This window comes from Spinacia oleracea, chromosome 2 (genome assembly GCF_020520425.1).
Source record: "Spinacia oleracea cultivar Varoflay chromosome 2, BTI_SOV_V1, whole genome shotgun sequence".
Classification (NCBI taxonomy): Eukaryota; Viridiplantae; Streptophyta; class Magnoliopsida; order Caryophyllales; family Amaranthaceae; genus Spinacia; species Spinacia oleracea.
The window spans coordinates 70,455,566-70,527,654 of NC_079488.1; the positions used below are offsets into that span (position 1 = coordinate 70,455,566).

At 38.1% G+C, this 72,089-nt stretch overlaps 1 long non-coding RNA gene across 5 annotated transcripts; it reads right to left on the minus strand.

Moving 5' to 3' along the window:
- Positions 1-31,888: 31,888 nt before the first annotated feature.
- LOC110796362 (uncharacterized) lies at positions 31,889-35,652 on the minus strand. 5 transcript variants are annotated; one of them, XR_002535558.2, is made up of 4 exons: positions 35,351-35,633; positions 33,166-34,772; positions 32,526-32,614; positions 31,889-32,317 (listed from the first exon to the last, which is right to left on the minus strand). It is a non-coding gene; the product is annotated as an uncharacterized lncRNA (long non-coding RNA). The 5 variants fall into 5 exon arrangements; XR_002535560.2 differs by having other exon boundaries at positions 33,166-33,988; positions 35,351-35,622; XR_002535561.2 differs by having other exon boundaries at positions 33,166-33,910; positions 35,351-35,620.
- Positions 35,653-72,089: the final 36,437 nt, after the last annotated feature.

Below are 72,089 nucleotides of genomic sequence, written 5' to 3' on the forward strand. Positions count from 1 at the left end.
CCCAACACATTACCCCCACATTTCAGCCTATCCAGCATGGAATTATCAGCCCTGCCCCCTCTCGATTGGACCAACGGTCCCCCTCCTCGGCCCAGCTTCGTTACACCCCCCTCCCATTCGCGGTGTACGTCCAATCTAGCCCATTAGACCGACCTCGACCTCACCCCGCATAACTCGTAGCCAACATGGAATTTTTAAACCAAATCCTAAGTATGGCCTCACTATGCAACCCATTGGCCCGACCCTAACATGCTCACCCATTCTGAAAAATCACAAGCTAGCTTTGTCTGACTATAACTGGAATGCGGCGATGCAAGATGAATATGGTGCTTTAATTAATACTGGGACTTGGGATTTGGTACCTAAACATACGGGGGTGAATATTGTTAATTGCATGTTGATTTTTTCTCATAAAGAAAATGATAAAGGTGACCTTCTACGGCACAAAGCGATACTTGTTTGTGATGGCAGGTCGCAAGAAAAGGGAGTTGATTGTGATGAAATATTTAGTCCGGTGGTCAAACCGGAAGCTATTCGGACCGTTTTGATCCCTGCTATGGCTAGGCGTTGGTCTATTCAACAACTTGATGTTAATAATTCTTTCTTACATGGTGATATCCAAGACACAGTTTATATGCATCAACCACCAGGTTTTGTTGACAGACGAGTTCCCAACTATGTTTGCTTGCTTCGTAAGGCACTTTATGGCCTCAAACAGGCACCTCGTGCATGGTACCAACGGTTTGCACATTTTCTATTACATATGGGTTTGGTCATTGCAAAAAGTGACACATCTTTGTTTACCTTTAATCATTGTGATGATATGGCTTACCTATTACTTTATGTGGATGGTATTATTTTATGTACATCATCTGATGCTTTGCGTGACAGATTGATCTCCAAAAAAGAGTTACGATGTCTGATTTGGGGCCCCTGAATTAGTTTTTGGGAATTTCTGTCTCCCGTACTCCTTCTTATATGCTTCTCTCTCAGCAAAAGTATGCCCAGGAAATTTCGGAACGTGTAGGCATGAGGACTTGTAAGCCTGCTTCCACTCCTGTTGACACTAATGCAAAGCTTAGTGCAGATTGGGGTCCTCCTGTGGCGGACCCAACTCAGTACTGCAGTTTGGCAGTTGCTCTACAATACCTTACTTTTACTCGCGATGACATTGCCTATGCGGTGCAACAAGTGTGTCTTTTTATGCATAATCCACGGGAGCCTCATTTATATGCATTAAAGCGCATCCTGCGTTATATTCAGAGCACCATTGATCACATATTACTCTTATATCCTACATCTACTTTGCGTTTGATTACTTATACTGATGTAGATTGGGGTGGGTGTCCTGACACTCGTCGTTCGACTTCCGGATATTGTTGTTTCTTAGGTGAAAATCTTATTTCTTGGTCTTCTAAGAGTCAGCCTACTATTTCTAGATCAAGTGCAGAGGCAGAATATAGAGGCGCAAACGTCGTTGCAGAGGCGTCTTGGCTTCGTAACTTACTTCTAGAGTCACATTGGCCTCTACGCCAGGCCACCATTGTTTATTACGATAATTTCATTGCTATTTATTTATCCAGTATCCCCGTCCAACATCAGCGCACCAAACGTGTGGAGATGGAAATCCATTTTGTTCGCAAAATGGTGGCGTTGGGTCAAGTATGGGTATTGCATGTTCCTTCATGGTATCAGTTTGTAGACATTTTCACTAAGGGTCTTCCTCGACAATTATTTTTGGATTTAAGATTATATTCAGTATTAGCGTACGCTCTCCTCCCGCTACGACTGCGGGTGTGTGATAGAGATAGAAATCTACTAGGATTTACTCTCTTATGATATTTAATGTAGATTAGACTTTTAGTCATATCCGTGTTTCTAATTCTATTAGGACTAATTATAATCCCTATATATTTGATCAATAAAATACACTATAATTCAAGTAGTTTCTCATAATCTAGCAACCGTATTAATTTGATTAGCTGATCATTTAAGCTAACAGAAATAAGGTACGAAACATAGTCTTATGTTCGTATTTGTAGTGCCGGTGTTCATTGCATTTGAAGTGAACCATATATTCTTATCCTTTGCTTATTGTGAATCGTCATTTAGCATGACATCATGTAGTCATTATTGGCATGAAATTTTATGTATCCCAAGAGAAAACAGTGTATCGAGTACAGAAGTAGCCATTGGCTCATCGGATTCTTGTTAGATAAGATTATAAGGATTGATAAATTGATTAAGGAATAAGAGTTCAAAGTGAGTGGGCTTCTAAAATATAAGGCATGAATGTCGGCAATAAAGTTAAATAAACTAATACTTTTTCTGTTTAGATTTTTCGAAAATGATAAAGGTCACAATATGTGATATTTAAGCCGTGTTACAATAATGACATGACATATTTAGGTGTCATGATTTAAATTGGAAACTAAAATATTTAACTTATATAATCTATTATACATGTTTCAAAAAATGTAGGAAAATCTTGATATTCTAATTTGTTTCCTTCTTTATATCACCTACCTTATTTAAATATTTTCATAGTAAAAATATTAAATTGATAGTAAAATAATTCTGATGAACGTGGCGCTTATATGTACCAATACAAAACTTAAAATAATTGTATTATTTCCCAATCTGTAACAGATGAACACGGTATCACCTAGTTAGTGATGGCTCGATTGTGAGAAGTACTGCTAGAGAAAAAGTGTATCAAATGATTTTTACTGTCTTTTTTGATGAAAAGTACGTAGCTAGATATTTGTATAACAATAAATGAATGATTAGTACAAATATGAAATATCCCAATTTCAATTACTACTCCACATGATATCTTGAGCCGCCTGGAAGGACTTGTTCACTAAAAGAAAAGTGGTCGACATGCATAGTGTACTACGTACTTGTCACTGCATATTAATTCTAAAAACTCAATCCATCGATCTATCTATAAATACCTTTCACTATACTACTATTTAGACCTGGTTATTGGACAGGGTAGTCCAATGGATATAGGGTTAGGGTCAAGTTAGTAGGGCTTTTATTGGGCAGGGCTCATATTGGACAGGGCCTTTATTGGACAGGGTCATTATAGGGTCAAACTTATACTACAATTATTTTGAAAATTAAAATAGTAATGATACAAAAAATTACGTGTATAGCTTCGTATTTACTTGTACTTGCACATGGCTCTTTTGTTTTTCATTTTTCATTGCTCGTTTATTGACCCGCCCACTAATGACCCGCTATTGACCCGCGACCCTCTTTTGACCCGCACCGACCCTGACCCTCCCCGCCCGATAACCAGGTCTACTACTACTAATACTACAACAACAATAATAACAACAACAATATAACTAAAAAGAGTGAAATCAATCAATCGAGTTATAAATATATTTCAAGAAAAAATGATGAAGGTTAAGAGCTTTGTGATTATCATGGTGGTCATGACCTTGTTGGTTGGAACATCAATGGCACAACAAGGTGCTTGTAACAATGGACACTGTGCTGCTGGGCTATGTTGTAGCAAGTTCAACTTCTGTGGCAGTGGACCGGCATATTGTGGTGGTGCTGAAGAGCAGGTCCAAGCTCACCCATCTACTGATGTTCCTCAAACTCGCAAGGTTGCTGCTGGTGCTCCTTGATAGATGCATGCTCCAACAACACATGCATGCAATCGTAATAATAAAATCGAGCTTAATTAATTAATTAATGGCTATATACATGGTTACTTATTTATTAAGTAACCTTATCATTAATTAATTATGCTCCTTTTAATTTACTACGTACTTTCCTATCCACTTTTAATTAAATAAGATTCTTTAAGAGATCATTAAATTGTTCTTTTTAAGTTATCATTGTGGCTTTGTTTTTATATGTGTATGGAGTTTCCAAATCAATGAATGTTAATGTTCTTAACTCTTAAGCTCGTACTAATATGTGTTTCCCCGGCCATAATATTACTTAAGTATAAAACTTGGAGCGGGGACATTTTTACTCCGCAGTTAATTTCATTATTACATAATTAATGAATCGAATAAAATGGGTAAATTTATATAAGCAGGGACCAAGCGTTTTGAAGGATATATATGAGAGATTTATGAATGAGTCTACTGTAGATAACGAGTACCTATATGTACCAAAACTTCTATGTATGGGAAATTAATTAATTTTATGTATAGTAGACCTCAATGGACAAAGATTTATAGGGAAAAATATGAAATATAAGATAAGGATCATTTATCAGTTTCATAGAAATCAAGATGTAAAAGAAAAAAATGATGTAAATACTTTTTAAAAGAGGTTGGTAAAAAGAGTCCAAGTAGAAAACAAAAGCAAAGTGAAATGTTAAAAGAAAAACAAATTCAAGATATCTAATATTAAAGAGTAGAAATTCAAGCAAAAACAATACAATTAAAGATTTTAAAATGTGTTAACGATTACAGCAATGTAACTCAGTGAAAGGGGGTCGTGTGTAATACAAACTTGTAAATAACATGGTTTTATGTATAAGATAATTAACGGTGCATGTTGTCACCCCTGCTGTCACGCTGTTATTGGAGTCGGCTTTATTTTTATAAAACTTGGAGCAACGATATTTTGATTAATCGAATAAATTCTAACAACCAATTAAATACTCCATATATAGTTAATTACATTTTTTTTTATGAAATAGATACTTACATCATTAGATATATAATTAATGAATCAAATAAAACTCTCATTCTCGCTCATTCATCCAATGGACTAAACAATTATTAAATACTCTGCATTTTTAATCATTTTATGTATATATATATATGAGGGATTTCTAAATGAATCTATGTGCTGTAAATGACGATTACCAATAAATATCGAAACTTCTGTGTATGGAAAATTAATTAATTTACTCCATAGTAAACTTCAATGGCCAATGGTGAGTTTTATTCTAGTTTAGAATAGGGAAAAATACAAAGTATAAGATAAGGGTCATTTTTCAGTTTCTTAGAAAACGAGATGCATGTAAAAGGAAAAAGAAAAAAAATAGATGTAAAATATTTTTAAAGAGGTGGGTAAAAAGAGTCCAAGTAGGACAAAAAAAAACCAAAGTGAAATGTTAAAAGAAAAACAAATTGAGGATGTCTAAATTGAAGAGTTTATAAATTCAGAATTGTCTTCTCTCCTTCCACGGTCGCATTTCAAGTACCGGTACATTCGACTATCTCTTCGCGTCTTTTTGTACGATCTATTTATCAAGATGAATCCTAATCTTATAGTCACTTGTCTTGCCCAATTCACTGCGTTCTCAAAAATATACATTCTATGCATTCACCCATTCGTATCTTAAAACGAATGGCCCAATTAATTATGCAAGTATTTACGTGAATTATTTAAAATTCACGTTCACATAAACGCGTCCTAAAAGATTAATCAATTTCAAAATTATTAATCCTTAGAATTTATTCTAATTAAAATTTAATTTAATTAAAATAAAGCGACCTAGGAAAATAATTAAAATACTTATTTCATTTTAATTTCATTAAGCGCCTCCCACTCTAACCAATAATTATTCCGGATAATTAAATATTTAAACATTAAATTAAACTCACGCGTACGGCTCGGCCCAAGCGTTTTGAAGGATATATATGAGAGATTTATGAATGAGTCTACTGTAGATAACGAGTACCTATATGTACCAAAACTTCTATGTATGGGAAATTAATTAATTTTATGTATAGTAGACCTCAATGGACAAAGATTTATAGGGAAAAATATGAAATATAAGATAAGGATCATTTATCAGTTTCATAGAAATCAAGATGTAAAAGAAAAAAAGATGTAAATATTTTTTAAAGAGGTTGGTAAAAAAAGTCCAAGTAGACAAACAAAAGCAAAGTGAAAAGTTAAAAGAAAAACAAATTCAAGATATCTAATATTAAAGAGTATAAATTCAAACAAATACAATACAATTAAAGATTTTAAAATGTGTTAACGATTACAAAAACGTAAATCAGTGAAAGGGGGTCGTGTGTAATACAAACTTGTAAATAACATGGTTTTATGTATAAGATAATTAACGGTGCATGTTGTCACCCCTGCTGTCACACTGTTGTTGAAGTCGGCTTTATTTTTATAAAACTTGGAGCAACGATATTTTGATTAATCGAATAAATTCTAACAACCAATTAAATACTCCATATATAGTTAATTACAATTTTTTTTTGATGAAATAGATACTTACATCATTAGATATATAATTAATGAATCAAATAAAACTCTCATTCTCGCTCATTCATCCAATGGACTAAAAAATTGTTAAATACTCAACATTTTTAATTACAATTTATGTATATATATATATATATATATGAGGGATTTCTAAATGAATCTACGTGCTGTAAATGACGATTACCAATATATACCGAAACTTCTATGTATGAAAAATTAATTAATTTACTCCATAGTAAACTTCAATGGCCAATGGTGAGTTTTATTCTAGTTTAGAACAGGGAAAAATACAAAGTATAAGATAAGGGTCATATTTCAGTTTCTTAGAAATCGAGATGCATGTAAAAGGAAAAGGAAAAAAAATAGATGTAAAATATTTTTAAAGAGGTGGGTAAAAAGAGATGTAAATATTTACTCCATAGTAAACTTCAATGGCCAATGGTGGGTAAATATTTTAAATAGATGTAAATTCAATTTCACGAACATATTTGAATTTAGTTATTTTTCACAAAATAAACCATTTTATTTTCGAAAAATAACGACTTTATTATTTAATTAGTTAATTTTTAACAACAATCCAATTTTTTAAATTTATTAAATCTAGGCTAACTTTATTCAAATTTTAACGAACGAATAATGTCAACAAAAAATTTGAACGTTTTGATAATCGAATCTAAAACTTTAAATCGTTCTAAACATTTAAATTTCTGAATTTTACCAATTTGGTTTAAGTGTTGATTAAAATTAACAAATCTAATCAAAATTTTAATCCAATAATTTTTTAAATCTGCCACTTTTCATGAAATTAAATTCCCTTTCCCAATTAACCAAATTTCCAGATCCAAATTATTTAAAAAATCAATTAGCGATCTAAAATTTACGAATTTGGGGAAAGCAAAATTAGGCTTTATACTTAACAAAAATGGCCGAAAGTTGTACCATAATTTTAAAATATACCCAACAGCATTCTGTCAAAATTTCAATCAATTTCGAGTAGGTTAGCTCGACCAATTAATTGAAAAACTTTCCGAATTTGTTAATTTTAACTCGTTAATTAACAAAAACGCCCAAAAACACATACTTTGAGGCCTGTTTTTGCAATTCCGTTCGCATGAGTTGATCTCAGAAAATCGTTTTCAATCAGAATAGGGTCAGAAAAATCGAAATTTCAACAATTTTTGAATTCATAACTGCTACCTGCGATCTATCCAATAATCCAGAAACATTCGAAAAAATTCAGAAAGATATAAGAAAATTCGACAACATACAAAAACAAAAATCATGCTAAAAAATGCTTTGAATACATAAGGCTCTGATACCACTGTAGGGGAATACAGTTAAACATAAAACATGTGCGGAACATCCCCAAAGCCAGGAAACATGTATAAATCACAGATTAAACAAACTTACATTTGAAGCGTGTTTTCCCGAGTTTAGTATCAACGAACACGAACAAAGAACTCCAATTGTCGTTCCTCTATTTGGTTCACCGACATGTTCAGATCCGTCTTGATAATCGTAGCATAGACAATATTCAAGAGTGTTTGCTTTTCGGGAAGAACTGTTTTGAGTAGAGAGCAAAACTGAACGTACGTAATTTCAGAATTAGGTTTAGGGTTAAGAAAAAACTGATTGGGTGTGTGGAAATATAACCCTAATATTATATTTAGTGTAACCGGCCAAGACACAAGGCCTTGACCGGCCACACACCCACACACCGCAAGCACATCCCATGCGCACATCCCACACCGCAACCCAAAGCCCACAGCACAGCCGCAGCGATGGGCCGTGGGCCTTTGCTTGCTCGCTGCTGTGTTTCTGTGCTTTGTGCGCGCTGCCGTGGCAACGCGGGCTGGCTTGCTTGCTGCGTTGCGAGCTCGCTGGTTCGTTGGGCCTTGCGCGCATGCGCGCTTGGCTCGACGGGTCGGCATCTCCGATGCGGCTCGTATTCGCGACGAACGCCTTACAGCTGTTATTTATCGTATCGTACACGATGAATCACCGTCGTACGATACGATTATTCATTTCGCCCATCTTACGAATATTCGCGATACGATTCTGATGCAAGGTCGTATCGTATAATACGATTTTCCGAACTAATTCCCGAAAAGCTATTAAATGAATTTCCGATTCATTTAATTCGGAGATTTGTTACATGCCATTGGTGTGACCTTATAGGTTCAGTCAAGAGTAAGCTGTGAGCCTAATATAGATTAGAACTCACTGACCGAAAGCATTGCTCGAGCTAGCTGTTCCGATCACTTGATCTTACTGAATTAATAGTTCGCAATTAATCTGAACCTTGGTATTAGACTTAATGCACCTTGGGTGAAGGACATATTTCCTTCAGTTGGCTCGTTGAGCCTTGCGCGTATGCGCGCTTGGCTCGATGGGCCGGCAGCTTCGTTGTGGCTCGTAATCGAGACAAACGCCTTACGTCTATTATTTATCGTATCGTACTCGACGAATCACCGTCGTACGATACGATTATTCGTTTCGCCTAGCTTACGAATATTCGCGATACGATTCCGATCCAAGGTCGTACCGTATATTTATGTTTTTCTGATCTAATTCCCGAAAAGCTTATAAATGAATTACCGATTCATTTAATCCGGTGATCTGTTACATGCCATTAGTGTGACCTTATAGGTTCAGTCAAGAGTAAGTTGTGAGCCTAATATAGATTAGAACTCACTGATCGGAAGTATTGCTCCAACTAGCTGTTCCGATCACTTGATCTCACTGAATTAATTGTGCGTAATTAATCTGAACCTTGGTATTAGACTAATGCACCTTGGGTGAAGGACACATTTCCTTCACCTTAATACGTGCACCGCTTCAATAAATGGAAATTTTTGCCAATATTATATTATTTCTCACACTTACCTACTAACCCACCTACACCCCTACATTTAGAATCCAACCTTCCTTTATTTGTATTTTGCTTATCTAGTGCTTTCTAGGATCTTTCTAATAGTTTTCCAGGCTCTAGATAGAATTATTATGTTACTGTAATTCCAGTGTTCACTGGCAAGTTTTAGCTAACTCAAAAGAAACCTCTATGAGGGGTATGAACCAATACCTCTCATAAGAAGTTGCCTTTGCTTAATTCATGTGTTGTTGCTAGCCTTTATAGATATTGTGTACGTTGCCGCATGCTTTTAAGCTTTCTAAAACCCAACAAAGTCTCCCTAAAAACAGATGCACTCTCGTCGACAGTCCCGCTTGTGCCTGATGTGCGCACACAAGTGCCCCGTTCGACCCTCGACCCTCGCTCTTTTCGTTAAAAGCAAGAGTGGCCTTCATAATCAGACGCTTACTCGTGCCCCTACGAGTCATAAGACACTCATTCCGCACAAGGCTCGCATCCTTGCCGCCAATAGGCAAGAGTGCGCCGCACGGATCCGGTGTCAAAAAATTCGGACCGTGACAGTTGGTATCAGAGCCAAGGCTCAAACCTAGGCCCCGACAGGCCCAAGGAAGCAAACTGAGATGGAATCAATCGAAGAAAGACTAGCATGGCTAGAAGGCAAGTCAGAGAGCTGGCCAAAGAGATAGAAAGACTCGAGAGTGCGGTCGATGAGCTCATGCAAGAGAAAGAAGCTTTTCAGGAACAGCTCAACTTTATTCAGAAGCAAGCGGAAGATGCGCAAGATAAGTGCGTGACTTTAATGCGCGCCTCAAGGATTGACTCGGGCGGAGGTGGTGCAATGAAAATAAAACCTCAAAAGCCTCGAGACTACAATGGCGCTAGAGACTCGAAGGAAGTTGATAACTTCCTCTTCGACATGGAGCAGTAGTTTAGGATTTGTCAGCTGAGCAACGATCTAAAGGTTGATACTCCGACCATGCACAAAGCACGCCGACATCGAAGGTGGGAAGATCAAGATAGATACTTGGGAAGAGTTCAAGAAGGAACTCAACGATCAGTTCTACCCCGAGAACACCAAGTTTGTTACAAGAATGAAGCTGCAGGAGATCCGCCACAAGGGCTCCATACGCGACTATGTGAAAGAATACTCGGCTTGCATGTTGGACATCCGTGACATGAATGAAAAGGATTGGTTGTTCAACTTTGTTCACGGGCTACAAGAATGGGCGCAGCATGAAGTATAGAGGGCGAAGGTTGACACACTTTCGGCCGCTATGACTGTTGCAGAGCGATTAATGGACTACTCTTGTGGGAGGGGCCATCGCTCAGAAGAAGGGGGACGCCTACGAGTTTGGAGGGCCCGACTCCAAACTCACCTAGGAGCGCAACAAGTGGCTCAAAGGAGCCGTCCAGCTCAGTCGGGGGATTCAAGCCAAGAAGTGGGGGAGGCGACTCTCAGAAATCATGGTCGTCGCCATCCCAATCAACAAGAGAATCCAAAGTCGGCACGCCCTCGGGAAACATCAGTAGGCTTAACTTCTTGCTATGTCAAGGCCAAAAAAAATGGTGGGATTGGAAACACAAAGGGGAGATTAACAACCTCCAAAAGAGACTGTCGGCCATGACCGTCAATATAACAGGCGAGTCCAAAGAAGAAGAAGATGTGCAACCTTAGAGAATGGGTTCCATCTACATAATGGGCACCATGGCAATGCAAGTGATGAAGCCCCAGAAGAAGGCGACATCCCAGAAGCAACCTCGCACCAGATACCCACCAAGGCGAGTGACGGAGCCATACACAAATGCGACATCTCAGACACACCCTCGCAATAGATACAAAAATCAATATGCTAGTTCGGGCCAAGCTCCTCCGAGAAAGAAACAAGAATCAAGGACGACTTGGATTCAAACAAAGCATCAAACCCAGCCAATAAGACTCCAGAAGAGACAAAACAAGCTACCAATAGACAAGAAGATCAAGGAAAACTCTAGCAACCGCCATCAGCCAACGGCGCAGCAAAGACTACAGAGTTTAGAATAGGAGCTTTTTCTTTTATCCATTGTAATTCTTGTAAGTCGACGAGGTCGTCGACAACTTAAGTGGGGGAGAATGTTAGAATCCAACCTTCCTTTACTTGTATTTTTCTTATCTAGTGCTTTCTAGGATCTTTCTAATAGTCTTCTAGGCTCTAGATAGAATTATTATATTACTGTAATTCCAGTGTTCACTGGCAAGTTTTAGCTAATTCAAAATAAACCTCTATGAGGGGTATGAACCAATACCTCTCATCAGAAGTTGCCTTTGCTTATTATATGTGTTGTTGCTAGCCTTTATAGATATTGTGTTGTCGCATGCTTTTAAGCTTTCTAAGACCCAACAAAGTCTTCCTCAAAATAAATACACTCTCGTCGACGGTCCCGCTTGTGCCTGATGTGCACACACAAGCGCCCCATTCGACCCTCGACCCTCGATCTTGTCCCCAATAGGTAAGAGTGCCCTTCAGAATCAGACGTTTACTCGTGCCCCTACGAGTCACAAGACACTCATTCCGCACAAGGCTCGCATCCTTTCCGCCAATAGGCAAGACTGCGCCACACGGATCTGGTGTCAAAATATTCGGACCGTGACACCTACTCCATATATACAAATAATCATTTAAAAATTCACACCCCCCATTCACCACTCCAAACCCCTTACACATTTCCCACTCACTATATTAAAAAAATACTCCACTTTCAACTAACCCCCATCAAAATAATAAGTCAATTCAAGTGTCTTAAACTCCGTACCGGTCAAACCATTGCGAGTATTAAGGGACAGAAGGAGTATTAATTTAACTAACTGATGGTACACCAGGCGTAAAAATAAATTATGGAGCCCAGGCCCAATGAAATCCTTCAGCATCTCTATTGTCAAACCAAGGAACTATATAGGACCAACAAACTTCTTCCCCATTGCACCATGCGGCCCAACTTTTTCCTCCCCTAACTCCTTTTGATTCAGCCCAACACATTACCCCCACACTTCAGCCTATCTAGCATGGAATTATCAGCCCTGCCCCCTCTCGATTAGACCAACGGTCCCCCTCCTCGGCCCAGCTTCGTTACACCCCCTCCCATTCGCGGTGTACGTCCAATCTAGCCCACTAGACCGGCCTCGACCTCACCCCGTATAACTCGTAGCCAACATGGAATTTTTAAACCAAATCCTAAGTATGGCCTCACTATGCAACCCATTGGCCCGACCCTAACATGCTCACACATTCTGAAAAATCACAAGCTAGCTTTGTTTGACTATAACTGGAATGCGGCGGTGCAAGATGAATATGGTGCTTTAATTAATACTGGGACTTGGGATTTGGTACCTAAACATACGGGGGTGAATATTGTTAATTGCATGTTGATTTTTTCTCATAAAGAAAATGATAAAGGTGACCTTCTACGGCACAAAGCGATACTTGTTTGTGATGGCAGGTCGCAAGAAAAGGGAGTTGGTTGTGATGAAATATTTAGTCCGGTGGTCAAACCGGAAACTATTCGGACCGTTTTGATCCTTGCTATGGGTAGGCGTTGGTCTATTCACCAACTTGATGTTAATAATTCTTTCTTACATGGTGATATCCAAGACACAGTTTATATGCATCAACCACCAGGTTTTGTTGACAGACGAGTTCCGAACTATGTTTGTGTTAGGTTATGATACATATGACAAAACATAAATCATGCGGAAAAACCTTAATGCCAGGAAACATATTATTTACACATAATCATTTAGCATAATTTAGGAGCATACACTTTGTAGCGTGCCCTCCCTAGCTGCGCCCGAACCGAACAAGAACAAGTCTTTAGGACTCCAAATGTCGTCCCTCCGTAGATAGTCCACAGTACGTCTGGATCCGCCTCAAGATTGACCAACTAGAATCGCCCTTAAGGTGCTAGGAATTTTCGGCTATTGTTGTGCAAGTGTATGGCTGAATTTTCTTTCAAAAACTTACCCTTTGAATACTTCAATCGTATTTATAAATTATGACCCTAGGCCCTTATTTATAGAGGTTTGGAAAGGGAATTGGAATCCTAGTAGGATACAATTTAATTAAACTTAGAATCCTACAAGGACTCTAATTAATTAAATAATCCTAATAGGAATAGGAATTTCATCATACACCAAATCCTAATAGATTTAGGAATTGTGCATGGACACAAACACACACGCACGGAGCCACGAGGGCGCCCGCACGCGTGCGCTCGGCCCACGCAGCCCACGCTGGGCAGCCTTGCCTTGGTGCGCTGGGCCTGCCTTGTGGTGGGCCTGGAGCTGCCTTGGGCTGGGCGTTGGCGCGCGTCTTTGCTTGCTGGGCGATGGCCTGGCTTCGTGCTGGGCCTTCGTCCGGCAGGCCTCGCCCGATGCTTATTCGTACGATACGCTTCCGATTAAATTCCCGGTTCCGGAATTCATTTCCGATACGAACAATATTTAATATTTCCGATTCCAGAATTAATTTCCGTTTCGAACAAATATTTAATATTTCCGTTTCCGGAACTATTTTTCGATTCCGATAATATTTCCGATTCTGACAATATTTCCGTTTCCGGCAATATTTCCGATTCCGGCAATATTTCCATTTCCGATAATATTTTCCGATACGTACCATGTTTCCGTTTCCGGCAACATCTACGACTTGGATAATATTTATATTTCCGATACGATCCATATTTCCGTTTCCGGCAAAATCATCGTTTCCGGAGTATTCATTTCTTGCTTGTGACGATCTCAGCTCCCACTGAAACCAAGATCCGTCGATTCCGAATATCCATAGATAGAGTATTTAATGCCATTAAATACTTGATCCGTTTACGTACTATTTGTGTGACCCTACGGGTTCAGTCAAGAGTAAGCTGTGGATTAATATCATTAATTCCACTTGAACTGAAGCGGCCTCTAGCTAGGCATTCAGCTCACTTGATCTCACTCAATTATTAACTTGTTAATTAATACTGAACCTCATTTATTAGACCTAACATTGAATGCATACTTGGACCAAGGGCATTATTTCCTTCAGTCTCCCACTTGTCCTTAGGGACAAGTGTGCATTTCCTAATTCCTTTGTCGCTCGATGCTTGCTCTTGAACATAAGGTAAGAGTTGTCATCCTTATTATGTCCAGAGGTGTTTCTCGGTTTCAGAGTTCAACTGATCAAATAAACAGATAATCATAGTCTATGATTCATCCGAGCACGGCCATGGATTTCACAGTTTCTAGCTCTCCGAGTGGCCTTGTACAACTTTTAAGCATCTCATCCCGATTTATGGGAGGACAATCCCAATCTTGCGATCTTGAGATTAGACTTCGTTTGATAGGTGATTGCCTGAGCGTTGCCTTTATAGCCTCCTTTTACGGTGCGACGGTTGGTCAACGTCAAAGCAACCAGTTCTCAAACAAGTAATCTCAAATCACTCAGGTATTGAGGATTTAGTGTCTAATAATTTTAATGAAATTTACTTATGACAGATTTTCATCTCTTACAGTAAAGTTTCATAGGTCTGTCCGATACTAGTCTTCCCAAAGTAAGTATCTATGCAAATGATAATGACATTGCCATGTCCACATAGTTCAAGAAACAGAACTACTAGTCATCTTGTATTCTAGTCGTCTAACGTTTTCTATGCGTCCAATTTTATAGAAAACTCCGACCAGGGACCATTTTCAACTTTTGACATTCAAGTTCACTTGATAGACATTTCTTAGTCACAGAACTGGTCCTGACAGTCTATCTTGAATATATCGTCAAATTGAAGGGACTCATCATTTAATACTAAACCAAGATTAAATGGAATATGAAAAATACATTTCATATATGATAAATGTTCAACCCCAACGTTTTACAACCATGGGCCTCTAACCCATCTTTAAAAAATTTCATGGAATTCAAAGCTATGCTTGATTTCCAGTGCTACAATGTGAGTGTTGCTTCTCACTTGTTGCATATGTTTAGTTATCATGCTTTGCTAATCTTAATATCCCTTTCATTGAATGTTTTTCGAGATAGGATGATAAGATCTTTTGAGTTTGTTTATTATGTGATCTAGTCTTTCTTACTTAAATAGTGGTTCTACGCATTTTGCAATGAAGAACCATCAAGTCAGCAGACATGTGATCTAGCCAAGTTCAGTGAAGAACTTTTAATGTAAACAACTCAGTTTTATTGCTTCTTAGGCAATAAGTACTTCTACTTCAACTGTATCGGTTGCTAGTGATGCTTTGGTTTGGATTTACTTATCCACGCAGTTCATGGATATGTGGAAGACTTTCCAGCTGTATCTTAGAACATAGAAATTAATATTTAATTTCCCACGCAACAACTCATGGTCTCCAACCCATGTTGCCATTTCAAAACACGATGCTCTATAGCTCGTCCATATCAATGGTTAACTCCAAAGGGTCTTGCTTGATCCTTTACCAGTGTTTATGCGTGTAGCATCAATATTTAGCATATCTTAATTTCCTTGAGTCAAGAACTATTCCTATGTACGTTTTCAAGTACCATAAGTATTCTTGATCTCAATCTAGTTGATCTTCACTTAGATCAATAGAGATTGGTATATGTTCGTCATGCCTAAAGTCATACGATACGTTTTTGGAGATCCTCATATTATATCATACATGATAAATTCTTTTGCAGAATAATTCCCAATTGAATTCTATTCATGTAACTTTAGCTCACCTAGTTTCAGTAGATACTAAATCCAGCTAAATATAATATAGGTTAAGAATTTTACTTAGATCCTTTGATGTTTAACTTAGTAAATGCTTATACATAGTTCATACATTCTTTACTTAGATTTATTCACATGGGTCGAATATCTCCAATGGAGTCTTTCGTGTTTGATTTAGTAAATGCCATTACTTAATCCAAAACATTAATATAAGATCTTGTAAATAGATCTTAATACCCAATATGTACTAAGTTTCGCCTTGGTCCATCATTGATGAATAATTTCAAATCTAAGTCATTAGTATTTGAATGTTATTTCACAATAGAGAGATATGTGTGTGATACACACAGGACCAATTAAGTTTTTATGTACTTCCACTAAACTTTTTATATATCTATAAGAATCATGTACATTTTATGAAACTAAAAATACTTATTACCTTCACTAAAATACATTTCTAATTCCCAATTGCTTGCTTAACTCTGTACTTAGATTTCATAAGCTAGCTTTCTTTTTCAAGCATTTATTTGGATCCACAAATCCTATAACATACCATGTACATAGTTTATTCCAACATTTTATTGAGGAATTGTTTTGTCATCCAATCGCCATATGTACCAATATGCAATCATTGCTTGATTTATAGACTTGAGCATTACGATTATGCATGAGGTTTCAACACAATCCACGCCGTGAATTTGCTTGTAACCTTTAGCAACTAATCTAGCTTTGTGTGTGAACACAATTTCATGTTTGATGGTTTTTATCCTTAAAACAAACTTGCAACCAAAAGGTGTGAAACTATTCTTGCAAATCAACAAAATTTCAATTTTGTCATCAAAACATTGAGTATGTTTTATGGCCTCTAACCATTTAAAACATTTGAGTCTATATATGGCCTCTAACCATTTTAGGGAATCTGGGTTTCGTCATAGCTTTCTTACAGGTCACAAACTCATTAATCTACATGATAATAGTTTGACTGCAAGTTGTAGGTTTCTTCACTATCTAATAGAAGAATTACATAGTTTCAGTGACCTGAACTCCATGTTTCTTCACTATGTAATAGAAGAATCTCATAGTTTCAGTGATTTGAACTCTATGCCTACTTGGGTATAGAACATCAAACAATAGAATATCAATAGCCACTTGAAAGTCCTTTGAATATTCTGTTCTCCTTGAAGCACTTGTAAAGTCTTCTAAGAGATGTCTATTCTTTAAAGCCACTTCTAAAGTCCTTAAAGAATAAGTTCGGATTTTCTGAAGCACTTCGAAAAGCCTCCGGAATGTCCGTTTGTGTTTGTTGTTCGCCTCGAAAACTTTCGAGGTCTATTTTCTCCCACTTGTCATTTTGGAAACGAATCTCCAAAAGGACATTATTTCGAGCAAACAAACATTATGTTCTCAAAAATTCGTGGTAGAAACAATACCCTTGTGTCTCATTTGAATAAATCACAATGAAACATATATCTATACTTGGGCCTTAGTTTGTCGAATGAAAAACACTAAGCTCCCACTGAGTTTTGCAACTCTCTAGATATATTTTATGAAAAGTTATTCTGAAATTACTTTTCAATACCTTTGACGAATTTGGTTTAGTTTGGTGGTAGTTGAGCATTTTGTTTTAGAAATTATAGGAAAAGTCTTTATGATTCATCATTGATCGAATCAAGTACTAATTGACTTCGATCATTCCACTTAGATATGCCATATCTCATGGAGCTAGATTGTGAAATTACCACACACATTCATTGATGATCATTTTTTATCTCAAGCAATCATTAACATGATCTATCCTAGATCTTTATGATTTCTTACCAAGTGGGATTTATACTTCTGAATCTTTGAACTAGCCAAACAGATTCAAACTTATATCACATTGAGTAAATAAACCTATATTCACTCAAACCTGTGTGAAATAATAAAGTCATAAAACCTTTCTATAGCTTTGAACTCTATTGTCTAGGCGTTCTAACAATAGTTCATATCTTTTGTTACTTTCAACAAGTAAGACTAGTTGTCTTAAATTGATCTAGAAATCAATGAACTTTCAAAAGTCCATCAAAATAGAGCTTTTGAATGTTAACTTGTTGATATGGTCTAAGCAACAATGCCAAAGATTAGTGGAACTCAAATCAAGAGATTGATTTGAACCTAGTAAAGTTTTATTGTTAAAGATTAGTTTGTTTTAATCAAGCATATTGACTCAACCCGTAAATGACCATTTCATTCAAATAAACAAACAAACATTGTTTTTGTTCTTCTGAATGTGAGTCTTTCTGTGTTTGAAAACAGAAATTTAGGTATGCTGATTATGGAACAAAATAGCCATTAAGTTCCAGCTTTTGAAAGGACTTAAAACAAACCAGATGACCCTACAACTAATGTAGCATTGACATACTTCATTTCCCAGTTGTAGGCCATTAGTGTAGCCTAGCTTCCTTTGTTTGAGTTATTACCGAAGTCAGAACCTCAAGCGGTATATGATACCAAGGAAGTTTGATTGCTAGGTCACTTCTCTTTAAATATTAACTTTTAGGTAGAAACGGAATTGTAAATTCCTTTCACTTGTTCCTTGTTTTCCTATTTCTTGTACCCTTTCTAATAGCCTTAAGAATTGAATTCTCTAGTGTTGACTTTTATACTTTGTTTAGACATGTCCAATGTCACTCCAACAAATTTCTTACCATTTATGTTGAATATTTTGTTTCAACTAGATGATCTTACCAGAAGCTTCTAAAGTTCTCTAAGCATCGATCTATTCGAATGTCTAGGGACTAGACTCATTCGAGAATTAAATGGACAAAGATATTAGGTTGTTAACCATTGGTAAAGCTGAGTGTTTAAACTCAATGCTTTATGATCTCAAAACTACATTGTATTTTGAATTCACAAGCACCAATCGGTTTGCCATTCGATTTAGATACTCGAAAACAACCATAAAAAGTCATTAAAAGAAACGTACATTTAAATTGCTCATTTTCTCTCATTTCCGTGAATCGTTCTTAGATTCACTACCAATCGAGGAAATTTACTATTACCTTTCTAAAAGGATTTATTGCAGTGCAAGATAATTATAAACAATAATTAAAACATACATTGGAGCATGCAAAGTCTAAACATTTATCATGAATAATAACTTGAAAATTAAAGCAATCATGCAATTCAAACAAGTTATTAGCATTTTATTCGAATTATTGTTCCGGCAGGTGTGAATAAAATGATTCCAAGATCCTAAAACCATTGAAGAATTAAGCACAGTTTGTCGACTCAATCCTAAAACATTTTAGGTAAGCAAAAACCTTTTGCTAATAGTCTAGAAACTATTCTTGGTTGATAGGTACGTCTAAGAACTTATTAGGTAAACCTATCGATTTTGCCACGACATAAAAGGACTCCTTACTTATATCGTTGAGTTTCACCAAAACTAACATGTACTCACAATTATTTGTGTACCTTGCCCCTTTAGGACCCATAAGTAACACCTCGCTGAGCGAAAACTATTACTAGATTGATGTAAAGGATATCCAAGCAAGTGTATATTTTGGCATGGCACCTTTTAACTCAATTTTTAAGTTTGGAACTTAAGGCTTTCACTATGTTGGTTAGATTTTAAGTGAACTAAAATCCTTAATCATGCAACATAATCAAGCCACAATCTCATGCATAATTAAGACATATTTAAAGCAATAAATAACTTAAAGCATGCATAAGATAAATGTGATCTAGTATGGCACGACTTCATCTTGAAGCTTCAACTTCAAAGTCCGTCTCGAAAATCCCCGTGGGAGGCACCATTTTCTTCAAATAGGATAAGCTATAATTAAACTAATTACAACTATTTGATGGTACGCAGACCATATTTGAATTGAAAAACAATTTTGGTACTTTAGACCAATTACATTCAAATTAATGGTACGCAGACCATATTTTCTATCCTATTTGGGCCATACTAGTCACTTCATAACCTGCAAAACAGTACATATACAATATATACCATTCACCCATTCATTATCATGAATGGCCCACATAGCTGGTTAGTTAAAACACGTTATGCATCACATAAATATTTGCAGCAATTAATCAAGGGCACCAATAATCTACAAATTATTCAGTCCTTATTAATTCTAATCAAGTTATTTTAATCTTAAGGATTTGTAGACCTAATCAAGAGTTTATGACTAAAAGGGCTCCCACTTAAACCAATAAATTCATATTCTTTACTAATTTTAAACATAAAAATGTATTTCTAGTCTAACCGGAAACATACAAATTTAATTAAAATTTAAAGCTCATATAAATTTATAATTGAATCCACATATTTAATTTATTTTCAGTCGTATTTAAATTAATTCATGATTTTAATTTTGTAAAATAATTAGAATAAATGAAATTTATTATAATTATAATATTCAAAATTAAAATCCAAGAAAATAACTTAAATTATTAATTTTAAAATTAATTAAAATTACGTAAACTGAAAATTTCAAATTAAAATTTTAAAACGATCTAATCGTAACATAAAGTGCGCAACATCATCACGCAACGCACAACCATAGGCCACACGCACGCAGCCATCGCTGGCCATGTGCGCGCAGCCTATGTGCTGCGTCGCATCCATCACTGCACACCATCGCAAGGCATCATCGAAGCACGCTTGGCCTCTGGCTCGCTACGCGCGCCTGCCCTCGACACACGCGAGCTTGCGCTCGCTGCGCGCGAGCGTTCGTCGCTGGGCGTAGCGCTCGCTGCGCGCGAGGCTTCGCATGTTGCGTGCGGCAGTTGCGTCGTGGCGCAGCTTGCCTGCTGCCCACACGCGACTGTCGCTCCCTTGCTCTCGCCCTTGCCCACTCGCCCATCGCACATAGCACACGACACAAGGCAGGGCTGCTGCCTTGTGCTCGTGCACCATAGCCTTGCTCGCTGCATTCGTACCGCATGGGCGACGAGCTCCCTTGCTCGTCGTCGCATGCCCGCACTATACAACACCCCTTAAGGGTTACACGTAGCGTCCATTGCTTTGTGCGTGCAAGTTATATGAGCGAATCGTATAAAAATTAAAAATTTTATTTTCAAAATTATTGACAAATTAATAAATCATATTAATTTCATAATTTTAGGGCGAAAAATCGAAAATTGATTAATTAATTGATTTCCGATTCCATGGATTCAAGTCTAGGTCATAAAAATTCAAAATTTAACATAAATTTACAATTTTTATGGTGGTTTTTAATCATAGGTATCTAATTAAATTATTAATTAATTATGAAAATCAAATTATTATAAATTATTCGAATTTTCAACAAATTAATTATAATTACAAATTATATTGCATAATTAACAAGGCTAGGCATTCAAACTTGTTAAACATATACAGTAGGTTAATCAAAAATTCAAGATTTATCAACAAGAATCGCAAATATTTAATTTAACATCTTAAATTTACAAACTTTTGCGTTCGAAAAAACTAAAACCTCCGAAAAGTCATAGTTAGGCTTCGAATTTGAGAATTCTGGGTTCGGCCGAAAAATAATATTTTTGTCAAAATTTTAGAATGCCTTTTACATGCGGAATTGACACAAAAATCACTCGATTTGGATGAGTAACGAAGAAACTGCCGAAAAGCTGCGTACATATAATTAAATAAACGCAATTTGCAATTAATTAACAATTACGAAAAAATTAATCACCCCTTTTAATTCTTGCAAATTTGTAATATTTAACCATGTTTATGCAAATTAGATTATGAAAATAATAAGAGGCTTCTGATACCACTGTTAGGTTATGATACATATGACAAAACATAAATCATGCGGAAAAACCTTAATGCCAGGAAACATATTATTTACACATAATCATTTAGCATAATTTAGGAGCATACACTTTGTAGCGTGCCCTCCCTAGCTGCGCCCGAACCGAACAAGAACAAGTCTTTAGGACTCCAAATGTCGTCCCTCCGTAGATAGTCCACAGTACGTCCGGATCCGCCTCAAGATTGACCAACTAGAATCGCCCTTAAGGTGCTAGGAATTTTCGGCTATTGTTGTGCAAGTGTATGGCTGAATTTTCTTTCAAAAACTTACCCTTTGAATACTTCAATCGTATTTATAAATTATGACCCTAGGCCCTTATTTATAGAGGTTTGGAAAGGGAATTGGAATCCTAGTAGGATACGATTTAATTAAACTTAGAATCCTACAAGGACTCTAATTAATTAAATAATCCTAATAGGAATAGGAATTTAATCATACACCAAATCCTAATAGATTTAGGAATTGTGCATGGACACAAACACACACGCACGAAGCCACGAGGGCGCCCGCACGCGTGCGCTCAGCCCACGCTGGGCAGCCTTGCCTTGGCGCGCTGGGCCTGCCTTGCGGTGGGCCTGGCGCTGCCTTGGGTGGGCCTAACGCAGCCCACGCTGGGCAGCCCAATACTGAACCGCATTTATTAGACCTAACATTGAATGCATACTTGGACCAAGGGCATTATTTCCTTCAGTTTGCTTGCTTCGTAAGGCACTTTATGGCCTCAAACAGGCACCTCGTGCATGGTACCAATGGTTTGCACATTTTCTATTGCATATGGGTTTGGTCATTGCAAAAAGTGACACGTCTTTGTTTAACTTTAAGCATTGTGATGATATGGATTACCTATTACTTTATGTGGATGGTATTATTTTATGTACATCATCTGATGCTTTGCGTGACAGATTGATCTCCAAAAAAGAGTTACGATGTCTAATTTGGGGCCCCTGAATTAGTTTTTGGGAATTTCTGTCTCCCGTACTCCTTCTTATATGCTTCTCTCTCAGCAAAAGTATGCCCAGGAAATTTCGGAACGTGTAGGCATGAGGACTTGTAAGCCTGCTTCCACTCCTGTTGACACTAATGCAAAGCTTAGTGCAGATTAGGGTCCTCCTGTGGCGGACCCAACTCAGTACTGCAGTTTGGCAGTTGCTCTACAGTACCTTACTTTTACTCGCGCTGACATTGCCCATGCGGTGCAACAAGTGTTTCTTTTTATGCATAATCCACGGGAGCCTCATTTATATGCATTAAAGCGCATCCTGCGTTATATTCAGGGCACCATTGATCACATATTACTCTTATATCCTACATCTACTTTGCGCTTGATTACTTATACTGATGTAGATTGGGGTGGGTGTCCTGACACTCGTCGTTCGACTTCCGGATATTGTTGTTTCTTAGGTGAAAATTATATTTCTTGGTCTTCTAAGAGTCAGCCTACTATTTCTAGATCAAGTGCAGAGGCAGAATATAGAGGCGTCGCAAACGTCGTTGCAGAGGCGTCTTGGCTTCGTAACTTACTTCTAGAGTTACATTGGCCTCTACGTCAGGCCACCATTGTTTATTACGATAATGTCAATGCTATTTATTTATCCAGTATCCCCGTCCAACATCAGCGCACCAAACGTGTGGAGATGGAAATCCATTTTGTTCGCGAAATGGTGGCGTTGGGTCAAGTATGGGTATTGCATGTTCCTTCATGGTATCAGTTTGCAGACATTTTCACTAAGGGTCTTCCTCGACAATTATTTTTGGATTTAAGATTATATTCAGTCTTAGCGTACGCTCTCCTCCCGCTACGACTGCGGGTGTGTGATAGAGATAGAAATCTACTAGGATTTACTCTCTTATGATATTTAATGTAGATTAGACTTTTAGTCATATCCGTGTTTCTAATTCTATTAGGACTAATTGTAATCCCTATATATTTGATCAATAAAATACACTATAATTCAAGTAGTTTATCATAATCTAGCAACCGTATTAATTTGATTAGCTGATCATTTAAGCTAAGAGAAATAAGGTACGAAACATAGTCTTATGTTCGTATTTGTAGTGCCGGTGTTCATTGCATTTGAAGTGAACCATATATTCTTATCCTTTGCTTATTGTGAATCGTCATTTAGCATGACATCATGTAGTCATTATTGGCATGAAATTTTATGTATCCCAAGAGAAAACAGTGTATCGAGTACAGAAGTAGCCATTGGCTCATCGGATTCTTGTTAGATAAGATCATAAGGATTGATAAATTGATTAAGGAATAAGAGTTCAAAGTGAGTGGGCTTCTAAAATATAAGGCATGAATGTCGGCAATAAAGTTAAATAAACTAATACTTTCTCTGTTTAGATTTTTCGAAAATGATAAAGGTCACAATATGTGACATTTAAGCCGTGTTACAATGATGACATGACATATTTATGTGTCATGATTTAAATTGGAAACTAAAATATTTAACTTATATAATCTATTATACATGTTTCAAAAAATGTAGGAAAATCTTGATATTCTAATTTGTTTCCTTCTTTATATCACCTACCTTATTTAAATATTTTCATAGTAAAATTATTGAATTGATAGTAAAATAATTCTGATGACACATAACATACGTGACGCTTATATGTACCAATTCAAAACTTAAAATAATTGTATTATTTCCCAATCTGTAACAGATGAACACGGTATATATGAGGGATTTCTAAATGAATCTACGTGCTGTAAATGACGATTACCAATATATACCGAAACTTCTATGTATGGAAAATTAATTAATTTACTCCATAGTAAACTTCAATGGCCAATGGTGAGTTTTATTCTAGTTTAGAACAGGGAAAAATACAAAGTATAAGATAAGGGTCATATTTCAGTTTCTTAGAAATCGAGATGCATGTAAAAGCAAAAGGAAAAAAAATAGATGTAAAATATTTTTAAAGAGGTGGGTAAAAAGAGATGTAAATATTTACTCTATAGTAAACTTCAATGGCCAATGGTGGGTAAATATTTTAAATAGATGTAAACTCAATTTCACGAACATATTTGCATTTAGTTATTTTTTACAAAATAAACAATTTTATTTTAGAAAAATAACGACTTTATTATTTAATTAGTTAATTTTTAACAACAATCCAATTTTTTAAATTTCTTAAATCTAGGCTAACTTTATTCAAATTTTAACGAACGAACAATGTCAACAAAAAATTTGAACGTTTTGATAATCGAATCTAAAACTTTAAATCGTTCTAAACATTTAAATTTCAAATTTTTACCAATTTGGTTTAAGTGTTGATTAAAATTAACAAATCTAATCAAAATTTTAATCCAATAATTTTTAAAATCTGCCACTTTTCATGAAATTAAATTCCCTTTCCCAATTAACCAAATTTCCAGATCCAAATTATTTAAAAAATCAATTAGCGATCTAAAATTTACGAATTTGGGGAAAGCAAAATTAGGCTTTATACTTAACAAAAATGCCCGAAAATTGTAGCATAATTTTAAAATATACCCAACAGCATTGTATCAAAATTTCAATCAATTTCGAGTAGTTTAGGTCACCCAATTAATTGAAAAAATTTCCGAATTTGTTAATTTTAACTCGTTAATTAACAAAATAGCCCAAAAACACATACTTCAAGGCCTGTTTTTGCAATTCCGTTCACATAGGTTGATCTCCGAAAATCGTTTTCAATCAGATTAGGGTCAGAAAAATCGAAATTTCAACAATTTTCGAATTCATAACTGTTACCTGCGATTTATCCAAAAATCCAGAAACATTCGAAAAAATTCAGAAAAATATAAGAAAATTCGACAACATACAAAAACAAAAATTATGCTAAAAAATGCTTTCAATACATAAGGCTGTGATACCAGTGTAGGGGAATACAGTTAAACATATAACATGTGCGGAACATCACCAAAGCCAGGAAACATGTATAAAGCACAGATTAAACATACTTACATTTGAAGCGTGTTTTCCCGAGTTTAGTATCATCGAACACGAACAAAGAAATCCAATTGTCGTTCCTCTATTTGGTTCACCGACACGTTCAGATCCGTCTTGATAATAGTAGCATAGACAATATTCAAGAGTGTTTGCTTTCGGGAAGAACTGTTTTGAGTAGAGAGCAAAACTGAACGTACGTAATTTCAGAATTAGGTTTATGGTTAAGGAAAAACCGATTGGGTGTGTGGAAATACAACCCTAATATTATATTTAGTGTAACCGGCCAACACACAAGGCCTTGACCGGCCACACACCGCAAGGAAATAATGCCCTTGGTCCAAGTATGCATTTAATGTTAAGTCTAATAAAAGCGCTTCAGTATTAATTAACAAGTTAATAATTCAGTGAGATCAAGTGAGCTGAATGCCTAGTAAGAGGCCGCTTCAGTTCAAGTGGAATTAATGATATTAATCCACATCGTACTCTTCACTGAACCCGTAGGGTCACACAAATAGTACGTAAACGGATCAAGTATTTAATGGCATTAAATACTCCATCTATGAATATTCGGAATCGACGGATCTTGGTTTCAGTGGGAGCTGAGATCGTCAAAGGCAAGTAAATGAATACTCCGGAAACGATGATATTGCCGAAAACGGAAATATGGATCGTATCGGAAATATAAATATTATCCAAGTCGTAGATGTTGCCGGAAACGGAAACATGGTACGTATCGGAAATGGAAATATTGCCGGAATCGGAAATATTGCCGGAAAGGGAAATATTGTCAGAATCAGAAAATAATTCCAGAAACGGAAATATTTAATATTTGTTCGAAACGGAAATTAATTCCGGAATCGGAAATGTTACATATTGTTCGTATCGGAAATGAATTCCGGAATCGGGAATTTAATCGGAAGCGTATCTTACGAATTAGCATCGGACGAGGCTTGCTAGACGAAGGGCCAACACGAAGCCAGACCGTCGCCCAGCAAGCCACACGCATCCAACAACACGCCAAGGCCTCGACCAGGCCCAGCGCAAGGCCAGGCCCAGCCAAGGCTGGCGCGCGCGCGCTCAGCAATGGGTTGCGAGTAGTAGGCCCCAGCGTTGTGCGCTCAGCGTGGGCCGCAAGGCTTGCGCATGGGCGTGCAGTGCTCGGGCGCTACGTGTGTGTGTGCTATACGAATCCTAAAGCTATCGGAATTCGTGCATTGATTAAATCCTAATCCTAAAAGATTAAATTAATTATTTAGAGTTCTAATAGCATTCTAATTAATTAATTAATTAGTATTCTAACAGGATTCGAAATCCTTTCCAAGGTTCTATAAATATATGCCTAGGGTCATAAATTTATATACGAGTTTTTCAACAAGTATACATACAATAAAACAGTGATTTTTGAGCAGAAAAATCTGTCACATTCTTGCCCATAATTAGCCGAAAATTATAGTACCTTAAGGGCGATTCTAGTTGGTCAATCGTAAGGCGGATCCGGACGTGATGTGGACTATCTACGGAGGGACGACACTTGGAGTCCTAAAGACTTGTTCTTGTTCGGTTCGGGCGCAACTAGGGAGGGCACGCTACAAAGTGGTGCGTCTAAATTATGCTAACTGATTATGTGTAAATAATATGTTTCCTGGCATTAAAGTTTTTCGCATGATTTATGTTTTTCATATGTATCATAACCTAACAGTGGTATCACGAGCCTCTTATTATTTTCATAATCTAAATTGCATGACATGGTTAAATTTTACAAATTTGCAAAGAATTAAAAGGGGTGATTAATTTTCGTAATTGTTAATCAATTGCAAATTGCGTTTATTTAATTATATGTACGTAGTTTTTCGGCAGTTTATTCGTTAATCAACCAAATCGAGTGATTTTTGTGTCAATTCCGCATCTAAAAGGCATTCTAAATTTTTTTCAAAAGTACTATTTTTCGGCCGAACCCAGAATTCCCGAATTCGAAGCCTAACTATGACTTTTCGGAGGTTTTAGTTTTTCGAACGCAAAAGTTTGTAAATTTAAGATGTTAAATTGAATATTTGCGATTCTTGTTGATAAATCTTGAGTTTTTGATTGACCTACAGTATATGTTTAACAACTTTGAATGCCTAGGCTTGTTAATTATACAACCTAATTTGTAATTATGATTAATTTGTTAAAATTCGAAATTTAAAATTGATTTGATTTTCATAATTAATTAATAATTTAATTAGGTATCCATGATTAAAAACCACCATAAAAATTGTTAATTTATGTTAAATTTTAAATTTTTATGACCTAGATTTGAATCCATGTTAATCGGAAATTAATTGATTAATAAATTTTCGATTTTTCGCCCTAAAATTATGAAATTAATATGTTTTATTAATTTGTCATAAATTTTAAATTAAAAATTTTAAATTTTTTATGAAAAACGCTTATGAATGTTGCACGCACAAAGTAAAGGACGCCACGTGTTACCCTTAAGGGGTGTTGTATAATGCGGGCACGCGACGACGAGTAAGGGAACTCGTCGCCCGTGCGGTACGAATGCAGCGAGCAACCAAGTCATGGCGCGCGCGCGAGGCGAGGAGCCTGGGCGTGTGTGCTATGTTGATGGGCGGTGGGCGAAGGGGCGTGGCGCAAGGTCGAGGCGCGCGCGCGGGAGAGCGCAACCTGGGTCGCCCAGCGAGCACTGCTCCGTGCACCACGAGCGCAACCTCGCCAATGGTCGATTGCTTGCGCCTAGCAAGCGATGCATCCCTTCGGTAGCTGGTGCGAGCGAGCAAGCATGCTGCGCGCAAGCGTGGCTTGGCTTGCTGCGTTTGCACGTAGCTGCTGCTGCATTGTGCCATGGCCGTGCGATCAGTCGTGCACTCGATGGGGCTTGGGCGCAAGCCCAAGTGCCTCGTCGTGTTACGATTGAGTCGTTTTGAATTTTAATTTGAATTTTCAGTTCGGAAATAATTTTAATTAATTTTGAAATTAATAATTTAAATTGTTTTCTTGAGATTTAATTTTGAATATTATAATTATTATCAATTTTAATTTATACTAATTATTTTACTAAAATTAAACCTTGAATTAATTTAAATTCATTTAATTCAACTGAAAAATAAATTAAATAAATAGATTCGATTATAATTTTATATGAGCTTTAAATTTTAATTAAACTTGTATGTTTCCGGTTAGACTAGAAATACATTTTTATGTTTAAAATTAGTAAAGCATATAAAGTTATTGGTTTAAGTGGGAGCCTTTAGTCATAAACTCTTGATTAGGTCTACTAATCCTTTAAGTTTAAACAACTTGATTAGAATTAATAAGGACTGAATAATTGGTAGATTATTGGTCCCCTTGATTAATTGCTGCAAATATTTATGTGATGCATAACGTGTTTTACTAACCAGCTATGTGGGTCATTCATGATAATGAATGGGTGAATGGTATATATTGTATATGTACTGTTTTGCAGGTTATGAAGTGACTAGTATGGCCCAAATAGGATAGAAAATATGGTCAGTTTACCATTAATTTGAATGTAATTGGTCTAATGCACCAAAGTTTGTTTTTCAATTCAAATATGGTCTGCGTACCATCAAATAGTTGTAATTAGTTTAATTATAGCTGATCCTATTTGAAGAAAATGGCGCCTCCCACGGTGAAATTCAAGAAGTTTCCAATCCATTTTCAAGACGGACTTTGAAGTTGAAGCTTCAAGATGAAGTCGGGCCATACTAGATCACATTTATCTTATGCATGCTTTAAGTTATTTATTGCTTTAAATATGTCTTAAATATACATGAGATTTTGGCTTGATTATGTTGCATGATTATGGATTTTAGTTCACTTAAAATCTAACCAATATAGTAAGAGCCTTAAGTTCCAAACTTAAAAATTGAGTTAAAAGGTGCCATGCCAAAATAACACTTACTTGCATAACCTTTACATCAATCTAGTAATAGTTTTACGCTCAGCGAGGTGTTACTTATTGATCCTAAAGGGGTAAGGCACACAAATAATTGTGAGTACATGTTAGTTTTGGTGAAACTCAACGATATAAGTAAGGAGTCCTTTTATGTCGTGGAAAATTCGATAGGTTTACCTAATAAGCTCTTAGACGTACCTATCAACCAAGAGTAGTTTCTAGACTAATAGCAAAAAGCTTTTGCTTACCTAAAAGATTTCATAATTGAGTCTAAATACATAATGTGCTTAATTCTTCAATGGTTTTTAGGGTCTTGGAATCATTTTATTCACACCTGCCAGAACAATAAAGTCGAATAAAATGCTAATAACTTGTTTGAATTGCATGATTGCTTTAATTTTCAAGTTATTATTCATGATAAATGTTTAGACTTTGCATGCTTCAATTTATGTTTTAATTATTGTTTATAATTAAATATCTTGCACTGCAGTAAATCCTTTTAGAAAGGTAACAGTAAATTTCCTTGATTGGTAATGAATCCAAGAACGTTTCACGGAAATGAGAGAAAATGAGCAATTTAAAATGTACGTTTCTTTTAGCGACTTTTATGGTTGTTTTCGAATATCAAAATCGAATGGCGAACCGATTAGTGCTTGTGGATTCAAAAATACAATGTAGTTTTGAGATCATAAAGCATTGAGTTTAAACGCTCAGCTTAACCAATGGTTAACAACCTAATATCGATCTTTGTCCATTTAATTCTCGAATGAGTCTAGTCCCTAGACATTCGAATAGGTCGATGCTTAGAGAACTTTAGAAGATTTTGGTAAGATGATCTAGTTGAAACTTAATATTCAACATAAAATGGTAAGAACCTTGTTGGAGTGAATTGGACATGTCTAACAAAGTATAAAAGTCAACACTAGAAAATTCAATTTTTAAGACTATAAGAAAGGGTACAAGAAATAGGAAAACAAGGAACAAATGAAAGGAATTTACGATTCCGTTTCTACCTATAAGTTTATGTTTAAAGAGAAGTGACCTAGCAATCAAAATTCCTTGGTATCATATACCGCTTGAGGTTTTTACTTCGGTAATAACTCAAACAATGGAAGCTAGGCTACACTATTGACCTACAAATATATGGGAAATAAAGCATGGCAATGCTACATTAGTTGTAGGGTCATCTAGTTTGTTTTAAGTCCTTTCAAAGGCTGGAACTTAATGGCTATTTTGTTCCACAATCAGCATACCTAAATTTCTGCTTTCAAACACAGAAGACACACATTTAGAAGAACAAAAACAATGTTTGTTTGTTTATTTGAACGAAATGGTCATTTACGGGATGAGTCAATATACTTGATTAAAACAAACAACTCTTTAACCATAAAAACTTTACTAGGTTCAAATCAAACCCTTGATTTGAGTTCCACTAATCTTTGGCATTGTTGCTTAGACCATATCAACAAGTTAACATTCATAAGCTTTATTTTGATGGACTTTTGAAAGTTGATTGATTTCTAGATCAATTCAAGACAAGCTAGTCTTACTTGTTGAAAGTAACAAAAGATATGAACTATTGTTAGAACGCCTAGACGATAGAGTTCAAAGCTAAAGAAAGGTTTTATGACTTTATTATTTCACACAGATTTGAGTGAATATAGGTTTATTAACTCAATGTGATATAAGTTTTAATCTGTTTGGCTAGTTCAAAGATTCAGAAGTATAAATCCCACTTGGTAAGAAATCATAAAGATCTAGGATAGATCATGTTAATGATTGCTAGAGACAAAAAATGATCATCAATGATTGTGTGTTGTAATTTCACAATCTAGCTCCATGATATATGGCATATCTAAGTGGAATGATCGAAGTCAATTAGTACTTGATTCGATCAATGATGAATCATAAAGACTTTTCCTATAATTCACTACTACAAAAAAGGGAATAGAGAACTGTTGAAATAGGCTTTAGAGGACGCCTGAGAACCGTTCTCCTGCTAAGCGATCTCTATAGTTTAGAGGACGGTTGAGACAGGCGTTCTATATACATAGGAATAGACTATGGTGGTCTAAGTTAACCGTCCTCTATTCCCTTCCTTAAATCTAAAAATTTAGAAGGAATAGAGAACGGTTAAGGCACTTAACTGTTATCTATTAATTAAAATAGAGGACAATTTTCTTAGATAGGCGTACTCTATTCCTCCTTTTTTACATTAAGATGGAAGACGGTTTCTAAGGTAACCGTACTCTATTCTTCCTCTTTTACATAAACATAGAGGACGATTTTCTTAGATAACCGTCCTCTATTCCACCTTTTTTTTTAATAATATATATATATATATAATATATATATATATATATATATATATATATATATATATATATGTTACATAAATAAGCATTAAATATATTAAAAATTACATAATATTAAAAATCATATATATTAAAAAGTAACGTACTTTTTACAAGATACTCATGTGCGTTTATAATATGGAAAGGGACAAAAATTAAATATTTACATAATACCTTATTTCTTTCTTTTTTCTCTTCCTTTGGTATTTACAGGAATGCTACGTACAAAACAAAAAATTGTAAAGGCATTATTGATCACAAACTCATAATTTAGAAGCATTTCTTCTTCTTCAAAGCAGAATCCTTTTTTTTTCCACCATTTTTCTGTGCTGAATCTTAGCTAATATCAGAATTTCATTTTTGAACTGTAAGTACATCTCCCTGAACTAAATTCCTTGCTAGCCTCTTCACCGCAATTCCTTGCTATAGATTTTCTCAATCTGTATTGAACGTGGACAACAATAGCCTTCTTGTTGTTCGAAATGTCAACTTGACTGCATAAAGGTAAAAGGCAACCTCATCAAACCTCAAGGCAAACTGAATTCGCATGGCATCAACGTAAACACTATGTATCACTTGCGCAACAGAGTTTGTAAACAGATCCTTCAATTCAGTTCCCATATCCTTGTTTTTGGTCTCAAGCGCATTCATAGCTTTTCCACAAATTAATTCTCAGTTGGCAATACAATTTTCAGAATATACCTGAGCAAGATTCTCCTCAAGGTCAGTTGGATTAACACCCCTTTATTTTTGAATCTTCCTCGAAGCAGTAAACATCTTAATAGTGGTAACTGCTAAGTACACACAAAAAATACAATAATTAGATACAGCCATTTAACTGAAATGTTATCTTATTCACCAGCGTTCAGCTATTTATGACACTTAAATGCAAATGGCACTAATTCACTACTGAACTAAACATGTAAACCTAAAAATCTCACCAATTATGCTCCAACCAACCCCCACCAGAATCAAACAAAACCAGGCTGCTAGTAATCAAATTATCAAAACAAATCAAATGGCTTGAGGTTTGGTGAATCTTTCTATATTTTCATTCATATCTACAAATCCAACTAAATCTCTAAACCAAAAGTCCCACAAATTCTTTACCAACCCCCACTCCCTGAACTTGTGCCCCACCAGAATCAAAGCAAACCCTGCTGCTACAAATCAAATCATCAAAATAAATCATATGGCTTAACATTTGGTGAATCTTTCCACATCATCATTCATATCTAAAACTTCCTTACCCATCAGGTAGTTTTCCCTTAAAAAGAAAAAATGACCAGTTAACTTCAGGTGACAACCAATTATTTGATAGATTGTAGGAAAGTATGTTTACCTTATAAATTGTGCCGAATCTACCTTCTCCGAGATAATTGTCATCAGAAAAACCGTTTGTTTCAACCTTGACGGTTCCAAGACTATATTGTAAAGACTGGAGTGTTTCAATTTCTTCCTTTGGGTTGACAGAGATAACAAAGGTCAAACTATATAACAAGTAGTCAAGAAACAAAAATCTTTTAACTCACTGCAAAACAAAATTTTGCATTATGTCTTACTGTTATGGTTTTTCTACTTCTTCCTCTGTAAAATGAATAATGTAGCTATTATGACTATGATAAGTGATAGTGACCAGACAATCGGGATAACGACAACAATAGTGTTATGACCCCATTGTGTATCGTAGGCGACCCAAGAGAGGCCCAAAGGCTGACAGCAGGGGTAGAGCACCAACAAATAACAAAGCAACAACAAGAGCAGTAGGTGGCAAGGAGTGCACAAGAGCCGTTACTGCTACAAGACAAATAGTCATTAAAACATTATACTAGACAGTAGTACAAGTAGAGAAAGAATGAAAGAAAAACGGCATTTAATGTGTAGTGAATTTGTGAGATTTATTGACCTAAAGGCACTAGTGGAGATTAGTAACGTCAAGCTGCTCTTGTTTTCTTTCCATACACCTTTGAGCGAAACCAAAAGCTCTTCTTTTTCTCCATTTTCTGTGTTGTCTGGATAGGTTTCTTGAAAGTACTTGTCTACTTGACAGTTCTTTCCAAGGAACTTTAGCATCTGAATACAGGAACCTGCAGTAGAACATCAGAGTGAAATAATCGATCATCACTGTCGAACTAGAACCAGTCGATGATCAGCCAAGGTTGAGCCTGTAGAAAAATAAAATATGGTAGAGGGTGCAGGGGATGAGCAAGATGACTCTGTCATAAAGATAATAGATCATGAGGAAGATGAGCAAGATGACACTCATAGCAGTAGAAACAGTCAGCAGAACTTTCAGCCCTCATGAGGGCTAGAATCACCTCCAAGGTCTCCTTAGTCTTGACTATCATGATTTACTTGTGCATGAAAAATTGATCAAGCAGTTAAAAAATGAAGATGTAAATTAGTTCGCCAGTCTTAAAAGTTGCACCTTCATTGGAGAGTTGGACTAGATTACTTAGCTAGGGTTCTTTTCTGATTCTGTTCAGTATAAAATCCAAAAGCGATATAAGGCAAGATAATAGGACCGTCGTGGATCAATTCAAAATAAGATTTTTGACAACGACAAAAAAAAATCAACAACTTCCCAATAAAATCTGAAAACCAAAGACATATTCTCTAACAGTTCAATGCTTATTAATAGACGAGACTGAACTGTTGAAATCAAATTACGAGACCAATTTTGCACTAACTTAAAATGATCAGCAAGTGAGCTAGTGGGGAGGTAACATTTGGCAATCCAGCCACATAACCAAAGCTTTGTACAACTTTAACATATAGGTCTAACATTTCAAACGTGACCTAAAACAGAAACAGAAGAACATAAATGGAGAAAACCAAATAGACAAATCGAGAAATTGAATAAGTGAAACAATAATTTACTGATTCTATTGAACCATTTGCTGCTCTAACGTGTTACTTGTATCCAGTACGATTATATTTTTCAGTTGCCTGTAATCAACAACCACAGGATGTGAGTCTCTTTTATCAGTGAATATCTATTTTTCTAATTATAACAGTTCTTAAATTCACTCTATATCTCTTTGTGTAGTTTGTATATCCTTTCAGTGCATGCTATATTTATCTTTATTTTAATGTTATATCATATTATCGGATATTACAAAGGAGGTCATGAGGTGAACTCAAATTTTTAAAGCAATTCGACAATTCGACAGCAATTCATCAAGCAATTCGACAGCAATTCATCAAGCAATTCATCAAGCAATTCTACAGCAATTCATCAAGCAATTACAACACAGGCTTACATCAATTCTACAGCAATTCATCAAGCAATTCGACAGCAATTTTACAGCAATTCATCAAGCAATTCTACACCGATTCATTAAGCAATTCGTCCAGAAATCGTCAGCAATTCTACAGCAATTAATCAAGCAATTCGACTATAATTCGACCAAAAGAATTCCTTACTCTTTTAATTTTGCAATTAACAAGCTATAATTCTTTAATTCATAATCCTAGGTTATTAGTTGAATTAATATTATGAAAAAAACAAAATTAACCACACTAACCTCAAAATTGAGAAGCCAGGGCTCAGCGGAGGTCGGAAGTAGACGGAAGGTGGACGGCGCAATGGAGCGGTGGTGCAAGTGTGTAGCGGCGGTGGTGGGTGTCAAACTGCTTCTGTGGGTTTTTTCGGGAGTTTTTGCGGGAGTACAATGGTTTCAGTATAGAATGTTAAGGGGTTTGGAACTTACTTTGTAGATCTTTTTTTTTAGATCTGGCGTAACTCTGGTTAAATATGGTTCTTTAAAAAATTGTTTAATTTTGTTAAGTGATCAAGGATAATGATTTGCAAAATAATTTCTTTACTCAATTAAAAAAAAGTTTTAAATTAAGGTTTTTTTATATTGTAAAATAATTTTGTACGTAAAAGAATGTAAAACAGTTATGCTGGACATAGGTTTATATTTTACTGAGTATTTTAATCAATTTTTTTTTGTTATGGTAAATAATACAAGACGGTTAAGTAAGGTAACAATTCTCTATTCTTTTCTTCATACAACTGTTATGAGCGAAATGCGTTCTCTATACTCCTAGAAAACGTTTAGCAAACTTAACTGTTCTCTATTTGGCGTTTTCTATTCCCTATTTTGTAGTAGTGATTTCTAAAACAAAATGCTCAACTACCACCAAACTAAACCAAATTCGTCAAAGCTACTGAAAAGTAATTTCAGAATATCTTTTCATAATTATATATCTAAAGAGTTGCTAAACTATGTGGGAGCTTCGTGTTTGTTATTCAACAAACTAAGGCCCAAGTATAGATATATGTTTCATTGTGATTTATTCAAATGAGACACAAGGGTATTGTTTCTACCACGAATTTTTGAGAACATAATGTTTGTTTGCTCGAAATGATGTCCTTTTGGAGATTCGTTTCCAAAATGACAAGTGGGAGAAAATAGACCTCGAAAGTCTTCGAGGCGAACAACAAACATAAACGGACATTCCGGAGGCTTTTCGAAGTTCTTCAGAAAATCCGAACACTTATTCTTAAGGACTTTAGAAGTGGCTTTAAAGAATAGACATCTCTTAGAAGACTTTACAAGTGCTTCAAGGAGAACAGAATATTCAAAGGACTTTCAAGTGGCTATTGATATTCTATTGTTTGATGTTCTATACCCAAGTAGGCATAGAATTCAAGTCACTGAAACTATGAGATTATTCTATTAGATAGTGAAGAAACATGGAGTTCAGGTCACTGAAGCTATGCGATTCTTCTATTAGATAGTAAAGAAACCTACAACTTGCAGTCAAACTATTATCATGTAGATTAATGAGTTTGTGACCTGTAAGAAAGCTATGACGAAACCCAGATTCCCTAAAATGGATAGAGGCCATATATAGACTCAAATGTTTTAAATGGTTAGAGGCCATAAAACATACTAAATGTTTTGATGACAAAATTAAAATTTTGTTGATTTGCAAGAATAGTTTCACACCTATTGGTTGGAAGTTTGTTTTAAGGATAAAAACCATCAAACATGGAATTGTGTTCACACACAAAGCTAGATTAGTTGCTAAAGGTTACAAGCAAATTCACGACGTGGATTGTGTTGAAGCCTCATGCAAAATCGTAATGCTTAAGTCTATAATTCAAGCAATGATTGCATATTGGTACATATGGCAATTGGATGACAAAACGTATTCCTCAATCAAATGTTGGAAGAAAACTATGTACATGGCATGTCATAGGATTTGTGGATCCAAATAATGCTTGAAATGAATGCTAGCTTATGAAATCTAAGTACAGATTTAAGCAAGCAATTGGGAATTGGAATTGTATTTTAGTGAAGCTAATAAGTATTTTAGTTTTATAAAATGTACATGATTCTTATAGATATATAAGAAGTTTAGTGGAAGTACATAAAACTTAATTGGTCCTATGTGTGTCATACACATATCTCTCTATTCTGAAAATAACATTCAAATGCTAATAACTTAGATTTGAAAATTATTCATCAATGACGGACCAAGGCAAAACTTAGTGCATACTGGGTATTAAGATTCCTTTGGAGTTAACCATTGACAAGGTCGAGCTAAAGAGCATCGTGTTTTGAAATGGCAACATGGATTGGAGACCATGAGTTGTTGCGTGGGAAATTAAAATAATAATTTCTATGTGTGAGGGGGTCGAAAAAGCGCGAGGCTAATGCAATGCGTGACCTGTCCCTCGTGGGTGTGACGATTCTTTTTATTCAATCAAGTGTAATTGGATTTCCTGTGAGTATACACCCAATTGACTAGTAATATAGGAGTCGCCATTCAGTTTTTAACGACAATGAGAAAAACTGACAAAACCCGGTTATCGTGACATAAAGGGAGTGCAATTATGTTTGACCACGACGGCCGTAGGTTCCCTTGTGATCCCTGGTGTGGGGATCTCTCAACGTACACCCGCAAGGTAGAGATTGAGGGTTCGGGGGACTGTAACTACCGAGAGGAGTACTCGCTCTTCGATAACTCAGAGGCAGGATATCCTTACTAGCTCAGCATAAATAATTGAAGGGACATGCGTTAATTATTAAACTAATCTGAATTGATTTTAGCAATATGCAACATATAATACTAATTCGATCGTGATTATCTGATTTAAATAGCATTAAGGGACCTAGCATGATAATCCGATTTCCCAAAAATATCATATTTGTTAGGCGTGATAGAACATTCAGATTAGGTTAGTTTAACAGTTCATAAAAAGGGTGAGGAAAGCGGTTAAATCATCGAAAAGGGACACATTACGACGCACCCTTGAGAGGTGCGTCACGGTTCTCAGAAAACTAACCACTTTGACTTTGCTATTTCTCCTTTTTATTTAACGAATCTCGAATATGGGACAGGATACGTTCTGTTCGATTTATGGATCGATTGCGACAGAACGCGTGAACAGTTTCGCAGCGAGAGGCTTAGGCTAAGGGGTTTAGAGTCAATACTCAGAGATAATTATGTGTTGTTGTGTGTTGTTTTACGTCGAAACTAGGGGCCTATTTATAGGAAAGAGTTCGCGGAAAGATAGAATTGCAGAGTTCTAATCCACAAAGAATTAGGAAAAGAGACGTACCCCGGTATTTTCAGCGCCCAGGCCTGGGCGCCGAAGATTTCAGCGCCCAGGCCTGGGCGCCGAAGATTTCGGCGCCCAGAGCCAGGCGTTGAAAATAGGGTCTGGGCAGTTTTTGTTTAGTCAGATTCGGATTCTAAAATCCGTAGAGTTTGAGATTAATTCGAGTCTTTTAGCGCGTATCAATTTTGTGACGGAATGCGTCTGGGCCCGTTACGAACTCTAGGCTCGTTAGGATTTTAATTAATACGTAACTCTTATTTCGGAATCCTATCAGGAATAGGATTCCCGCGGTTTTCTATCTCATTTAGGATTTATGTTGGAGTGCAACACCTAATTCTGACAGGTTTCTATCTTTTATGATTTGCCACTTTTAGACGCTACCTTTTACGGCAGTTACTATTTTTAGCAGGTTTCCATAAATAGTGGGTTTCGGGTGAAATGAAATAGGGAATCGAGATTCGTTTATTTTATAGGAGATGCGTTGTCAAGTGGAGTTTTTATGCTTTCATCATCGAACCATTCCCTTGCGGGAATGGGGACAAAAGTAGGTGTCTACAGTTAGCCCCCACTTTGACTAGTCTTGGAGTAAGATGATGGTCAAAGTATTAGACGGAGTGCGTCACACAAGCCATGGTATATGTGACCTGTTTTGCGAGGGTCTAACGAGCCCCCGAGTGATAACATTTGACTTAAGGGTCATCACTTGAAGTGTCGACATATCCCTCACGTGTCATTGGGATTTGTCAACTGATAGTATAGAAACTTCCTCACTTTGTCATTGGAAGGATCTAAAGGTACGTAGAAACTCCCTCACTTTGTCATTGGGAGTAACTACAGATGTTTTCGAAGTTAAAGCTGTAAAGTGTAATTGGGCCTGGCCAAGCCCAATCACGAGGTAAAACGTTTTTAAAGATTCTCATTTTCAGGGCTAGCTAAACGAGAAAACCCCCTTGTTTTTATAGGATGTAAAACGAAGGAAAATCCAACAAACCAATCCTTTAATTTTTGGAAAAAGGGAAAACCAATAAAAGTTATCGCTGCAGCGACTAAGGACCTGCGCTGTTAGTGACGCAGACCCCGCCCGCTGAAGGTGGGCGAGCCTGTCCTCTGAGGGTGGACCCCCCGTCCGATAGAAGTGGACGAATCTGTTTGATGTTTTTGAAAATAAGGACCTACGCAATTTGTGACGTAGACCCCGCCCGCTGAAGGTGGCGATCCTTGTCCGCTGAGGGTGGAAACCCCGTCCGATAGAAGTGGACGAATCTGTTTAAAATTTTTTTGAAAATAAGGACCTACGCGGTTTGTGACGTAGACCCCGCCCGCTGAAGGTGGCGATCCTTGTCCGCTGAGGGTGGACACCCCGTCCAATAGAAGTGGACGAATCTGTTTTGAAATTTTTATTTTGTTTTTTTTTTGAAAATAAGGACCTACGTGGTTTGCGCCGTAGACCCCGCCGGCTGGAGATGGCGAGCCTATTTTAAATTTGAAGATTTTATTTCTTTCGAAAACTGAGGACCTGCGCGACTAGTGACGCAGACCCCGCCCGCTGAGGGTGGGCGAGCCCATTTTGAATTTCTTATTTTGCCTATGTAGAAGGGCTTTTGTGATTACAACCTGTTGGTGGGTCGTAATATTTCCTGATTAGATGTGTCCTATAAGTGGGTCCACACTGTGTATATTTTTGTTCAACAATATATTTTTTGAGATATACAAACATGTTATAGTGCGTGGCGCAGTCTGGGAATGTGATTTTGATTGGCGCTCCCTGTTGGAGTCCACTTTTCGCGAGCCCCCAAGTGTTGGGGCTCGTCGGTTGTTTTTCGCGTCTTGTAATCATGTTTGGGGTCACGCTCGTATGTGCGAGCGACCTCCTATAGTAGTGTGCTATTTTAGTGAAGCCGTGGAGTGCAACTTTAACTTTCAGGCGACATCCGGTTTTGGCTTGGCCCGGATTATCCCTTTGACAGACAGACATTTCCTATTTGGAAAACCAATGACTTGACGACACATATTTTTGGTGTTTTGAAGAATGACCATGATATTTAACTTGCTTTTTTTTTTTAAAAGTGTACATGAGCGTTTTCTGAGATGAGTCTAAGTTTCGACCAAGTTTCAATGTTATTATTATTTTTTGCTTATTTGGGAGCTAAAGGTGCTTTGGGCTTGATCTTACTTGTAATAGGGCCTCGTGTTTTAGCAACACGGTCTTAAGTCCTTTCCTATTCCGTGTTTTTGTGAAATCTGGGCCTTCGGCTGCATTTTCAGCGCCCAAGCTCAGGCGTTAAAAATTTCGGCGCCCAGAGGTGGGCGCTGAAAGTTCTTTCCTGGTAATATTTGATTTTCGGATTTCTAAACACGTTTCCGAATGGGATCAGGATGTTTATTTGGTGCGTTCAGCTATATATAGGGGCTAGGTACTTCCTTATTTTCCACCACTCTCAAATTCTTTCCCTCTTTTTTGCCGTACTCTAATTATTTACTGCTTTTGCCATGTCGATCCCTACTTTCTCACTCCAACGGACTGTTAGGCGTTGGCTACGAGCCCTTACTCCCACAGAAAAAGCTTTGTTAAAAGAATACCACTTAGAGGCACTTTTAGGCTTACAACAAATTAATATTGATTATAATTTTCTGCATGCTGCCCTAAACTTTTGGGACTCCGATCATCATGTTTTTTTCCTTTCGGGGCAATGAAATATGTCCTTTGCCTGATGAATTTGCTGCGATCCTTGGTTATCCTACTAATGCTACTCCTGTTACCCGTGGCACTATTGAAGAGGGTAAAACAACCATAAGGGCTTTCCTAGGGCTAGATGATAACATGTTTGCTGAACTTGTTGTAGACGATAAGGTTAACTTGGCAAAACTCGTAAAACATCATTTTAGGCCTAGTAAGAATATGACTGAACAAAAATTGAACATTCGAGCCCTTGTATTTTGCTTGTTGAATCATTATTTGCTGTCGAATAATAATGGTGAGTTCGGTGACATAAGGCTGATCCCCTTGATTAGCCAGATGGAAAGTTGCTATTCTATTATGCCGTTGGTTGTTGCTGAGACTTTGCTGACTGCGGATGAGCTGAAGAAGAATGCCAAATCCGAAATTTTTAAGGGAAGCCCCCTATTACTGCAGGTAATCTATTTTTTTCTTTGCGCACACATACGCCACTTTTATATATTTTTTTTTGCCTGGGGCTGAGTTTCAGCGCCCAGGGCTGGGCGCTGGAATATTCGGCGCCTGGTCCTGGGCGTTGAAACTGCGCCCCAGGAAGCTTTTTTCTTTCTTTTCATTCCTTTGATTCGATCGCACCTGTTTTTGCAGATTTGGCTTGCGGAACGGCTTAGACTTTTGGAAGCTCCTGCCGATCCTAAACATTATCGCCCTATAGCTTTGGGTAACAAAAAATACTTGCACCAAGGCCAGGACGAGGCCGAATGGACCTCCTTTTTTACTTCTGGCATTTGTTCTATTAAGTGGGTGGTACCATGGTGGGGTTTGACTACTATGACAGGGGGGTCTGATGTATCGGTTTATATTTCTTTGTTGGGGCTATCTTGTCCCATTTATATTTTCCCTTACCGAGTCATGCGTCAATATGGTTTAAGGAAGACTATCCCCTTTTCTGATACGGTACCACCTAAGGTAGCGACCTTTGCTCAAACACGGGTCTTAGCGTGGGCTAGGTATTATGATGGTCTCCCGCGTTGGGCTGTAGCAACAAATGGGTTTGTGGGTCTTTCTGAAAACTATAAGTTGTGGATGAGTTCCGATGACAAGGATGTGAGGACCGAGGCTCGTAATTGGGAGCCGGCTGAGCTTTTGATACCTCGTATTCGTGTTAAGTATGAGGGTCCTGATTCTGCCAGACCTCGTACCTATAGTTTTAAGACAGTGAAAGCTCGTCCTGATCGAAAGCGAAAGGAAGTTCTTCCCCATTCCAGTGTCAGGCCTAAAAAGGTGCCTAACATGAAGGGGCCTGCTGTTTTTAAAAGAAATGCAAGCTCTCGCGGAGATCGTCGCCGGAACAATGTATGGGTTAGGAAGGCTCAGCCGCCTGTAGAAACAGTGGCTAGTCCAGTTGATGCTAGTAATCCTTCTCCCACCACTGTTTGTGCCCTTGAGGCTGAGCGGGTTATAACTGAGAATGTTTCTAAAGCTTTGGCATCTTTGAAAGTTAGTGTCCAGGAGCCAGTTCTTATGGAGATTGATATTGGGGCAGCGCAGAAGACTATGGGGGTGGATCCTGCGAACATTGCTCTCTTCAAGACATTATTTGATGATCCGGAAGAACTAGAGTAGTGTAGTTCTTTGCTAGGGTGTAGGTGCCCTCTATTTATTTCAGTTGTGTTTGTTTTTATTCCTAGCACTTTGTTTTCCTTCTTATTATATTTTAATAAAGGCGTATTTTTAGTCTCCATTCAATTTTGTTTATATGTCTAACACTTTTTACACAAAGAATATAATTTTTTTTATTATTGTTTGGACCGAATCCTTGGTAAGGATTGCCTACGTATCTTGTCAGAATCAGGTCGCGCGTAGTTCTTAGCTTTAGAATAAGCTCTAGTATGCCGGATTTCGGTAGATATGTCCTGAAGTGGAAACATATTACTTAATCGGTCAAATGAATGAAGTATTTGCCATTTTCATCTGCCGTTTTCCATAGGTTGTGTAAAATTCGACCAATTTGTTGGTAAACCTATTTGGATACGTACTGTACCCCCCAAGTGTTCGTTATTTTTCCGTTGTGTGCGGAAAAAATGACGAGCACTTTTCGAAAAAAGGAAAACTTTTGGCAGGCAGAGAGTTTCAACGCCCAGGCTGGTGCGTCAGAAATTTCGGCGCCCAGCCCTGGGCGCTGAAAATAACTTGGGCGTTCAATTTTGACGTTTTTGCTTCACATGTTCTTGCGTTTATTTCTATTTCGGTTTTTGTGCCTTGATATTTTGCTTCGTAGTTAAAGTTAATTTTGAGGCCGTTTTGGAGGTTTTTTGACTGTTAGCGTGAAACGCATTTTCGTCCAGATTAATTTTTTCTATTAGTGACTCAAAACAGTTTTGAAAATGGAGTTAGGGTGCGGAACTTATGAAGATCTTTGTGGAGGGTATGATGGAATCTATGTGAAACCGCTGTTGGTGGATTCTACGTTTTATGAATTTATTTTTTTGGTAACATTTGCATTTGTTTTAAATTTTTGATTTCTTTTTGATTTTGGATTGCATGGATTGGCTCTTATGATGACATTGGTTGGCTTTTAGGTTTTGAGGATGGGATAGTGTGGTTTATTTTGTGGGTTTCGGGAACTGGTTCACATAGCATTATTTCAAAACCGAGTGGGCTTTGTTTGTTGGGCCTATAGTGGGCCGCTTCTTTATTATTATTTTTTTTATTTTGCAAGTACATTTGGTGTTTATTTAGTGTTAGAATAAAATTTTTAGGAAAAATATTACGCCTTTATTGATTTGGAAAGTAAGGAAAACACACTGAAATAAAACTGACCCATATTCTAAAGGGCCTTAGGACCATCTAAAGTCTCTATTATTTTTTCTATCAATCTAAAGAACTACTAGGCGCTTTTTACTAATGGTGCTCTATGTGGCTCAAGCCTGGGGTTTAGTCTCATAAAATTTTGGTCCTTCACCGGTACTCATCTTGAATTCCATTCCTTTTGCATTGACCCACTGATATGTCTTCACCCATCCGTTCTCGACCTCTTCTAGTGTTGATGCAGGAGAGATTAACCGGGTTGGATCGAAACCTTCATCTTGTAAAGCTAGGGTAGTCATCACAGTCTCGTTCTCCATAGGCCTTGATTCGTTAAACAATGTCCATAGAGCCTGGTTGTCCACTATTTCAGCTGTTTTAGTCTTGGTGAGGTGGGGTGCCTCATCCAAGGTGTGGCAGTCATGGAAAATTTCAAATCCAGGTTTTAGTAAGCCATCCTGAACGAAGGGTTCAGGGAAATCACAGCATGGGTGTTCTTCTCCTTCCCGAACAAACATCCCGTTAAGGGTCCTTTGATATGGGGGAAGGAGGGTGGTTTGTTTGGCTTTGTTAAGGCGTAGCCTAGACAGCCGGTCGGCAATATTTTCCTCCGTTGGTTCATAACCTAAGCCAAAGGGAGTAGATTTGTTTGGAAAAGGATGGAATGTGCATTCCTTCTTCCTTATGCCCAATAGGGTTCCTGGGAAATAACCTTGAGCTAACAGCATTCTAGGGATGACTCGGGATGCATGCGGGTCTAGGAATGCTGGATCATAATCTTCGATGAAATGGATTGTTTCTTCCATTTGAAACCCATAAAGGTCATCTGCAGTTTCGGCCGTTCCAACCATAGTACAACTGACGTCGAAAGGAGGGGCGCGGATTTCTAGTATTACCCCGTTATGGTTAAGTTTAACCATTTGGTGCAAGGTAGAAGCCACACCTCCTAAGTCATGGAGCCAAGGTCGCCCCAAGAGGAGGTTGAAAGTGGGCTTGATGTCGATTATTTGAAACTCCGTGGTGCGTGCCACAGGCCCGGTTTGTATGGTAAGGTTGATTTTTCCCAATACAGGCCTTCGGGAGTTATCATAAGCTCGTACCCCTTGCGAGGAGGTTTGGAAGTCATCGCTTCCTAGCCCCAAGCAATGGGCGGTTCGCAATGGGCAGACATTAACCGCCGAACCATTATCTACGAGCGCTAGGGGGATGTTTTGTCCTTTGCATCCAACCACTAAGTAAAGGGCTTTATTGTGAGCACCCCCCTCTTTGGGTAAGTCTTTATCAGTGAAAACTATGGCCTTTTCTCCGGCATCTCTCGTGACATGGCTAACCAATGAGTCAGGTGTGATATCTGTGGGTACTGAGATGAGGTCAAGTGAGCGAATAAGCTTTTCGCGATGTTCCTTTGAAGTACACATAAGATCCCAGATGGTAATCTCAGCCTTGGTTCTTTTCAGTTGTTTCAGGAGAGGATTTTCAATGACTTCCGCGACGGTGGCGTGCCGCCCGTTCTCCGGAGTTTGCCTAACCGGGATGTCGTCCATAGGAGGTGGGTGAATATCCGGTTGGTATATCCTTCCAGATCGGGTGAGGTTGTCGACCTCGGGCTCCTGAGGGGTGGTGTCAATGAGAGCATTCCCGGGCCAAGTTTCAGTGAAGAGGTCCTGGCCCGAGACTTGAGATAGGTAAATATCTTCGGCATCATCGTTCCACACACCGCATACTTCCCCCTCGATTCGATCCATAGGTACCACAGCGAGTGGTGCACCTTGAGGTGTAATATACACCGTGGGGTCGAAATTCTCTGGTTGGTCGAGAGAGATGTGACAAGAGCCGAGTGGGCTCTTGTTGTTGTTGGGTTTGCCAACGTTAGGGAGAGGTATTACTTCATCCTCTATCATGTCCTGGATCGTATGTTTTAGATGCCAACAGTTTTCAGTGTCATGCCCATTTCCTTGATGGAATTTGCAGTAAGTACCTTCGACCTAATATTTGTTTTTGACAGGAGGGTCACGGGTGGGGCCTATAGGTCTCAACTTTCCTTGATTGGTTAGTCTTTCAAAGGCTTGTACCAAAGTTGACCCGAGTGGGGCAAACTTTCGGTCTCGGACCCATCTTACAGGGTATCTTCGGGCGGGAGCCTCTTCTACAGCATGGACTTCTTGGGCTCGGGGTGTGTTACCCCGATTATAGGTGTTGGTCTTATATGCAGGTTTGCTTTGTATGGTTTTGGCGAGGTCGTCCTCGATTTTTATTCCCACATCATAAACCCTTTTGAAAGTGTCGAGTCCCAGGTACCTAAGGTGTTGTCTGTAAGCCGGGTCCAAGTTGTCAATGAATTTTTGGACCAATTCTGTTTCGGGAGGCCTATTGATTAGCTGGGCCGCCTGGTCCCTCCATCTAGCAAAGTAGGTTGTGAAACCCTCATTTTTCTTTTGGAAGAGAACTTCCAGCTCGCGCATGGTGACTTGGAAATCCATGTTCGACGAGTACTGCTTGATGAAGACATTGACAAAGTCTTCCCAGGTGGGGAAGAGCTTAGGGTCCTGGTGATAGTACCATTTGAGCGGCACAGGTTCCAAGGACAAAGGAAAGGCAGGTAGGTACATGGACTTGTCCACGCCTTTCAAGTTCATGGTATTCACAAAGCTCAGTAGATGATCACGGGGGTTGTCCGTGGCCTTGAACTTTGGTAAGTCAGATGAATTGAACTTTTCTGGTAATTTGCCAGAAAAAGGTTCGGGCTGGAGGGAGAAGTATTTGCTCCCCATGGTTTGTTGTAGCACCATTTTTTCGATCCTCTTCTCGTTTTCGAGGTCGCTTTTGGCTTGCGCAGCCGCTAAGGCTTCGTTTTCCATTTTCAGTTGGCCCATGAGTTGGCTCATTTGGACCATCTGGTCTCGCAAATCTTCGATGGACATGTTTGGAGGTGCGAATCGAGGTTGGGGAGGCGGAGATCTTTGAAATGAGGGACGACTGACGGAGCTTGGAGCTACTAAACCTGATGTTGGTGATGTATCTTCGAGACGCACTAGCCGTTGATTCCCTGATCGGCACCAAGTGGCAGGACCGGTCCTAGGCATAAGATAAGCTAAAGTTTAGGTTCCCAAAGTTTCAAGCATTACTTAGTCTAGACTTCGACTCTCTAAATTGGTTTTTCACTTTTTCGCTCTTTCTTCTGTCGGTACACTTTTTGGAGGGTTTTTTTTTTATTTTGGTTATTCTTTGGATTTTCGAAACACTTGCCTGTGTGACATTCATAGTTGTTAGCATGCTCGGTTTTGGTGCCGAGCATTGCCGTCGTAGGTGGCCTAACGACGACACAAAGAGTTATTAATTTTTCGCGAGTCGCCTTTTGAAATCGAGGGCTTTTCTTACGCCCTCGTAGCAATTCTTTTGATGAACATTTTTTGTGCTACGTACTTTCTTTTTGCTTGGGCACCGAGGCTGCTGCGCCTGACCAGAAAGCCAAGCAGCAACTTCAGCGCCCAACAGTGGGCGTGAGAAATTTTGGCGCCCAGCCAGGGGCGTTGAACATGCGTCCCTGGTTGGTTCTCGTTTTCTGTTTTCTGTTTATGCGACTTCGATTTGCGTGCTTTCTTAATAACGTTCTTTACGCGTAACAGCGTTTGTGGGATTCGTTACAGGCCATCCCGAGCGTCGCTTATTTTGTGGCGATCATTCCGGTTTGCGGAACACGTATTTCGGTATAACTCTTTGGCAAATTAGTCTATGAATGTTTGGGCAATTTTTAAGGTCATTGGTTTTCTAGGATAGTTTGTCACACACAATCACATATTTCGCTACACATAACTACATTACAAACATGGATTTGAAAATTAAATATGCCAAGTAGTTTATGATAGGCTTCTATGGGTAGTATTTGCTCCTAGCTTGGTACCGCTTCTATCGTAGATCCAACACATGCCCCGGTCGAGGTAGTTTCTTCAACAGACGAATTTCTCTCAAGAGGCCAACTCGCAAGTGCAAGCCAAGGGGGCAGGCAGGCGAGAGGGACCTAATGGGCGAGCGATTGGGTTCGGGATAGGTGTACTACCTGCACAAGTACCGAGTGGGAAACATGCGCGGCGTATGCACCCCCCTATTGGCGAAAAAAGGTATCCTTAGTCCCAACTCCCGAGGGAGCCGAGATTCGTTATGATGTTCTGCCCGTTCACATTAATATGCTGATTTTCAGGTCGTCCCAACTTGATGGGGAAATAAACGCGGGGTAAGATCGTTTCACCCTTCGGCTATTTTGATTACCTACAAGCACGAGTATTTCCTTCACTATCCCCAGTGGAGTCGCCACTGTGAGGGGGTCGAAAAAGCGCGAGGCTAATGCGTGACCTGTCCCTCGTGGGTGTGACGATTCTTTTTATTCAATCAAGTGTAATTGGATTTCCTGTGAGTATACACCCAATTGACTAGTAATATAGGAGTCGCCATTCAGTTTTTAACGACAATGAGAAAAACTGACAAAACCCGGTTATCGTGACATAAAGGGAGTGCAATTATGTTTGACCACGACGGCCGTAGGTTCCCTTGTGATCCCTGGTGTGGGGATCTCTCAATATACACCCGCAAGGTAGAGATTGAGGGTTCGGGGGACTGTAACTACCGAGAGGAGTAATTCGCTCGTCGATAACTCCAGAGGCAGGATATCCTTACTAGCTCAGCATAAATAATCGAAGGGACATGCGTTAATCATTAAACTAATCTGAATTGATTTTAGCAATATGCAACATATAATACTAATTCGATCGTGATTATCTGATTTAAATAGCATTAAGGGACCTAGCATGATAATCCGATTTCCCAAAAATATCATATTTGTTAGGCGTGATAGAACATTCAGATTAGGTTAGTTTAACAGTTCATAAAAAGGGTGAGGAAAGCGGTTAAATCATCGAAAAGGGACACATTACGACGCACCCTTGAGAGGTGCGTCACGGTTCTTAGAAAACTAACCACTTTGACTTTGCTATTTCTCCTTTTTATTTAACGAATCTCGATTATGGGACAGGATACGTTCTGTTCGATTTATGGATCGATTGCGACAGAACGCGTGAACAATTTCGCAGCGAGAGGCTTAGGCTAAGGGGTTTAGAGTCAATACTCAGAGTATATTATGTGTTGTTGTGTGTTGTTTTACGTCGAAACTAGGGGCCTATTTATAGGGAAGAGTTCGCGGAAAGATAGAATTGCAGAGTTCTAATCCACAAAGAATTAGGAAAAGAGACGTACCCCGGTATTTTCAGCGCCCAGGCCTGGGCGCCAAAGATTTCGGCGCCCAGAGCCAGGCGTTGAAAATAGGGTCTGGGCAGTTTTTGTTTAGTCAGATTCGGATTCTAAAATCCGTAGAGTTTGAGATTAATTCGAGTCTTTTAGCGCGTATCAATTTTGTGACGGAATACGTCTGGGCCCGTTACGAACTCTAGGCTCGTTAGGATTTTAATTAATACGTAACTCTTATTTCCGAATCCTATCAGGAATAGGATTCCCGCGGTTTTCTATCTCATTTAGGATTTATGTTGGAGTGCAACACCTAATTCTGACAGGTTTCTATCTTTTATGATTTGCCACTTTTAGACGCTACCTTTTACGGCAGTTACTATTTTTAGCAGGTTTCCATAAATACTTGGTTTCGGGTGAAATGAAATAGGGAATCGAGATTCGTTTATTTTATAGGAGATGCGTTGTCAAGTGGAGTTTTTATGCTTTCATCATCGAACCTTTCCCTTGCGGGAATGGGGACAAAAGTAGGTGTCTACACTATGTTCTAAGATAAAGCTGGAAAGTCTTCCACATATTCGTGAACTGCTTGGATAGGTAAATCCAAAGAAAACATCACTGGCAACCTATACAATTGAAGTAAAAGTACTTATTGCCTAAGAAGCAATGAAACAGAGTTGTTTACATAAAGAGTTCTTTACTGAACTTGGGTAGATCACATATCTGTTGACTTAATGGTTCTTCATTGCAAAATGCGTAAAACCACTATTGAAATAAGAATGACTAGATCACACAATAAGCAAACTCTCTTATCATCCTATCTCAAAGAACATTCGATGAAAAGGATATTAAGATTGGCAAAGCATGATAACTAAACCTATGCAACAAGTGAGAGGCAATACTCACATTGTAGCACTGGAAATCAAGCATAGCTTTGAATTCCATGAACTGTTTTAAAAATGGGTTTGAGGCCCATGGTTGTAAAACATTGGGGTTGAACATTTATCATATATGAAATGTATTTTCATATTCCATTTAATCTTGGTTTAGTATTAAATGATGAGTCCCTTCAATTTGACGAAATATTCAAGATAGAATGTCAAGACCAGTCCTGTGACTAAGAAATGTCTATCAAGTGAACTTGAATGTGAAAAGTTGAAAATGGTCCCTGGTCAGAGTTTTCTATAAAGATGGACGCATAGAAAACATTAGACAACTAGAATGCAAGATGACTAGTGGTTCTGTTTCTTGAACTATGTGGACATGGCAATGTTATAATCATTTGCATAGATACTTACTTTGGGAAGACTAGTATCGGACAGACCTATAAAACTTTACTGTAAGAGATGAAAATCTGTCATAAGTAAATTTCATTAAAATTATTAGACACTAATCCTCAATACCTGAGTGATTTGAGATTACTTGTTTGAGAACTGCTTACTTTGACGTTGTCAACCGTCGCACCGTAAAAGGAGGCTATAAAGGCAATGCTCAGGTAATCACCTATCAAACGAATTCTAATCTCAAGTTCGCAAGATTGGGATTGTCCTCCCATAAATCGGGATGAGATGCTGAAAGTTGTACAAGGCCACTCGAAGAGCTAGAAACTGTAAAATGCATGGCCGTGCTCAGATGAATCAAAGGCTATGATTATCTGTTTATTTGATTAGTTGAACCCTGAAACCGAGAAATACCTCTGGACATAATAAGGATGACTACTCTTACCTTATGTTCATGATCAGGCATCAAGCGACAAAGGAATTAGGAAATGCACACTTGTCCCTAAGGACAAGTGGGAGAGTGAAGGAAATAATGCCCTTGGTCCAAGTATGCATTTAATGTTAAGTCTAATAAAAGCGGTTCAATATTAATTAACAAGTTAATAATTCAGTGAGATCAAGTGAGCTGAATGCCTAGCTAGAGGCCGCTTCAGTTCAAGTGGAATTAATGATATTAATCCACAGCTTACATTTGACTGAACCCGTAGGGTCACACAAATAGTACGTAAACGGATCAAGTATTTAATGGCTTAAATACTCCATCTATGAATATTCGGAATCGACGGATCTTGGTTTCAGTGGGAGCTGAGATCGCCAAAGGCAAGTAAATGAATACTCCGGAAACGATGATATTGCCGGAAACGAAAATAAGGATTGTATCGGAAATATAAATATTATCCAAGTCGTAGATGTTGCCGGAAACGGAAACATGGTACGTATCGGAAAATATTATCGGAAATGGAAATATTGCCGGAATCGGAAATATTGCCGGAAACGGAAATATTGTCAGAATCGGAAATATTATCGGAATCGGAAAATAATTCTGGAAACGGAAATATTAAATATTTGTTCAAAACGGAAATTAATTCCGGAATCGGAAATGTTAAATATTGTTCGTATCGGAAATGAATTCCGGAATCGGGAATTTAATCGGAAGTGTATCGTACGAATTAGCATCGGACGAGGCTTGCTAGACGAAGACCCAGCACGAAGCCAGGCCGTCGCCCAGCAAGCCACACGCATCCAACAACACGCCAAGGCCTCGACCAGGCCCAGCGCAAGGCCAGGCCCAGCCAAGGCTAGCGCGCGCGCTCAGCAATGGGTTTCGAGCAGTGGGCCTCAGCGCTGTGCGCTCAGCGTGGGCCACAAGGCTTGCGCATGGGCGTGCGGTGCTCGGGCGCTACGTGTGTGTGCGTTATACGAATCCTAAAGCTATCGAAATTCGTGCATTGATTAAATCCTAATCCTAAAAGATTAAACTAATTATTTAGAGTTCTAATGGCATTCTAATTAATTAATTATTATTCGAAATCCTTTCCAAGGTTCTATAAATATATGCCTAGGGTCATAAATTTATATACGTGTTTTTCAACAAGTATTCATACAATAAAACAGTGATTTTTGAGCAGAAAAATCTGTCACATTCTTGCCCATAATTAGCCGAAAATTATAGTACCTTAAGGGCGATTCTAGTTGGTCAAATTTTAAGGCGGATCTGGACGTGCTATGGACTATCTACGGAGGGACGAAACTTGAAGTCCTAAAGACTTGTTCTTGTTCGGTTCGGGCGCAGCTAGGGAGGGCACGCTACAAAGTGTATGCGTCTAAATAATATGTTTCCTGACATTAAGGTTTTTCCGCATGATTTATGTTTTTCATATGTATCATAACCTAACAGTGGTATCACGAGCCTCTTATTATTTTCATAATCTAAATTGCATGACATGGTTAAATTTTACAAATTTGCAAAGAATTAAATGGGGTGATTAATTTTCGTAATTGTTAAATAATTGCAAATTGTGTTTATTTAATTATATGTAAGCAGTTTTTCGGCAGTTTGTAGCAAGTTCAACTTCTGTGGCAGTGGACCGGCATATTGTGGTGGTGCTGAAGAGCAGGTCGAAGCTCACCCATCTACTGATGTTCCTCAAACTCGCAAGATTGTTGCTGGTGCTCCTTGATCAATGCATGCTCCAACAACACATGCATGCAATCGTAATAATAAAATCGAGCTTAATTAATTAATTAATGGCTATATACATGGTTACTTATTTATTAAGTAACCTTATCATTAATTAATTATGCTCCTTTTAATTTACTACGTACTTTCCTATCCACTTTTAATTAAATAAGATTCTTTAAGAGATCATTAAATTGTTTTTTTTAAGTTATCATTGTGGCTTTGTTTTTATACATGTATGGAGTTTCCAAATCAATGAATGTTAATGTTCTTAACTCTTAAGCCCGTACTAATGTGTTTCCCCGGCCATAATATTACTTAAGTATAAAACTTGCAGCGAGGACATTTTTACTCCGCAGTTAATTACATTATTACATAATTAATGAATCGAATAAAATGGGTAAATTTATATAAGCAGGGACCAAGTAGTTTGAAGGATATATATGAGAGATTTATGAATGAGTCTACTGTAGATAACGAGTACCTATATGTACCGAAACTTCTATGTATAGGAAATTAATTAATTTAATGTATAGTAGACCTCAATGGACAAAGATTTATTGGGAAAAATATGAAGTATAAGATAAGGATCATTTATCAGTTTCATAGAAATCAAGATGTAAAAGAAAAAAAGATGTAAATATTTTTTAAAGAGGTTGGTAAAAAAGTCCAAGTAGACAAACAAAAGCAAAGTGAAAAGTTAAAAGAAAAACAAATTAAAGATATCTAATATTAAAGAGTATATATTCAAGCAAAAACAATACAATTAAAGATTTTAAAATGTGTTAACGATTACAGCAACGTAACTCAGTGAAAGGGGGTCGTGTGTAATACAAACTTGTAAATAACATGGTTTTATGTATAAGATAATTAACGGTGCATGTTGTCACCCCTGCTGTCACGCTGTTGTTGAAGTCGACTTTATTTTTATAAAACTTGGAGCAACGATATTTTGATTAATCGAATAAATTCTAACAACCAATTAAATACTCCATATATAGTTAATTACATTTTTTTTATGAAATAGATACTTACATCATTAGATATATAATTAATGAATCAAATAAAACTGTCATTCTCGCTCATTCATCCAATGGACTAAACAATTATTAAATACTCTGCATTTTTAATCATTTTATGCATATATATATATATGAGGGATTTCTAAATGAATCTACGTGCTGTAAATGAAGATTACCAATAAATACCGAAACTTCTATGTATGGAAAATTAATTAATTTACTCCATAGTAAACTTCAATGGCCAATGGTGAGTTTTATTCTAGTTTAGAACAGGGAAAAATACAAAGTATAAGATAAGTGTCATTTTTCAGTTTCTTAGAAAACGAGATGCATGTAAAAGGAAAAAGAAAAAAAATAGATGTAAAATATTTTTAAAGAGGTGGGTAAAAAGAGTCCAAGTAGGACAAAAAAAAAACCAAAGTGAAATGTTAAAAGAAAAACAAATTCAGGATATCTAAATTGAAGAGTTTATAAATTCAGAATTGTCTTCTCTGCTTCCACGGTCGCATTTCAAGTACCGGTACATTCGACCATCTCTTCGCGTCTTTTTGTACGATCTATTTATCAAGATGAATCCTAATCTTATAGTCACTTGTCTTGCCCAATTCACTGCGTTCTCAAAAATATACATTCTATGCATTCACCCATTCGTATCTTAAAACGAATGGCCCAATTAATTATGCAAGTATTTACGTGAATTATTTAAAATTAACGTTCACATAAACGCGTCCTAAAAGATTAATCAATTTCAAAATTATTAATCCTTAGAATTTATTCTAGTTAAAATTTAATTTAATTAAAATAAAGCGACCTACGAAAATAATTAAAATAATTATTTCATTTTAATTTCATTAAGCGGCTCCCACTCTAACCAATAATTATTCCAGATAATTAAATATTTAAAAATTAAATTAAACCCACGCGTACGGCTCGGCCCAAGTTAAATAAAATAATTATTTAATTATCCCGTTAGCCATTTTAATGCAAATACAAATTTTAAAGCCCAACGAAACAAAAATGCCCAAAAATGTAAAATGTGGCCTAGGCTTGCGCCCAGCCCAACACTGCCTCGTGTTATGTGGCCTACCAGGCACACGAGCACTGCGCCCATGCCTCCGCAGCCATCGCGCACAAATGCCTCAACTCGTCGCTGCATCGTGGCATGCTGCTCGCTGTGGTGCTCGACGCTGCGCGCAACAAGGCAAGGCAGCTTGCCCTTGCTTGCTCGCAGCTCGCAAGCCAAGGCTCGCTACCTTGCTTTCTCACTCCGCCCTAGCGCGCGCGGCACGCAGCTCGCTTGCTGCTGCCCGCATTGTTGTGGCTTGGCTACGGGGAGGCAGCCCGCATGGCTACGACGAGCCACACGCACCGCACACCCGTTTTGTTCGTGCCTTTGGTTCGTGCAAACGAACCAACTAATTAAAAAAAAATCAATTTCACGAACATATTTCCATTTAGTTATTTTTCACAAAATAAACAATTTTATTTTCGTAAAATAACGACTTTATTATTTAATTAGTTTTTAACAACAATTCAATTTTTTAAATTTATTAAATCTAGGCTAACTTTATTCAAATTTTAACGAACGAACAATGTCAACAAAAAATTTGGGACCCTTATAGGTAGAGATCCCCTCATGAGGGGTCTCTTAGGCCATTTTGGACGGGTGTCTTTGCCCATTTTTGTAGTAGTGTTTGATAATCGAATCTAAAACTTTAAATCGTTCTAAACATTTAAATTTTAGATTTTTACCAATTTGGTTTAAGTGTTGATTAAAATTAACGAATCTAATCAAAATTTTAATCCAATAATTTTTAAAATCTTCCACTTTACATGAAATTAGATTCCCTTTCCCAATTAACCAAATTTTCAGATCCAAATTATTTAAAAAGTCAATTAGCGATCTAAAATTTACGAATTTGGGGAAAGCAAAATTAGGGTTTATACTTAACAAAAATGGCCTAAAATTTTACCATAATTTTAAAATAAAGATCATTTTGAAACGGAGGTAGTAGATATCCTCACTCAATCTCTTAAAAAAAAGTAGTTATTTCTCCCGGGCAATGCCTCGGGCCATTAATAAGTAGTAAAATTTTCACTAAGTTCAAATAAATCCGGATACTATAAGTGGACTACGCATATATGGTTATCTTAATCGTTTTACTAAAAAAGTTAGTTGTTAATGTTGATACTTAATTCATGGTTAATTACATATATTCTTTTTTAACATTTACAAAATTAAACATAAGAAATTGCTCATTGTGTAATTTACTTTTGAGTCAATACTTTAATTTGTTTTTGCTTTGCTTTTAAAGCGCGGAATTGGTTCTCATTTTCATCATAGAATTGATTCTCACAAGAACTTGAACCTATATAGAAATTAATGACACATGAATTATTTGGGCCATCTGATTTTGATGATTTAAGGGCCCAAGTTAGTTCTTAGATCCCATTTTAGGGTGTGACTCTCACCAGATCCCGATTCTATTTAGTGGATCTCGATTCTATATGTGCCTTATATCATCAAAATCAGATGGTCCATATGATTCCCGTGTCATTAGTGGTATTTTCATAATTATGCATTTTCAACTGGTTTCATGTTTTTCACTTTTATTGAAATTTCGTTCACTTGTTAACTAATTATGCAATTTTTCAAACTGGTTCTAGCTTAGTTCCAAATTTTGTTGTAGCTTTATCAAATTTGGTTTATATTCATCAATAAATAGCTGCAAATGAGATTTGTCTGATTTTTTTAGTGAATAATACTGTACTGTTTAGTGTTCTTTGGAGCTCAATCATACTTCGTGCTAAACTCTAGAGATGTTGCGAAAGATATTTTTATTGAAATATGTGACATAAATTTATCTGTAGTAAAATAGTGATAAAAAATAATCAGTAGTTATTTTGTGACTGACTTTTTGCGACTGAAATAGTTTTGTAGTTAAATAGGGACTGCAAGTTTTTCGTAATTAATTAGTAACCGGCAATTATTTTGTAACTATTTGGCGACCATATTTTTGTGACGGACTTTTTGTTGGTAATTAAATAGAGTCCAAATTTTTTTCAGTAGATAATTAGCAACTAACATTTTGTTAGTACTTAATTTGCAACTTATTTTGTGACTGAAGTTGAGTTGGTTAGTAAATACTGACTAGAAATATATCGGTAATTAATTGGTAATAGAAACTTAAGTAGTAGTAATTTAGCGACTGAGTTTTTCTTGGTCACAAAAATCCGTTGCTAAATGGCCTGTTTCTTGTAGTGACTTGGCATCAAGATTTACAGAGATAGATCTAAAAAGATGATTGGACTTAGTCAAAGCACTTATATCAATAAGGTGCTTGAAAGGTTCAATATGGCAGACTCCAAGCGAGGCTACCTACCCATGTCTCATGGAATGACTCTAAGCAAGACTCAGTGCCCAAAAACACTAGATGAGCGTAGACGAATGAGTGGGATTCCATATGCATCATTGATTGGTTAAATAATGTATGCTATGATATGTACACGCTCGGATGTTGCGTACGCACTCAGTGCTACTAGCAGATACCAGTCAGACCCAGGAGAGGCACATTGGACTGCTGCCAAGAACATTCTGAAGTACCTGAAAAGGCACAAAGATGATTTCCTGGTCTATGGTGGAGATGATGAATTAATTGTTAAAAGCTATACGGACGCAAGTTTCCAAACCGACAAGGATGATTTCAGATCACAGACTGGGTTTGTCTTCTGCCTCAACGAAGGTGTAGTAAGCTGGAAAAGTGCTAAGCAAAGCACCATTGCGAATTCTACAACTGAAGCGGAGTACATTGCTGCACATGAAGCAGCAAAGGAAGATATTTGGCTAAGGAAGTTTATAGGTGAACTTGGTGTAGTCCCCTCCATTAAAGGACCAATAGCTCTATATTGTGATAATAACGGAGCTATTGCACAGGCAAAGGAGCCTAGACACCGGCAGAGAGTCAAGCATGTACTTCGTAGATTTCACCTTCTACGAGAGTTCGTTGAAAGAAAAGAAGTCGAGATAAGCAAGATTGGAACTGACGACAACATCTCAGATCCATTAACTAAACCTCTGCCGCAAGCGAAGCACAACTCACACACTGCAGCTATAGGAATCAAGCATATTGGAGAATGGCTTTGATGTCCTTATTTAATGTTTTGAAGTTTTAAGAGTTTAATACTTTGTAAAACATTATTGGTTAACCATTCATATAAATGAAGAGAATTCATTTTTCCATTTAATTTGTGGTTTATTAAATGATGAGTCCCTTCAATTTGACGATATATTCAAAATAGACTGTCAGGACCAGTCTTGTGACTAAGAAATGTCTATCAAGTGAATTTGAATGTCAAAAGTTGAAAATGGTTCCTGGTCGGAGTTTTATATAAAGATGGACGCATAGAAAACGCTAGACGACTAGAATGCAAGATGACTAGTAGTTTTGTTTCTTGAACTATATGGACATGGAAATGTCGCAATCATTTGCATAAATACTTACTTTGGGAAGACTAGTATCGGACAGACCTATGAAACTTTACTGTAAGCGATGAAAATCTGTCATAAGTAAATTTCATTAAAATTATTTGACACTAATTCTCAATGCCTGAGTGATTTGAGATTACTTGTTTGCGAACTGGTTGCTTTGACGTTGTCAACCGTCGCACCGTAAAAGGAGGCTATAACGGCAACGCTCGGGTAATCACCTATCAAACGAAGTCTAATCTCAAGATCGCAAGTGTGAGGGGGTCGAAAAAGCACGAGGCTAATGCGTGACCTCGTCCCTCGTGGGTGTGACGCTTCTTTTTGTCAAATCAAGTGTAATTGGATTTCCTGTGAGTTTACACCCAATTGACTAGTAATATAGGAGTCGCCATTCAGTTTTTAACGACAATGAGAAAAACTGACAAAACCCGGTTATCTGATTTAGATTGTTTTAAGGGACCTAGCATGATAATCCAATTTCCCAAAAATATCATATTTATTAAGCGTGATCGAATAATCAGATTTTAGTTAGTTTAACAGTTCATAAAAGGGCGAGGAAAGCAATTAAACCATGGAAAAGGGACACATTACGACGCACCCTTGAGAGGTGTGTCACAGTTCTCAGAAAACTAACCACTTTGACTTTGCTATTTCTCCTTTTATTTAACGAATCTCAAGTTATGGGACAGGATACGTTATGTTCAATTTATGGATCGATTGCGACAGAACGCATGATCAGTTTTGCAGCGCGAGGCTTAGGCTTAGGGGTTTAGAGTCAATACTCAGAATATTAATTGTGTGTTGTGTGTTTTTCACGTCGAACTTAAGGCCCTATTTATAGAAAAGAGTTCGTGGAACGATAGAATTGCAGAACTCTAATCCACGAGGAATTAGGAAAAAACACGTTCCAGGTATTTTCAGCGCCCAGGCCTGGGCGCCGAAGATTTCGGCGCCCAGAGCCAGGCGTTGAAAATAGGGTCTGGGCTGTTTTTCTTAGTCAGATTCGGATTCCTAGAATCCGGAGTATTTGAGATTTAATTGAGTCCTTTAGTGTGTATTAACCTTGTGACGGGATGCGTCTGGGCCCGTTACGAACTCTAGGCTCGTTAGGATTTTAATTAATACGTGACTCTTACTTTCGAATCATATTAGGAATGGGATTCTCTCGCAATTTCTATCTCATTTAGGATTTATGTTGGAGTGCAACATCTAATTCTGACAGGTTTCTATCTTTTATGACTTGCCACTTTTAACAACTACCTATTACGGCAGTTACTATTTTTAGCAGGTTTCCATAAATAGCAGGTTTCTATAAATAGCAGGTTTCGGGTGAAATGAAAAGGGGTAATGAGATTCGTTATTTTATAGGAGATGCGTTGTCAAGTGGAGATTTATGTTTTCATCATCGAACCTTCCCTTTCGAGAATGGGGACAAAAGTAGGTGTCTACAGTTAGCCCCCACTTTGACTGAGTCTTGGAATAAGACGATGGTCAAAGTACTAGACGGAGTGCGCCACACAAGCCATGGTGACCTGTTTTTGCGAGGGTCTCACGAGCCCCCGAGTGATAACATTTGACTTAAGGGTCATCACTTGAAATGTCGACGTATCCCTCACGTGTCATTGGGATTTGTCAACGGATAGTATAGAACACTCCCTCACATTGTCATTGGTAGTATCTAAAGAGGCCTAGGAACTCCCTCACTTTGTCATTGGGAGTAGCTACAGATGTTTTTCGAAATCAAAGCTATAAAGTGTAATTGGGCCTGGCCAAGCCCAACCACGAGGTAAAAATATTTTTAAAGATTCTCATTTTCAGGGCTAGCTAAACGAGAAAAGCCCCTTGTTTTTATGGGACGTAAAACGAAGGAAAATCCAGCACATCGCTCTTTTTTGGAAAAAACGGAAAACCAATCACATCGTTCTTTTTTGGAAAAACGGAAAACCAATCCTTTAATTTTTGGAAAAAGGGAAAACCGATCCTTTAATTTTTGGAAAAAGGGAAAACCGATCCTTTAATTTTTGGATAAAGGTTATCGCTGCAGCGACTAAGGACCTGCGCGGTTAGTAACGCAGACCCCGCCGGCTAAAGATGGCGAGCCTGTCCGCTAAGGGTGGACACCCCGTCCGATAGAAGTGGACGAATCTATTTTTGAATTTTGAAAATAAGGACCTACACGGTTTTGTGACGTAGACCCCGCCGGCTAAAGATGGCGAACCTGTCCGCTAAGGGTGGACACCCCGTCTGATAGAAGTGGACGAATCTATTTTGAATTTTTTTTTGTGTTTATTTTTTGAAAAATGAGGACCTACGTGGTTTGTGCCGTAGACCCCGCCCGCTGAGGGTGGGCGAACCCTGTCCGCTGAGGGTGGACGTCCCTGAATTCGTTTTTCGTTTTGGAACTCTTGTGGTTCTGACGCGATCTTTGCTAACTGAGATGGGCAAGTTTCCTATTTTTTCATCGTGATTTCTTCTTCTTTTTTTTGAGAATTTCTTTTTTTCATTCTTGCAAGAGCGAATTCTTTCGAGGGATGCTCGAATTTAGTTGTAACCTGAACGTGGGTTGACAACGTGCTTAGACGGACCATTGTCTTGTGGTCATCATCTTTCATGGTTTTGAGCTAGTCTTTTCGGCTCAATTTTTCCACTACGGGGGTCCTTGATTAGGGGACTATGTATAAGCATCAACGGCGACCTTTGTCTTGAGGTCGTAAACCGGTTTTATCTTTTGAGACATCCAAACACGGGACTTCGTACAGCGTAGTTTGGGAATATTACTTTTAACTTTGCATAATATATTTTCTCTCGAGCCCCCAAGCACTCGTGCTTGACGGTCATCTCATTCCTTGGGGATACACATTCTGTATGTCCTTGATCGTGTTTGGGATTGTGCTCGTAAGTGCGAGCGATTTTCGTAGTGGTGTGCTACTCTACAAAGCCGTGAGGTGCGACTTTCAGTAAAGAAATCGGCAATTTTCAAGTCAAATGAACATGGCAGGGCCCTATAGAAGTCAGAGCTATATTTTTTTTTTGGGTCGGGGATCATTTTCGGCGCCCATGCCTAGGCGTTAAAGATATTGGCGCCCAGCGCTGGGCGCTGAAAATAATTTCTGGCAAGGTTTCTTGATGACACAGTTGGCCTCTTGTTCGTTCGTTTTCCTTTTTTTTTTCTTTTGAACGTGTTCGTAAATGTTCGATACTTAGAAAAGATGATATGTATGTGCGAACGAGCGTTCATAGAATGGCCGTTGTGTGCGGTCCATTAATTAGTTTGCTTGAATCATTTTTTTTGAGCAATGACTGATGTCGAATAGTTTATTTAGAAGCTTGATAGGGTTCAGGCCCATTCATGAAGTGGGCTCAAACATCGTGCCCTTTTGATTGTTCAAACATTTGCTTCAAGATTTTTTTTGTTTCGCTATGGTCGTTTTGTAGCTTGGAGCCCCCAAGTATGCATGTTGGGATGCTTCCTTTCGGCGTACGATTTTGTAGGTTCTTTTGAGAAAGGTGCCTTGGGATTCCGCTCGTGTAGGTGCGAGCTATCCCTTCCGTGGTAGGTAATATTTTGCTACCTTTAATCCTTAATGTAGAAGTCGTGTGGCTTGCATTTTGAATTTGGGCGATAAGTAGTTTTTTGCCTCTTTTACGCATGCTCTTGGTTGTGCCCGCATTGGTGAAATATGCCTTACTCTTTTTTTTTAAACTTGTACCGTGGGATGGTTGGACTTATGGTGCGACGTAGGCTTGTGTGGCCTAACCGCATGTATTAGAACATTTCTCCAAGTGTTGGGATATCATTATTATTTTTTGCATTGGAGTACTTCATCACGCCTCGTTCAGGTGCTCGAACAAGTGTAGCACCTTCTGTGTGGGTTTGCATGGTTATTACTTGGTTCGATGCGAGGATTCATAGGTGTTTCTTTCTTATTTTTATATATGGGCAAAACTAGGCTAGCAGAAAGATTCAGCGCCCAGGGTGGGGCGTTAAAGATATCGGCGCCCAACTCTGGGCGTTGAAAATGATTTCTGGGAATATTTTGACAGTTCTTATCCTTGATTTTTTTCTTTCGCTTTTGCTTTGGAACGAGGTAGACTGTGTAACGGGCGCTTTATAGGGCGAGCGTTAGGTGCAGTAGTTTGATCGGAGTTTTGGTGACTCGCGATTTTCAGTTACCCTTTGTTACTGGGGTGACTTTATATATTCTAAGTAGTGCTTAGAATTTAGGAGGGGTTGTAGCCATTCTAAGGTTCGTTTTACATGATTAAAGTTTAGGATTGTGCCCCTATGATGTATGTATAGCATTAGCGTCGAGAATTTGCGATAAAATCGTCATTTCGAGCATTTTTAGAGTGTTTTTCTCAAGCCCCCAATTGTAGCTACGGGATTGGCTTGGTGCTATAATGCTTTGCATACGTCTTTATGCATTCATGGTGACATGGATCATGAATAGTTTGAACCAGACTCGTTTAGTGCGAGGTACGTTCGAGTAGTGACCTGCTACTTCTCTTCTAAATGTCGTATTATGCGACATCGCCATGGTCAAGGTAGTAACATGTGGAAGTGTGCCTTGACCAAAAGTTAGGTGCCTTTCTTTTACCCATAATCATATTTAGAAATCTTTTTGACTCACTTGCAACATTGAGATAAACGCATACTTAGCTTAAACCAACGACACTTTATTATGAAGAAGTCTTTGAAAAATCATTTATTTAAAATCCGAGTCCTACTGTGTACAGTCCGAGGTGTCCTAAGTAAGTTGACTTATAGAAGGGTTCGTTCAGGATTACATGAATGAATCAAAATACTGTTACGATTTTTGGAATGCTGTCTAAGGATTTGCTGGAAGCCAGGGTGCAGGCGTCAAGATATACTTGTGCCCGTTTGGCATATGCTTTAGGCTTTTAAGGCCATCTTTTCCAGAATTGCGGGAATATAAACCGTTTTCAAATTGACTTAGATTTACTTGGTGTATGTCTGCACAAAAGGTCAAGGTATACTTAGTTCTTTCCCTAGCTCTTTCATTTCAATTGTTTTAGCCCCCAGTTACTGTTATGTCTTCCCATTAATCATGTTTCAGATTTCGATTTTAGATGCCCGTGTCATATGTCTGAGTAGGGTGAGCCTTGGTTAAGTGCCAAGTCCTATTGACAATGTCTGTTTTTTTTTGTATTAAAGGAAATTAGCAAGCATTCGAATTAAGATGAACGGGTGCCCTGAGTTCGAAGGAACGATGGGGCGATGCCGTAGAACAATCTTTTTCATTGCAAGCTTACTGCCTTTACTAATTGTTGGTGATCATGACTGTGTCTAGTGGTGAAAGAAGGTCTTTAAGTGAGTTAATTTGCTTTAGGGAGGGTCAAGTCGAGTACTTTAGAGGTCATGGACGCTTACGCTAGCCCCCATTTAATTGAGGCAAAGCGATCTTTTTGAGTCTTGGCTAAGTGCCTAGGAGTGTGAGTGCTCCTTCTGGCAAGGGTACGTGCCCTTATTATTTTTCGATGTGTGCTTATTTTGGCATCTTGATGATTTGGATTTTTCTTCGTGCTTTCAATTTTTCTTTCGACTTGGATTGCAAGTAATTAAATTTCAACAAGGGACTTCTATTTTTATTCTTGTTTTTCTATAGGCTTTAATATTGGTTGGACCGAATCATGGATTGCCTACGTATCTGCCTTAAATAGGTTTAATTTGGAATCAGGTCTTGCGTAGTTCTTAGCCTAGAAAATGGTTTCTTAGAATGCTGATTTTAAACAAGTACGTTCTGAGGTGGAACCGTAATGTTTGAAATAGGATGAGATAAGTGAAGTTCATTATTATTTTAATCTGCTGCTTTGCCGTAAGCCAAAATTTTGTTTTATTTTTTTTAAGTACATGTATTTTCTTTTCATGTGTTTTTTGGTACGTATACATGAATACGTGTTGTACCCCTCCAAGTGTTCGTTATTTTTCCGTGCATGTGCGGATAAAATGACGAGCACTTCTGGACAAAATTTGGCAAGCAGAGAGAATCAGCGCCCAGGCTGGGGCGTTAAAGATTTCGGCGCCCAGCTGTGGGCGCTGAAAATTATTTCTGGGCGGATCTTTTTTTGTGCGCTAAATGCTTCTTTTTCTTTTTTAGACGAACTTTTAAAGGCGCTTTGCAAAGTTTGATTTTTTATTATTTTTGTACTTTTCATTGGTCTTCTTTTTTATTCGTGACTCAAGACAGCTTGAAAGATGGGTTGAATGAGTTGTATAGGTATTAGTCAAGCACGAGGATTACATCAACCAAGGCCAATGAATAGCATGGGGACGGCTCAAGGGTATATCAACAAGATGTATTCAAACAAGTTATATGGTCATTATGCTAGCGGTGGTGTAAGAGCGGGTTTGGGCTTTGGAAATAATGGGTATGACGCACGTGTCAATGACCGTGCATGGTTTGCAGTTGACAACAAGTTCAGGAACAAGAGTCGAGGTAATGGTTTCTTGGGTTATGGCGATGAGAACATGGATGGGTTAAATGAGCTGAACAGGGACCCCAGAGCGAAGGCGTCTAAGAGCATAAGGATTGGAAAGGGTAGACATCGTAGAATCTTATGATATGGATTGGTTGACTCAATTCTTTTCCTTCGTTTACTTGGGTAAATTTCGCACTTTGGGAGGTACGGGCTAAGTATTTCATGGCTCGCTCTTTTCGCTCGCCCTTTTCTCTTTCTTTTTAAGCATTTAATGGCTCGCTCTTTTCGCTCTCCCTTTTCTCTTTCTATTTTTTCCTTTTTGCATGGGATTTCTCCCCAACATAAATCCTTCAAATTTTTTTTTTATTTGGGCTGAAAGGTAGATGGTTGTGGTCTTTGAGTCACGAGGCGAGACTGAGTGAGCCTCGTTTGGTAGGCCTATAGTGGACCTTTAATTTTAGCGGGCCTAGGGTGGACCTTTTAAATTGTCTTACATTGCAAGGGTATTTAGTCGTTTCTTAAAGTGTGCAAATAGCGTAGATTCGAAATCTTGTTTTTACCTTATTGAAATTTAACGAAAGAATTGCATCGAAAATAACTTTTTTTGCTTCTTTTCACATTCCAGTTTCTGGGATTTAATTGGAAGTTGTGATTTAGACTCGAACTTTCATTAATCTTTCTGATTATAACCCGTTTAGGAATATAAGGAGGTGGCCTAGACTCAAAATAATGACGTGGCATAAGCCTATAATACTTGGCCAAGCGACTCTCGGACTTAGGCTAATTGGACCATAACTTTCGTTGGTTGACACTTTAGATTTTAACCCTTGGGTGTTCATTTGTCATGCGCCATTTTGCTTAATGTTGGCAAGGTAGTTAATTGGGGAGATCGAATTTTCATTTTTGCAAGACTAGAATCATTAGTGCGGCTTCTCTCTTAGTGTATTGCTTTACCCCAATGGTAGTCTTATGGCATGCCGATTTGGGTATTTTCATGGTTTGTCATGTTGTATTTATGGAAAATCTTTTAGTCCGTACTTAGGAGCACTTCAAGGAGCGAGTGGCTCGAGAGGACTATGATAGTCGTGACCCTATGTGATCATAAGCCTTGAGGCCATTAATTTTTTGCCAATGGTATTGATACCTTAGGTTCACTTTGGGAGTTGTGCGATTATGGGGGAATGATTTTCAGAATGTGACTGTTTCCATTTTGCAAATACTATAATATATTCTTTTTATTGGTGAGAGAGTATTGAGGCCGTGGATTCTTAGCAAGGGATGACGATTACATATGGGTGCTCATTGATTTAAATGTTAGGAAGGGAGACTCAATATGGTTTAACCTTTTAACTTGCAGAACGACACCAAGCATTAGGGCCGATTCTATGGATAAGACAACTAAGACTTAGGATTTGGATTGTACTTTGGCATAGCCTAGTCTAGACTCGGATTTTTTTTATTCGAACATTATTTTTCCTTGAAAACTTTATTATTTTTCGAATTCTTTGCCCATGTGACATTCAAGGTTTAATTAGCATGCTCGGCTTTGGTGCCGAACATCGTCGTCGTAGGAGGCCTAACAACGACACAAAGAGTTATTTATTTTTTTATAAGTCGCTTTTAGGATCGAGTGCTTTTTCATACGCCCTCATAGCAATTTTTTTTTACGAAAAGTTTTTTTTAGCTACGTATTTTCTTCATGCGTGGGCACCGAGGCTGATGTGCCTGACCAAAAGGCCAGGCAGCAACTTCAGCGCCCAGCAGTGGGCATGAGAAATATTGGCGCCCAGCCAAGGGCGCTGAAAATGCGTCCCTGACTGGTACTCGTTTTCTGTTCGCGTATATTCTTTTGTTTTATGCAACTTAATTTTGCGTGCTTGCCTAATAACGTCCTTTACGCGTTGTGCGGCGTTTGTGGGATCCGTTATAGGCCATCCCGAGCGTCGCTTATTTTTGTGGCGATCGTTCGGGTTTGCGGAACACGTGTTTCGGTATAACTCTTTGGCAAATTGGTTTATGAATGTTTGGGCAATTTTTAAGGTCGTTGGTGTTTCTAGGATAGTTTGTCACACACAATCATATATTTCGCTACACATAACTAACATTCCATCATGAGGCAATAATAATATGTCATGTAGTTTATGATAGGCTTCTATGGGTAGTTATTTGCGCCTGGCTTGGTACCGCTTCTATCGTAGATCCAACACATGCCCCGGTCGAGGTAGTGTCTTCAGCAGACGAATTTCGCTCAAGAGGCCAACCCGCAAGTGCAAGCCAAGGGGGCATGCAGGCGAGAGGGACCTAATGGGCAAGCGATTGGGTTTGGGAAGGGTGTACTACTAGCGAAAGTACCGAGTGGACAACATTCGAAGCGTATGCACCCCCCGGTTGGCGATGGGTATCCTTAGTCCCAACTCCCAAGATGAAACACCAAGGGAGCCAAGATTCGTTATGCGGTTCTGTCCGTTCACATTAATATGCTGATTTTCAGGTCGTCCCAACTTGATTGGGAAATAAACGCGGGGTAGGATCGTTTCACCCTTCGGCTATTTTGATTACCTACAAGCACGAGTATTTCCTTCACTATCCCCAGTGGAGTCGCCACTGTGAGGGGGTCGAAAAAGCACGAGGCTAATGCGTGACCTCGTCCCTCGTGGGTGTGACGCTTCTTTTTGTCAAATCAAGTGTAATTGGATTTCCTGTGAGTTTACACCCAATTGACTAGTAATATAGGAGTCGTCATTCAGTTTTTAACGGCAATGAGAAAAACTGACAAAACCCGGTTATTGTGACATAAAGGGAGTGCAATTATGTTTGACCACGACGGCCGTAGGTTCCCTTATCATCCCTGGTGGTGGGGATCGCTCAACGTACACCCGCAGGGTAGAGATTGAGGGTTCGGGGGACTGTAACTACCGAGAGGAGTACTCGCTCTTCGATAACTCCAGAGGCAGGATATCCTTACTAGCTCAGCATAAATAATTGAAGGGACATGCGTTAACTATTAAACTAATCTGAGTTGATTTTAATAATATGCAACATATAGTACTAGATCGAACGCGATTATCTGATTTAGATTGTTTTAAGGGACCTAGCATGATAATCCAACTTCCCAAAAATATCATATTTATTAAGCGTGATCGAACAATAAGATTTTAGTTAGTTTAACAGTTCATAAAAGGGCGAGGAAAGCAATTAAACCATGGAAAAGGGACACATTACAACGCACCCTTGAGAGGTGTGTCACGGTTCTCCGAAAACTAACCACTTTGACTTTGCTATTTCTCCTTTTATTTAACGAATCTCAAGTTATGGGACAGGATACGTTCTGTTCGATTTATGGATCGATTGCGACAGAACGGGTGATCAGTTTTGCAGCGTGAGGCTTAGGCTTAGGGGTTTAGAGTCAATACTCAGAATATTAATTGTGTGTTGTGTGTTTTTCACGTCGAACTTAAGTCCCTATTTATAGAAAAGAGTTCGTGGAAAGATAGAATTGCAGAACTCTAATCCACGAGGAATTAGGAAAAAACACGTACCGGGTATTTTAAGCGCCCAGGCCTGGGCGCCGAAGATTTCGGCGCCCAGAGCCAGGCGTTGAAAATAGGGTCTGGGCTGTTTTTCTTAATCAGATTCGGATTCCTAGAATCCGGAGTATTTGAGATTTAATTGAGTCCTTTAGTGCGTATTAACCTTGTGACGGGATGCGTCTGGGCCCGTTACGAACTCTAGGCTCGTTAGGATTTTAATTAATACGTGACTCTTACTTTCGAATCATATTAGGAATAGGATTCTCTCGCAATTTCTATCTCATTTAGGATTTGTGTTGGAGTGCAACACCTAATTCTGACAGGTTTCTATCTTTTATGACTTGCCACTTTTAATAACTACCTATTACGGCCGTTACTATTTTTAGCTGGTTTTTATAAATAGCAGGTTTCTATAAATAGCAGGTTTCGGGTGAAATGAAAAGGGGTAATGAGATTCATTATTTTATAGGAGATGCGTTGTCAAGTGGAGATTTACGTTTTCATCATCGAACCTTCCCTTTCGGGAATGGGGACAAAAGTAAGTGTCTACAGCAAGATTGGGATTGTCCTCCCATAAATCGGGATGAGATGATGAAAGTTGTACAAGGCCACTCGGAGAGCTAGAAACTGTGAAATGCATGGCCGTGCTCAGATGAATCATAGGCTATGATTATCTGTTTATTTGATCAGTTGAACTCTGAAACCGAGAAATACCTCTGGACATAATAAGGATGACAACTCTTACCTAATGTTCATGAGCAAGCATCAAGCGACAAAGGAATTAGGAAATGCACACTTGTCCCTAAGGACAAGTGGGAGACTGGAGGAAATAATGCCCTTGGTCCAAGTATGCATTCAATGATAAGTCTAATAAATGCGGTTCAGTATTAATTAATTATACAAGTTAATAATTCAGTGAGATCAAGTGAACTGTATGCCTAGCTAGAGGCCGCTTCAGTTCAAGTGGAATTAATAATATTAATCCACAGGTTACTCTTGACTGAACCCGTAGGGTCACACAAATAGTACGTGAACGGATCAAGTATTTAAGTGAATTAAATACTCCATTTATGGATATTCGGAATTGATGGATTTCGGTTCCAATGGGAGCTGAAATCGTCAAAAGGCAAATTATGAATACTCCGGAAACGATGATATTGCCGGAAACGGAAATATGGATCGTATCGGAAATATAAATATTATCCAAGTCGTAGATGTTTCCAGAAACGGAAACATGGTACGTATCGGAAAATATTATTGGAAATGGAAATATTGCCGGAATCGGAAATATTGCCGGAAACGGAAATATTGTCGGAATCGGAAATATTATCGGAATCGGAAAATAATTCCGGAATCGGAAATATTAAATATTTGTTCGAAACGGAAAATAATTCCGGAATCGGAAATATTAAATATTTGTTCGAAATGGAAAATAATTCCGGAATCGGAAATATTAAATATTGTTCGAATCGGAAATGAATTCCGGAATCGGAAAATAAATCGGAAGCGCGTCGTACGAAATAAACATCGGACGAGCTTGCTAGACGTAAGGCCAAGCACAAAGCCAAGCCTGCGCCTAGCGAAGCCCGCGCGCAGCAAGGCAAGCAGCAGCCCGCCAAGCACCGCAAGGCCCAGCCAAGCAACACGCAAGGCCAGGCCCAGCGAGGCCAGCAGGCTGGCATGCCCAAAGCGTGGGCTGCAGCACTGCTGGGGCGAGCACTCCGCGCGAGCGGACCCAGCGCCCTTCGTGGGTTGTGCGTGTGTGTGCGTTGAGTTCGTGCATTTATCAAATCCTTAAGCGTTTAGGATTAGTTCGATTAATTATAATTTTCCTAAAACTACTAGAGTTAGTTGTTGAATTAAACACTAACTTAATAGATGTAATTGAAATCTAATTCTAATAAGATTAGGTTAATTAAATCCTAGTAGGTTTCTAGTTCCAATAATCCTACCCTATAAATAGGTGATGGCAATCACAATTTATAATACATCAATTCAAGTATTCATATAGTTTTAAGCTAAAAACTAAACTTAATAATTTGCCACAAATTATAATCGAATAAACATAAAACCTTAGGCTAAATTCTAGTTAATTGAATCTAAGGCGGATCCGAACGTGCTGTGGACTATCTACGGAGGGACTACACTTGGAATCCTAAACTTGTTCTTGTTCGGTTTGGGAGCAGCTAGGGAGGGCACGCTACAAATGTATGCATCCTAAATTATGCTAATTGTTATGTGACAATTAATTTGGATTCCTGGCTTTATGGTTTTTCCGCATGAAATATATGTTTTATATTTGTCATTACCTAACAATTTGAACTTATATTATTTGAACCTAACTGAACTTATGTTGTTTGAAATAAGTTAAAAATAAGTCGAACAGAACATAGCTGTAGACACCTACTTTTGTCCCGATTCCCGAAAAGGAAAGGTTCGATGATGAAAGCATAAATCTCCACTTGACAACGCATCTCCTATAAAATAAACGAATCTCAATTCCCCTTTTCATTTCACCCGAAACCTGATATTTATAGAAAATTGCTATTTATGGAAACATGCTAAAAATAGTAACCGCCGTAAAAGGTAGCTTCTAAAAGTGGCAAATCATAAAGGATAGAAACCTGTCAGAATTAGGTGTTGCATTCCAACATAAATCCTAAATGAGATAGAAAACTGTGAGAATCCTTTTCCTAATATGATTCGGAAATAAGAGTTACGTATTAATTAAAATCCTAACGAGCCTAGAGTTAGTAACGGGCCCAGACGCATCCCTTCGCAAGGTTAATACGCACTAAAAGACTCGATTAAGTCTCAAACTCTACGGATTTCAGGAAACCGAATCTGACTAAGAAAACAGCCCAGACCCTATTTTCAACGCCTGGCTCTGGGCGCCTAAATCTTCGGCACCCAGGCCTGGGCGCTGAAAATACCTGGGTACGTGCTTTTTCCTAATTCTTTATGGATTAGAACTCTGCAATTCTATCCTTCCACGAACTCTTCCCTACAAATACAGCCCCAAATTCGACGTGAAAAGAACACACACAACACAATTATATTCTGAGTATTGACTCCAACCCTTAGCCTAAGCCTCACGCTGCGAAATTGTTCCCGCGTTCTGTCGCAATCGATCCATAAATCGAATAGAACGTATCCTGTCCCATAATTGAGATTCGTTAAATAAAAAGGAGAAATAGCAAAGTCAAAGTGGTTAGTTTTCTGAGAACCGTGACGCACCTCTCAAGGGTGCGTCGTAATGTGTCCCTTTTCGATGATTTAATCGCTTTCCTCGCCCTTTGTATGAACTGTTAAACTAACTAAATCTAATTGTTCTATCACGCCTAACAAATATAATATTTTTGGGAAATTGGATTATCATGCTAGGTCCCGTAATACTATTTAAATCAGATAATCACGATCGGTCTAGTATTATATGTTGCATTATTGCTAAAACCAACTCAAATTAGTTCAATAGTTAACGCATGTCCCTTCAATTATTTATGCTGAGCTAGTAAGGATATCCTGCCTCTGGAGTTATCGACGAGCGAAGTACTCCTCTCGGTAGTTACAGTCCCCCGAACCCTCAATCTCTACCTTGCGGGTGTATGTTGAGAGATCCCCACACCAGGGATCACAAGGGAACCTACGGCCGTCGTGGTCAAACATAATTGCACTCCCTTTATGTCACGATAACCGGGTTTTGTCAGTTTTTATCATTGTTGTTAACAACTGAATGGCTACTCCTATATTACTAGTAAATTGGGTGTAAACTCACAGGAAATCTAATTACACTTGATTGAATAAAAAGAATCGTCACACCCACGAGGGACGAGGTCACGCATTAGCCTCGTGCTTTTTCGACCCCCTCACAGTGGCGACTCCACTGGGGAAAGTGAAGGAAATACTCGTGCTTGTAGGTAATCAAAATAGCCGAAGGGTGAAACGATCCTACCCCGCGTTTATTTTCCCATCAAGTTGGGACGACCTGAAAATCAGCATATTAATGTGAACGGACAGAACCGCATAACGAA